We start from the raw sequence: 72,089 nt of genomic DNA, 5'->3' as shown, positions 1-72,089 counted from the left end.
AACATAATTTATGCCGATGCAACTTACGGCATAATGGGAGGTGATACCCCAGGGACCGTCATCAAGGATATTGACTGCCCTGTACACGGAAGCGTTCTCCAAACGTCATTTTGGTGGCCTACAACGCAACGCGCATACAACATGTCTTCGATCTGCGTGTACGAGGCCGATGGCCAATCTGCGCTGTGGCGTCACGCCGGCATGGGGTTTGAGGCTGGGTTGCGCAATCGATACCTCGTCGTGTCCGTACCAGTGGTGATCGGTAACTACGACTACACGTTTGAGTTCCACTTCTTCTTGGACGGTAAAATCTTCAACTACGCACGAGCCAGTGGCTATATCCAGGCGAGCTTTTGGGACAGAGATGACCCTAAGTGGCCCGACAAAACCCGAGATTCATTCGGCTACAGAGTGAGCGACTACATGTCCGGACCCATTCATGACCACATGTTCGGATTCAAGGTCGATTTCGACTTAATCGACAAGAACAACTCGTTCCAGCTCGTTAACTGGAAAGCGGGACCGATTCTCGAAGCGATTCGTACCCAGAACGCTTCGATACCAGACGCACCGGAGTACTTTATTTACAACGAGACCCGCTACATCGATTGGGAGCCGGTACAGACAGAGAGGGCCATTACGAAGCAGGCACATCAGCAGTTCATGGTTGTGGTGAACACGCGGGAGAAAAACAAGTGGGGCGTCGAGCGAGGCTACGTTATTGAGCCATTGGCAACAGGTACATTTGTAATTAGGTAACTTAGGTGGTTTTGAATTTCCAACGTTTTTGTTTTAACGTTTTATATAATGCGCATTTTCTCATAATAATATCAAAGATATACAATACTCCTCATAAAATTCATTTATCACACTTTTATGGCATTTGATGCATACATTTTAGATGCATATGTCCTACTAAATGTTAGTATCTTATTGTGTTTGTGTGACCGAAGTAATGTTTTAAGTATTTGTGCATTACTTTGTCGTGGATAGTCACTTAGATCTATGTTCGTTTCAATTAGTTCATGACCGCGCGAATTCCTATCGGAAAAAATTGTTCTACAGAGAAATTGTACAAAGCGTGTTTTGATCATGTAAGTAACTGAGCAATGTAGAAAACTGTTTTAAGGCTGACAAGATAGCACTGATTCCTCACGAATGCGCAAGCTCTTATTGTATAGAATGAGCCTCGCTCTGGGAAAACGGAGCTTTATGCATGTTCGTAAAGTGTCGTCCCAGATTAGCCTGTGCAGTACGCACAGGCTAGTCAGTGACGACATTTAACGCCTAAACAGTGTTGTTGTTTTTCAAAAAGAAGAAACTTCTTTTTGAAAAGAATTATACCATTAAAGCGAAAGATTTGTTCCCTGATTAGCACGTATTCAGATGCATAAAGCATGGTTTTCCCTGACCGAGACTAAAATGTTTAAATACATACCAAAGACTATGTTTAAAGTGCGCATATACACATATACCGTACTTTCGGTTTATGACAGCGAATCTGCTTTAATATTTGTTCGGACGTGACGTCAATGACACGTGGCAATCCTTACTTAAAATTACACCCAAATGAATTTCATACGAACTCTCGGATTTACTGAATGAACGAGATGCATAAGTAAACAACAATTTTATCGTTGATAAATCATAGATTCAGTTTAAACATAGTTATGAAATTACATCAATTTATATGACATTTTTCTGTATTATTTAAAGGAAATTATTTATAATATTATGCTTAGGCACAGTTATCGGCAATGAGCCTTTGTTTTACAATGTGTGAGTACGACCGGGTGGGGTAACGACGTGGCAATACTATCAACTGACCAACCATCTTAAAAGTGGTGATCCGAGAATAGCGGTCACTCGTCGACAACGGTCACTTTGGCCTTTTCCATTCACTGACTGCTGTTTTCAGTTTTGACCGTAGATAGTAAATCAAAGCATCAATTGTGTTTCAGGTTCGCAGTCTTTAAACCAACATCCCATCCTGAATGCGCTTTCGTTTACGAAGCATCACTGCGCGGTTACCAAGCGGAAGGAAGACGAGAAGACGCTGACGTCAATGTATGACGTCAACAGGATGAACAACCCGCAGGGTTACCTCGAGAAATTTATAGACAACGAAAGCATCGTGGACGATGACATTGTAAACTGGGTAACCGTCGGCTTCTTGCACATCCCGACCTCGGAGGACATGCCGATGACGGTACGGGTAGAGACGGGTTTTTTGCTGAGGCCGTTTAACTTCTTTGACCGGACCGCATCGTTTGATATGCCGCAACACACGGACACTATTGACGGCGTACTTAAGGAGTCCGAGCCAAATTTTGAACAGTGTGCCGAACCCCCACCAAAATATTGTCGCTTTTGTTAAAAGCATGTATCCGCTTTTTGATTGATATATTTCAAATAATCAAACAAATTAAATAACGCAAATAAAAATCCTATTACGAACGCATTATAGTATACAGATTTATTCAATGCAAGTTTTATACTAACACCATTTATGCCTAGTGGACTGCCCGTCCTTCTATATTGGATCAATTTATTTCCCAAATTAGGGATGTCTAGTATATTTATTTCTATATTTAGAATATTTCTTACAGAAATTCCTTTAAGTAAACAGCGCAGACCCTGATGAGACGCCGCATCATGCGGCGTCTCATCTGGGTCTGCGCTGTTTGCCAAGGCCTTTTTCCTAGCCGCTAGGAATAAAAGGGTTAACACCATTTTCATAACATCTCAGATGAAGATCTTAAACAAACGAAATGAAAATCCCAATCGGCGAAACCAAAAGTATATATTGGACCACCACTGCGGAAAACAGCGTATTTGTGCTAACGCATGTTCCGTCGATGTACAATTGATCTGGGCAACCTGCTGTATGGGCGTTTAAAGGGTACGCCTATACCGTTGGTTAAATTGAGCCTCATTATGTTAAAACGGGGCTAAATGCATGTGCGTACAGTGTCGTCCACGATAAGCCTTTTCAGTCTGCACAAGCTTATAGGGAACAACACTTTCCGCGTTAATGATACTTCGTTTAGAGGAAATCTCTTATAAGCGAAAATCTGGTTTAGGCGGAAAATATCGTCCCTGATAAGCCTGTGTAGAACGACACTTTACGCACATGCATTACGCTCCGTTTTCCCAGCACGAGACTCAGTTATATTGCACAAATACCGTTATTCAAGACGCTCTTTGCGGTCATTCGCTAAGACACCTTTTGCACTCGAATCCAGCTAAAAGTATCTTGGGTTACATAAATAGTATACGTCTACATTTTACGTTGACTCAGTTAAACGTTGCTATTTTATGTAATGGTATTCGTACAGGTATGTTAATGTCTAAGTGTAACAACGTCGAGTCAAGAAGTATTTAGTAATGTTTTGTTTCTTGATCAATTAGATATTGAAATAAGGACTAGGGTACCGTACGCACCGATATTTCCAATTTCTATCGGTGTATTGTTTGTGTTCTTTAGTACTATACTTTCTGAGAATATTCTAAGACAAAGTTCAATGTAACGATGTACAATGTAAACAATAGCATTGTTTGTTGAAACTTTATTTCAAGCAAATAGTGCATGTAAACATGTACACATGTAAACATTATTCGAAATGTACAGATACCAAAGTTAAATGTGCTTTGAATTGGAAAACAAGGTCGATGTGACACTTATATAAATTCCTCTCCGTTTGTGTTGAGTTGCGACTGTAATCATTGTGGTCAGAAGTCGAACTGTAAGTGTTTAGATTACATGTGAAAAGGGTAGGAGAAGACAATATCTAAGATAAGTATTTAAAAGAAAAAGGAAAACAAAAAAACAAACAAGTAAAAACGTTATTTTATTTGTAAGCTTAGTACACGGTCTGTTGTAGAGCAGTAGAGAGCCGACAACACGTATGTCGCAAAACGTTTCGTTGCTATGGTATATCGCTGTACCGCGCGGAACAGAAATTCGTTTTCTGCAAGAGAGAATCGATCATAGCCATTTAAGAGATTATTTGTAGTAATAGGGCACCGTATATCGGCAAAGCAGTGGGTTCTGAGGTTTGTATAATGTGGACATCTTAAGAGAAAGTGTTCGATTGTTTCTGAAGATCCACAGGAGCATAAGGGGGAGTTTACGAGAGACCTGTATAGATCATGGTTCAGATCGCTACAGACGAGTCGAAGGCGTGTGTGTAGGATTTGTCCAGTTCGTGAACCGCAGTAAAAAAGAGGAGAGGATTTCTTTTTAGCTTTATTTAGGGCGTTTTTGCATGATTGTACATCTGGTGAATTTTGTATTGCTATGTGCAGTTGATTCCACTCACGTATTGTTTTGGGTAAGAAAGATAAACTATATGCTTGCGTGCGTGCTCTGGCATGTCGAATATATCTTAAGTTGTATCCGTCTGGTTGGGATTATAAGTATGTAGAATTAGATCTGACATGTAGGGTGGTGAGAATCCATGTGCCATTTTGTAAAATAGAAGTAGGCGATGATGTTTTCTTCTTTCTGAGAGTGTGTCCCAATTGATGTCGTTCAGTAGCCTTTGGATGTTGCAATATTTTGTTGCTCCTGTACATATGCCAGCAGCTTCCACTTGAACTGATTCGAGTTCTTGCTTTAGGTATTCGCTACAGTTGTCCCAGACAACATCAGAGTATTCAAGTGTAGGGCGGATAAGTGAAAAATACATTTTTTTTCGAGAGAAGAGCTGTTTAGGAAGAATTTAAGCGACCTGAGAATACCGATAAGTCGCCAAGCTTTTGTCAGAGTAATTGAAATATGTGCGTTCCATTTTGCGTCAGAGGAAAGGGTAAGACCCAGGTGTTTGTGGGTGTCAATTTCTTCGATATTAAGTGAATTCATTATTAAAGGTGGGTGTTGTGGTTTGCTCCTTTTTCTGCTGAAAATAATAGATTCAGTTTTATCAGGGTTGAACGATACAAGCCAAGACTGGGACCACGAATGTATGGATGCAAGGTCGTTGTTTAACGTGGTTGATGCAGTTATCGGATCTTCTACAATAATGTAGAGACTAGTGTCGTCGGCAAAGAGCCGGATGTTTGAGTTGACAACAAAAACGATATCGTTAATATAGGCGAGGAAGACTAAGGGGCCAAGGATGGAGCCCTGAGGGACGCCTGCTTGTATATGGCACCAGGATGATGTAGAATTTGCATACACAACGCGTTGTTTGCGATTTGACAGGTAAGGCATAATCCAGTCAAGTAGAGAGTCGCATATTCCAAAAGACGAAAGTTTTGTGATGAGATCACGATGCCAGGCTCGGTCGAAAGCCTTTGATATATCGCAGAATACAGCACGCACTTCCTTGCCCTCGTCCATCGCCTGATATATGTCGTTGTAAAGACACGTAAGTTGATTAACGGTCGAGTCGCCTTTGATAAAGCCAGATTGGAAAGGGGTAATTAAATTGTTTGTCGTTAAATAATTATATATATGTGTGTGTATGCAGCGCTCCATAAGTTTACCGAGGCAACTAAGTAGGGAAATAGGGCGGTAGTTGGAGGGTTTAGAAGTATCTGATTTTTTGAAGATGGACGCAACGTTAGCAAGCTTCCAAGAATCTGTGAAATACGAATTCTGCTTATTGAAGAATGTTGAAAGGGGTATAGAAAGTTCGTGTATGCCTTCTTTTAAAAGCCTAGGACCGACCATATCTGGGCCACTTGCCTTGCTTGGGTCTAGAAGAGAAAGAGCGTCTTGAACGTCTTGGGGCGTAATGGTGATGCTTCTCAAAGAGGATTCCGTAACACGATTTATTGGTGGAGGATAGTGATCTCGGTCGTCGACTGAGAGGAATAGTAGTTGTTGAGAAGATTAACTTGTCATTGTCAGTAGTTGCCTCGTAATTGTGGTCGTATAATGTTGGTATTGTTTGCGTTTGTGTTTAGTTTGTAAGTTGTTTTGCTGTTTTAAACCATGTTTTAGGAGATGTGTTAGGTTGATTTAATTTCTCAATATTTATTTTTATGTTTTGTTTTGCCTGACGTATATGTTTAGTGACTAGATTACATGCGTGTTTAAACTGTGACCATGCTTCTGGCGTATTTGACTTTTTTGCTTTTTATGAAGTGTTTGCCTTTTTTTAATAAGAGTTCTAATCAGGTGTGACATCCATGGGATGTCATGAGGTCTTACTGTGATTATCTCGTTTGGGATATTTTGGGATGCTATTGATAGGATTGTGTCTGTTATTTTCTCGTTAATATCATCTAGGTCGTCGTTGTTGAAAAGACTGTTCCAGTCCGTCGTCCGTAGGCCGGCTCTGTTATCATCATAGTTTCCTCTGTCGTAGACCCATATACGTCGTTTGAATGGAGCTGTTCTGGGCTTATGAAGATGAAGAACTACCACTACTGGACAGTGAAAACGAGTTAAGTTTGGAATGAAAGGGTCTGCAACAAAGCTGGATAGTACGTGATTTTTGTTTTTTACAAAGATTAGATCGATAAGTGAGCTAGAGTGTTCTGTGATGTGAGTTGGTGTGGAGATAAGTAGTTCGGCGTTGTATGATGTCATGAGGTTTTTGATTTTATTTGGGGTTTGGCTGAGTGCATTCATATTAAAGTCTCCAGTGATGATGCTATTATCGTAAGACATGGTAAAAGCTTGATCGATGTTATGTTCTAGTAAGGTCCAGTGGTCATTGTTTGCATCCGGAGGACGGTAAATGCCTCCCAACAATAATCTCTGTTTACCTGTTGCCAACTCGACCCAAATAGATTCTATGCCATTTATAGAGAGATCTGATCGCTTGGTTGCATTGATACCTTCTCGAACATATATAGCTACACCGCCACCATAGCCTATTTGGTAAGCATGAATAGTTGGTACATTTAACTGTAAACTACAAAAGGCAATCATCTGGCACAATACAGCAACAATATTTAAAAAAATGATCAATAGTTTTAGGTGATAACTAAACTAGGTATAGAGTAAATGTCAATGCGTGTATGAGAAGTGGTAATTTTTTTGTAAATATAACATGTCTATAATGTAGTTAAAGTAGTTATCTATTTAAAGAGAAAATTGTTTGTTAAAGTCTGATTTATGTTTATATTAACGGTGACTTGAAAATGCTTTTATTACATATTACGTAAATGACTAAATTTGAAAATGTTAATAAAATCTTAGTCAGGGTGCAGGATCAACAAGGTTCAAAGGGGTTTACACGCGATCTTGGCAGAATGCAAACACACCGTTAAGAACCTTTTTGCAAATATCTCAAGTTATTAAAATATATTTGTTAAAATCTTAAGTGCATACAATACAGTTTTTATTGCAGTTTGTGCCGATATCTTGAGATTTAAGAATAACTAATTGAATACGCCTTCGATGCCAAAATTTCACGTTGCGTGCAGCATACTCGTGGAAATGAACGCGTTACACGTTGAATTTTTGGACAAGAACACAGGCTTATTAAACAAATTAATTCTGATGTATTTCACATTTCAATAAGCAGCATAAACACTATATTGAAGTGGAAATTCTTAAGAAAAAAATATTTAAATAGTTATTTTTTAAAGAAAAACACCACATACCGGTGTGTTAAAATCCATTAACGTTCAATTCTGAACCTCACAAAGTCACTCGATCAAATCGCACTTTTTAAATTGTAATGGCGAACTTTTTTAATATGCGAACGTCTGAAGTCTGAAATTAGAATCGAACGACCGCACATCGTTAACGTAATGGCACCGAAATAACTTTATAATAAACCCGTAAATTTTAGATACAGCATTTCGATCCGCATATCTCGTAGATAGGGTCATGCAAACCAGGCAGAAATATGCGAACTCAACCAGAAATAAGAAAAGGAGAACTTTACTTGCTGTAACAAAATTATGATATGGGATAGGTACATAATAATTCAAAATGCTGATTTTGATAACATGTACATTCGAAAAATCTGATTATCGCGTTCCGATATCTGAGTATTAAGCTCTCTTTTTTAATTTCATTGCTAATTTTTTCCGCGTTGTAAATGACCAACAAGAGATATGCTACTATAACAGTAAATAAAATAATGTATTGGTTGCCGCTAATATGATAACCTCTTAACTAATTAATTTATATGTACATTTTTAGCGTCCGATTCGTTAAATCCACCTGTTTACAAACATTAAAAGGTAGTTAAATTAAAATACCACTGTCGGAGTTGATGTTCATATTTTATGTAAATCGTTTAAGAAAATACATAATAAATACAATTTATATACTGCTAAAAGAACTGTGTACAACCAAATATTTTTTTAATCTTATGAACACTGCATACCAGTGACTTTACGCACATCATTAAGTTCCGAGTTCACAGAGCGAAGCACATATTTATACAGTCGTTATAACATGCTAATGTCTATTGTTAATATTAGTCATTATTTGTTCCATTCATTTTATCATTTGGATTTGTTGTTACATTCTTTGTTTGATATGTGGTTTTTCGCAGAAAATTTTAGAGTGTTGCTTTTGACGTTAATAAATCTTATCCGCTACCAAATTGGAATTCGTCCTCGAAGTCGAGTTACAGGGAACTGTGTAAAACTATAGAGGACTGCAAGTGGCCGCCGCCCACGTTTGGCGGCCATAGTCGCCTGGCTAGCTACGATAAAAGTCGTGTTTGTTTCTGATAGTATGTGATCGGATTAAAATTAATTTATTCTGTAACATACATTTAAGGTTAGACGAACTATAATAGAACTGATAACAAAAAAGTAATCATAATAATAATAATAATAATAATAATAATAATAATAATAATAATACACAAAGATGAAGACAGAAGAAGAAAGAAGAAGAAAAAGAGAAGAAGAAGAAGAAGCAGAGAAAAGAAGAGACCGAAGAAAAAGAAGAGAAGACGCAGAAGCGACGCCTAAGAAGCCAAGACGCAAGCCGCCGCAGCACGAATCAGACGAAACATCACAGATCTCATCATATCTAATCCTATCATATTCCTCTCATCCTCCTCCCTCCTCCTCCTCCTCCCCCCCCGCCGCCGCCGCCGCCGCGCCACCCGAGCGAGCGCCGAAGAGCAGAAGAGAAGAAGAAGAAGAGAAGAAGAGAAGAAGAAGAAGAAGAAGAAGAAGAAGAAGAAGAAGAAGAAGAGAAGAAGAGGAAGAAAATAAAGAAGAACAAGATCAAGATGAAGAAAGGAAGAAGAAAAAAAAAGAAGAAGAAGAATAGTAATAATTATCATGATAAAACATACAGTGTATTACAATTTTTGTATGATGAGCGGAAAATTTTATAATACAAATAATCAAATACAAATTACAAATATGCGAAATAAACTTAAACATTAATTCCCGAATGTTTAACACAGTCAAATGTAAAGTTTTGCGGTGCTCGTTCAAAAAGGCGGAAAGGTAGATTGTTATCAATTTATAACCACATACACGCGACACGTTTACCAAATTACTATTATATTGATAACCAGACTAATTTAATGACATTGTAAGTTATTCTATAAATTTAAAGCATTATATGTGTGTTTAGGTGTATATGTACGCGTATATAAATATATATTAGAGTAAAGTTGTATGAAAAATAAAAGGATGCACCTTTTATTTTCTTTATTAAATCTTACCAAGGTACATAATATTAATAATGTATCTTAGTACTGATACAATATACAAATGACATGCACTGTGAACAATGTTCAAATAAACAGACAGTATTACATGATGACTTCTTACACGAACGCGGTTTGTTTTCTATAACCAAACAGATAATATTCTAGTTATGTGTTATTCTACAATATGTATGGATTGAGAGCCAACTGTTTTTAAAGTAGATCTAGACAATATTCGAAACGTGTACATCAATTTCACGTTCTTAAACGCGAACTAAAACAATGCATCCATTGAATGATTCTTGTATACATTTTAAACATTGTAAAAAGACACGTATTCGATCAATCTGTTTACAATAATATTTAAACAAAAATAACATTCTGTAGAAAAATTTCGATCGATGTATGCTATCCAAGTGAGATATATACTTCTTCACACAAACTTTTCCAGACATCAAAAATACAACTGTTCTTAGTATAATCATGTGTTGAAACCGTATTGATTGCTTAGTCTTGATGTCGAGGTTGGGGTAATCGAAGTCGCATTGATATTCGATGTATGATTTTATTATCCAGACATCTTACGAACTGTTTACATAACTCATCTTCAACGTTATCACCATCTTGATTATCATCATAGACATCACCAATGCTTCGTGCAGACCTGCAAGTATCGTTCACACACCATGGGTTTTCACCTATTTGGTCTAATATTCGGAATATTCGGAATCGCTTCACTGCAATGTTCTTCGGCGTTTCCAGTTCCTATTTGATGGGAATGAACTCCTCAGGTGCGATTTGCTGTGTGCGTTCCGCATCATGATTATCATCAGCAAAAGTTAAGTTCACGTAATTTGGATGGAAGCAATGTTTCACAGTAAAGTTCCAAATACTTCAATGACTGGGGTGGCTAAATAGCGATACATGTATGCAAATGAGTGTAAGCGCTTTCAGCTGTGTGAGCGATGATAGGACTGCGACAACGATTCCCCATAATTCAAAAGCACATATGTCTTCCCAAACAATGGAGCAAATACTTAATGTTTAAACCCTACATCAAGACTGAGACTCTTGATATTGAGACTATGGAACGCCTCCCACAGACCAGGACTGTCATCATAAACTTTTACTTTTAATGTATTGTTGAAAACCGTCATCTTAACTCCTGTATATGCATCTAATCCATGTACACTCGATGTTATGCTACAGTAGTCCAGCTCACACGATCGAGTGTTAGCAGAGTGCTGTCATGCTACAGTCGTCCAGCTCACACGATCGAGTGTTAGCAGAGTGAGGTCATGCTACAGTCGTCCAGCTCACACGATCGAGTGTTAGCAGAGTGCTGTCATGCTACAGTCGTCCAGCTCACACGATCGAGTGTTAGTAGAGTGCTGTCATGCTTCAGTCGTCCAGCTCACACGATCGAGTGTCAGCAGAGTGCTGTCATGCTACAGTCGTCCAGCTCACACGATCGAGTGTTAGCAGAGTGCTGTCATGCTACAGTCGTCCAGCTCAAACGATCGAGTGTAGGCAGAGTGCTGTCATGCTACAGTCGTCCAGCTCACACGATCGAGTGTTAGCAGAGTGCTGTCATGCTACGGTCGTCTAGCTCACACGATCGAGTGTTAGCAGAGTGCTGTGCAGACTGCGTAGACATCTAGAGGAACATTTAATTTCGTACAATTCAATCCATTCTGTGCAGGGTAGTGCTGGTAGAGGGTCTGCACTGTTAAGAACAATCCAGACCGTATGTTCCGATATGGACGAACATTATCTGAAACAATACTGGAATCCATGACACATTCAAACGAGAATACTTTTAAATATCTTTATACATAATAATATAAATTCATGCATGTATAAATGAAAACATTAAAATTGCCATATGATTAGTGCTAAATGAAAAAAACTTCAAGATTTTGACCAGTTGATAATAAATTATAAATTATTAATAAATAATAAATTAGTTATTAGTTAAAATGAAATAAATGTGAATGGTCTTTTGGAGACAACTCAAACACAATTTTACCGAATTCCTCGCAACGGGTATCTCCGTTTTTTGTTTCAACTTTACCACTAAGATTATAAGTAAAATGTATCACTCTGTTTTCTTATTCAATGCAAGTTTTGGTAAATGTATGTACATAATAGGTTATGTCACAATTCCGAAAAATGGCACTTTATTTTGCCCGTGTGTGGTCTAGTAAAAAAGGTTTACTGAGGTATAAATATTAAGTTTTGTCAGATGTATTTTTCATGATGATGATGATGATGATGATGATAATGATGATGATGATGAATGGTGATGATGAACCAATCGAAACCACACACGGTCAAAATAAAGTGCCATTTTTCGGAATCGTGATTTATTCAAAATGATGACATGCAAAATTATTTAGGAACTTCAATGGCATATACATGTATATGGAAATTAATGTAATGATTGATGGTGATCTATTTAGATATACGTTTTATTATTTAGGTTTCCAATAAGCTATTTTATATATCTACTTTCAAAAGTTGACTACCCATAACCTATTATGTACATACATTTACCAAAACTTGCATTGAACACAAAATTCCGTCGTGAAAATTGTTTTACATAACACAGAAAGTAGAAACCAACTCAAGCATATATTGATACAATATATATAGAATATTATGTGAGTTTTGGATAAAGATCAAGTTTATCATGTAAGGCTTAGAACCATGTTAGCGCGAGGCTTGGTTCGAGCCGAGCATGATAAACTTGATCCTTATCCAAAACTCGCATAATATTCTATTTATCCTATAAAATATCGCATTTTTTGACGATTATATCTTTCCGTAGTTGACAAAAACATATTCTCCAATTTTCGATAAAACCCATATCTGATAGTATAAAGTCAAAGTTTATACGATCGTTGTTATACTCTCTCTCTCTCTGAGAGAGAGACGAGAGAGAGAGAGGCGCGAGAGGAGAGAGAGAGAGAGAGCGCGAAGCGAGGCGAGAGCAGTCTAGCTTCAGAGCGCGCTCGAGAGGCGAGATCGACGGGACTCATCGCGCTCTCTCTCTCGCTCTCTCTGCTCGTCTCTCTCGTCTCTCTCTCGCTCTCTCTCTCTCTCTCTCTCTCTCTTCGTCTCTCTCTCTCTCTCTCTCTCTCTCTCTCTCTCTCTCTCTCTCTCTCTCTCTCTCTCTAGATATATATATATATATATATATTAAAATATTACACCTCAGAGATATATTATATAAATATTAAAATATTACACCTCAGAGATATTGGTCCTTCTTTATCCAATTACCAGATATAAATAAAGGCATCAATTACTGATAAGTATACCATAATGTAACCTCTGGCTGGAAAAGGATCCCAGTAACTACGAAATCACACACAAGTAAAAAGGCTTATATAATCTTATCATAAAAATAAATATGGCGATGAGACGTTCAAACGAATTGACTAATCGGAACTTATCTCTAAATTGCGTATAGAGTCTTATTTATTAGACATTTTAGCTTTGGTCAGATATTTTTACTAGCCCTGCAGTGTCCCTAATATAATACGCATTACTGAATTTCTACTATCCCGACTTTCACACTATCCCCAAACTGTTGGGTTAGTGGATAGATGGCGGAGTTTAAACAGTACTGGACTTCTCTTTCATGTAATTTCAGTCTTCACGCTTATCATAAGCTTGCATGCTGTCTATTGATCATCAATCTCCACGCAGAGTCTTCCCATGTTATCACATGCAATCTCTGCCATCACATGAAAATTCAACCAAGTTTGGTAGGATTTTACTTTTTTGTTTAAGTAATATTTTATTTAAAGTAGAATCATTATCTTTTATATTTTGAAAATAGTTTACACGTTTAGGTTCATAATAAAAATATATATTGCCTAGATGAAAAAAGGTTAAACATAACAACTGGAACATTATTATCCCACGTGGTTCGGATATCATCACGTGGTTTGTTATAAAGCAGGGATTTGATCCAGCTATGGTGGTTCCAGTCAAATACTGTGCGGAGGTTGATGATCATGTGTGACATATACGCGATATTCCAGAATAACGCGCTTTATTGGCTCTACTATTTCAAGATATGAGAGCTCTCATCTTTGAAATGACACTCGAACATGGTTAAAGTTGTGTATGTTATGTAGTACAATTATAACTTCATCTATTGTAGCTTATATGTCCCATATTTGACCCCCTACCAAGTTAAATAACTCTTTTGTGAAATAAATGCACATTATTTATCTGATTGAACATCCGGTTAAACCTTGGCGTGTAGGTACTATTATCACTAGGTAGGTAGTATTATATATACAAAATCACTTTATAAAATCTTCATATTAGTTATAGCTAGTCATACAATCAAACAATGCAAATAAATTATATTTTTCAACTTAGCGACTCGGATCCAAGCAGGTTTGTACCATACTGGGCATAAATCAGCAATTCGTTACTATGTAACTATAATACTATGCATCTAATAAGATTCGTAACTCGTCAAGTTAATCAAGAAAACTAAAGGCCACTGTTTAGTTGAAAGTTAATCATATAAAATAGCGGCGATCGTGGGGCAGGGGGAAGTCTTGAGGCAAATGTTGTTTCTGTGTGATTGAAAAATGGTTGATGCTGTATGACACTGTTGTGGTTATTGTATACACTATACAAAAAGTGGGACGTTCTTACTTTGGGCATTGACTTTTCATAAGCGATAGAAAGCTGTCATAAGTGCGCAAAGAATGAATCAGGACAAATAGTAGGGCATTGGCTTAGATATGCATAGGACAGACCTGGGGTGAGGAGAAGTACAGTTTTGATAGAATCTTCACCAAACGTTTTGAAATATTTGTTGACATCGAATGGAGACATAGATCTATAAGCAACCTATTCGTAGCAGACAATTCACAGTTATTACCCTTGCTAACACAAACATTGCACAAATCACCGTTCTCGTTCTAAAAGGCGTACTGTTTTCATCGTCTTTTCATCAAACATTCAGGAAATGTTTCTTATACATTAATGCAAAGTTAAAAAAAACGCCTATTCTCGGTAGGCACTTTAGAGTTTACATCAATTTTTTAATACAATAAATGCAAAGTTCGCCGTTTCCGCTCTGTAATTCTTACAGTTTTCATCGAATCTTCGCCAAACATTATTGACAAGTTTGTTTACATACATGAAGGACAAGTTCGATGACCAGCTTAATTCTACGAAGAACCCAAGCGTTTTTTGCCCTTTGTTTACATAAATAGGCGGTATAACTTTTATATACTTTTCCGTTCTCTCATTCAGTTTTCATAAAATCTTCACTATTCTTTCTGGAAAAAATGTTTGTTGACATAATATGGAGGCCGTGTTCGATAGACAGCCAATTCTCATCAGCCACTTAAGAGTTATTGCCCTTTATTTATACAAAACATTTGGGATTCGCCGTTTTCGCTCTCTAAACTATTTCACATGTCATTGAATCTTCACAAAAAGTTTCCATAAAATGAAAGTTTTGTAACTAGCCAAACAAACATGGCATCCCATAGTGTCAATGTTTTAATGACGGGTGTATAGTTCTGGTATGTTGTGTAGGTATTTGACATATATAACTATTTAGTACCTTGTGTTTCATTTCGGACAAGATGGGTCAATATCAAGGTTCTCAAAAACAAAAAAAATGCTATATGATATACTTGAAATTTGGACTGAGAGGCTTTTTTTCTAGAAAGATGCAACAATGTTTCAACATTAGGTTTAATTTACTTAAATTACCATTGATTATCTAACAGTGAATATAATATATAATCATTCGACCAACAATGTGCACATCTAGCACAGTTGTTGGCTTGACATAGGTAATTGTTGGAATAATTTAAGTTTGATGATGAACCAGCGATAAAGGATATTTTTGGAACGTTGGATAAAACTATGAGACGAGATTTTTCCAAATTAACGGGTTGTGTTAGGCGATGGTGGGTGCACCATTGGTACAATGCTAGTCCAACAACAAACACAACTATAGCATTGGGCAAATGGTGCACCAACGGCTGAGCAACGAGCAAAATAACATTGGACCAATGTCATATTCCAACGTTCGGCCAACGGAGCGTACTTTGTTAAGCCAACATTGGGCCAACTTAAGCTTTTTGTCTGGGTATAAAACAAGACAAAGTAGCAAAATGCAAAGAAACAGCAATTATGATAATACTATTTATTGACACAATATTTAAAGCGATTACAAGTTCATGACAAACATCGAAAGGACGGTTCCCAGATTATCGTGATTTTGTTTAAAGTTGTGTTACATAATCCAAAAAAGCACTCTGCATGTAAAGTATAAACATTCAATACAACCATACTTGCAAGACATTTTGTCTCTGAGGAAGCTTTTAACAATCGCAATTTTGAGAATTATAAAACTGTTTTACATATTAAATCTGCGTTGAAAATGTCTCAGTCCTTGATTAAATGCGACATCAATTTGATCCAGATAATCCGTTATCGATTCCCGCAAAGGAAGCAATGTTTAAGCATGTTAACCAGTCCTTTCAATTAAATGAATAAACATCTATACAAACAAGAGAGGCATGATGGCACTGAATTGTTCACCAGAAATAACCTTGTTATTCTACGGTGATCTTTGCTATGAATATGTTTTAAGGTTTGACAAATTACAACAGTAATAATTTATTACCCGGGATTTGAAGAATTTTGGTATATGGTGTTATGTATTACCAAACTCGTGAGCCTTGTTGCTTCAGGGAGAAAAATTGTACACGTTTGCAATTAAGGTCGCCCAGGTCTGGGTCAATTTTGACCATAGGGCCATGATTTAAACAAACTTGGTAAAGGGCCACACTATGATGTAACATAACAAATGCCAAACTTCTGGACCTTAATGTTTTAGAGCACAAAAGGGTTTTCTTTGTTATATCATTTGACCCTAGGGCAATGGTTTGAATAAATTTGGTAGAAGACCATTCATCATGTAACATAGCAAATCTCATTAATCTTGTTATTTTTTGTCACCATAGATATAAGGAAAACAAGTTACCATCATGGAGGGGCAAATTTTAATCACATGAGGCATGATTATTTCAATACATTTGGTAGGAGACCACTATACGATGTTACATAACAAATACCAAGCCACGAGGTCTTGCGGTTTAAGAGATGACGATTGTTTTAAGTTTTAATTAAATGCATTTATTATAAGCAAGTGCATCTAGGGCGTGGATATAGTGACCCCAAAGGCATGATTTGAATACATTCGGTACAGGATCTCTAAACATTAGGTTATTAAAAACCTATGTTAGCCCTGGTTACAAATATAGGAAGTGTATATATACGATTTGAAAAGTTATAGAGTATTACACGAGGATCAGTATGGTAGATTTTCATGAATATCTGCAATTTAAGAGGGGACGTCGTTTTAAGAAGATTGCTGAAGACACATGACGGAGGAGACAAGACGACGGACACCGAAGAGCCACTCACCACAATAGCTCACTATGCTCACAAAACGTGATAATGTGAGCTTAGACATGTACACCTATTTCGGGAAAGCATGCTAATGAAAAGAGTTGATATAATTTAAACTCTACATATAGAGATATTCATGAACAACGTTGTATGGTAATCATGTAATACCACAATGAAAACAGTCAATTTAAGCCACAGTACACATATACAAACATATATTTAAATTTGTCTTGAAAATAATGTCACACCGAAATCAATATATTTAATAAAATACTTCTGATAAATATACATACTAGCACAGCATTTGAGGGGATACTTTTATACATAATGACAACTGGTCATTTAATTCACAAAACAAATAAACACGCAAGCACAATTATTAGGGAAATCATGTATTGCAACAATGAACATAGTTCACTAAATTCGCAGAAAGAAATAGATATAGATACATGTACAACTCTAAATCATGCTATGTCAAAATAAAATGAGTAATTTCGAGTCACAATCACATTAACAAACATAAATGTAAAGCTATGGTTTCGGGAAATTGTTTTACCGCAATTAAAGCAGTTTATTTAAGCCAAAATCAAAATATGCTAACATCCATGAACACATGTCCTTTTATGCCATATTGAACAATTAAAGAAAGCCATATACACATATTTACACCTTTATAATGAAATAATGTAAAACCACAATGATAACAAAAAATTTAAGCGAATGTTTTCATACACAAACCAAACATTCATTAAAATGTGTTTATGGAAATCATGTTATAGAAAAGGAAATTAGTTCATTAAATTCACAGTCCATATATACATACACGCACATCTGTTTACTCAAATCAAGTTTTTTCCACAATGAAACAGTTTTAAATCCACAGAATAGATGTACTCATATTTACAATTGTTGAGAAAGTGTGTTATACCGAATTGAAATCAGTTCATTTTAGGTAAACTCATTTCGTTATTATTCAATGCGTTGTTAACAAGCGCTAGTTCCTATCAAAGTTATTAGCGTTTTTACTGTTCTTAGCTAATCTGAGCCAAAAGAGCTGACTTTCTCTGTCATAATTTCTTCAATTATTTTCTTTTTAACATACACAAATAGTCCGAAGTCGAAACATCATTTTTAAATTTGCAGATATTTTTTTAACTGCTTATGCCTGCTAAATTACCCCTAACATGTGATATCGACGGCATTTTCAAATTAACACGTAATAAACAGCAATTCATATCAACACTTTTACGCTTTAACGTGTCCGTGAAATATGCAGATGAATCATTAAGAAAAATCACCAACACCAACAAACAAACAAACAAACGCGCAATTCAATAAGCAGTTGACAACACTACAAGATAAGGATTGATGCAAAGCATCAAAGGGCGTCGGGAATTTCAGTGTAAAAGGCACTCAATACAATTACATGGAAAGATTTTTTTTTACTGTAAATATTAATATATTGGCCGATTATTTTAAACAAAATAGAAAAAGATACTGGTATAACCATTATCTATGATTTTGTGTTATAACCCCAAAATAACCTTTATCTATGATGTTGTATTATAACCCCCAAATAACCATTATCTATCATTTTGTGTTGTAACCCCTAAATATGTCATAGTTCATTTTATTTACATGGGTGTCCTCTTTTTATTGGCATCCGTGTGCAGTTTTCATAAATGGAACGTAACTGTGTAGGTTTTAAACAATCTGCTTCAACTTGTAAGCGTAATTGCATATGTTTCTCAACTTCAACGGGAGATGATTCTGAACTTATTCTTACGTTGCTCATTTACGATAGGGGTTGAGTACTCATTGATATGAAAACACTGTAAAAGTTTTAATGTGTTTACGAAACCCCCCCCCCCCCACCCTCTCACACATATATTTCATGGGCATAATAAAAACAAAAAATGGTTGCAATAAAACAGCATATTTATTTAAACTAAAGTGTCCACATCAAAACAAAAAGTTAACATAGAACACAAATAAAATAATTTCATTCTACTGGGGCTCGAACCTTGAGCCTCTCACATGTGAAGCGAGCGTGTAACCAATACACTAGGGAACCGCTTGAAAAATCACCTTCTAACTAAGATATTAATAAGCTATTAATAGTCGGTTTAAATGTAAACCCGGAAGTTTAAACGCTGGATAGTGAGCGGGGTTCAAGGTCCATACCAAAGGGTCAATACCACTGGCAAGATACGGGTCAGGCATGCGGCCTTCTATATGTGGTTCTAAAAAAAAACCCTGTAAGAGGACTTGATAGTAATGAGACTGGGATGCGTAATGGTGCTCCTCATTGATAAGCGGCTGCTTCCTTTATCAAGACTCATTATCACAATTAATAATACGTGTCGCGCTTCGCGCTCTATAGCGCCTTTATTAGTAAATAGGTGGTTGCTAAGATAGTGAAACAAAGAAGTTTTGTTTTTATACAAAATCAGAATGTTTCACCGGTTCAATGAATTTGCCCAGTCCTTGTGATCTTTTATTATTGCCCAGTCCCTGTGATCAGTTATTTATTAAAAGAATTAGCTTTGCATTATTGGCAATAAATGTTGTAGTAAATGTAATAGGCACACATGCAGTACTTATTTACACTAATTTACAAAAAAAAATCACCACTATGCAAGATATTCTGACAACAAAAATATATACATTAATCCGTAAAATAACTTCTCCTCCCATAAGCGAAAAAAACGTATTGCATACGAGTCGCCGCACTTCTGTGCGACGCCAACAATATCGTTGTCAATAGTAATCATGCCTATAGCGGCACTTCTCGTACAAACCATTCATTAATACCACCACTTTTTTCCCGCTCCCTCACGTAGTGTCCGGTACATCTTTTTGTTATAATTCAAAATACATGTTCACTGCAAAAGTAACTGTTTAACCAAAATTTCGTGTTATTAGCTTTAATTTTACTTTTTTAAATATATATATCGGCACTGTTCGTTAATATGTTCGAGGGCTATCGGATTCACAACTTCAAACGTATCCCTATTTTTATATATATCATTCTGACAAGTTATTATAGGGCCTTATACTCAGGTGATATTCAGCCTAGTTGATTCCTGATGCTTTTGTTTAAGAAATACAATATATGATGCTATTTATGAACGAACAAGAAGTGCTAATTTAGTCCATATGCATCGCTATTGATCGCAGTAAGAACCAATACGATAGTGAATAACAAATGCCACTTCTTACTAATTTTTGTTATACAAAACATGAAATTTATTCTCAATTATTCTTCAATAATTATGGAAGAAAGTAATGTTTTGAGAATTGTTGTCAAGAATTCCTGAAATTGTAAAATTAAATGTACGTGCTTAAATGCGCACTATCAAACTCGCTACAAGGCACTTGATTAATACATTTAACAAAAATATACTTATTTGCTGATAAACTATATAATTATAGTAAAATATAATCTAAAAATTTTAATGTTATTAAACTTGTCATGTTTAGCCTTTTTTGGTTCCATATTATATTCATTGTCGTCTCGATGACGTCTTATCACATCTTTGATTTGTATGAATGCGTAAGAAGACATTCACTCGAATCGACGCCATATCGTTGTATTATGATCAGATGCTGGAATGTGTTCGTGCAGATTAAAGCACGTTGCAGACAGAGGGACGGAGTGAATGTAAATATAGTTTTCGTACAATAAGTTCACAAATACAGACTTTGACAAAACAGATAGTGTTAATATCAAAATACTATTTTGTTATCATAAATCTGTGTAAAATAACCCACGGTCAGGAATAGTTATGCGTGTTATCAAATCACGAGTGCGTAGCAATACTCGTGACTGTTGGTAATTTGACAACGAACCTATTTTAACTTTAATATATTCGTTATGTCATTTGTTAAATGGGACGTTTGATGTATTTTATAAATAGTGTAATGATGGGCTATTGGATGTATATGAGACTTTCTCCGCTGGTGATGTCTTCTGAAGTGTCAATTTTCGTATATTAACAGTCTTATTCTTATTATGTTTTAATATAACTATGCAGGCAAACTTGCATAACATTTATCTGAGTATCAATTTGAGTTTTCTACTCTGCGGACAAAGGAAATATATAGTGAAATCACAAACGGTACTGGGTGCTGCTTTAAAGGGACTGTGCAAAAAGCTTAAACAGTATTGGGACATTTAAAAAAAAATAACGTAAATAAAGAAATATCACCGAAAAATAAATGTTTCACCTATTTCAAATCACTGTGTTGTACATGCCATTGTAATTTGCAAAACTGTATTAAATGTAATACTTGTTATCCGAAAGCCTTGCCTAAAAGGTGTTGAACAAAACGAAAATTAAAACCATAGCGATACAAAATGTAATCAAATATAATTAAACAGGTATTTCACAGATTACACAACGAAATTTATCGCATTTAACATCCAACCATTTCCATCCCTTTGATCTTTCGGCGTGAACACACGGCTCATCGAGATCCACGTTTGGTTCGAAGGTGTTCCAATTTACAAACTCCCCAGGTGACCTGAATGTGTTGTTTCCTCTGTCTGTTATACCCAACCAGAAAAGATCTATAGCTATAAGGATATATAAATAAATACATTCTATTTAGTATTTAGTATGTGCTTTTTACAGTCATATCTATTCATATACTTTTTTTCGATGTTTCCATTATAAGATCTGACTTTTGTATTTCATGCAACAATCCAATGTATATACATTAAATGGGCAGTATATTTTCTGTACTCAAATTTCGTTCATTGATAGTTCTCATTAATGATGATGGGTTTCGATGATGCTCATTTTATAAAGTAAGAATTCCAACTAGAAGAACCGGGCGATGATATTCGTTTGATCACATTTTAATTATATTGTACAAATACAATAACGGTCAAATAAAGTTTATGTAAGAGCACAATTGAAATTGAAATCTATGCTAAACAATCAAATACGAAAATAGATTTAACAACGCAGGTTGTGTTTTTTTCATGCTTACATGTTAACATATGATTTGTGAGTAGCTTATGTAACCATATAAAAAATAACCAGAAAATGCGCACGTATGAATGGTACTTTCACAAATGATATTTACACCATCGGTCGAGGCACTAAGTTACACGCTGTTTCAATTGATGTTAGTAATCCTGCACATGGGATCAACACATACTCTGTTTGTGAAAAAAAATCATTTACATAATATTGAAATTTACTCATACGTATGTGACCGATGAAGAGTTAACAATTATCATTTCAATAATATAATAGTTTGTTTGGGGATATCATTTCCTCATCCATATATTACCTTGTACATAGAACGTTTATGAAAGAATAACGCAGTTACCTCGCATTGAATCAGCCTCGCCCCCAATCCACTGTTGTTCTTTTGCGTCATCGATTGTGATCACGTGACCGCCGCACTTCGAGCAAAAGCTCTATTTAAAAAAAAGTTAAAAGTAAACTAGGAACATCGACATAAAATTAAATATTGCATCAAATATTGAATACATTGTGTAATGAATTACTTAAGCACTAGTATGTTTCGGTCAAACAAAATTTAAACTTGTATCGACGTATATATATTTAATATAGTATGCTATTTCCATAAATTTAACATGTTATTTCAGCTAATAACAGTCACCCACTATAATATCTGATACGGTTTCAGTTTAACGTTTGAAAAACTCGAACGATCAGAACAAAAGATTATTATAGCAAACACTAAGAGAACGTAATTTATTCCTATAGACTTGAAGCAAGTGATAGACATGTTTCTGAGCTTCGGTATATATATATTGTACATATTCGACATCCAAAAGAAACTCATAAATAAAGTGTAAATTACTGATTAAAGTTGTTTCCTATATTTATATTAGGCAAAGTAGTGCAAGTATTTACAAACTATCACTTTACATCCGCTACTATTTTAATAGACTATTATCCAAAAGATGCTTAATCCACTCAAGCTGATGGAATATACAAACTAAAGATATTTATAATTATCAAGCTTAATTGTCAAGTAATCCAAATCCGGAATCCTTTCAAACTAATTACCCATAAAGTTTGCTGGCGTATAGATTTTTATTATAACTCCTTTATAAATTCAAAAATACGAATTTAAGAAAGGCACATTCTCCAAGATTATCTTTTTGTTTAAATATAAAATCGATTATATACACGCAAATGCTTGCTCTTTATTTGATTAGTTAAGTCCGGAACTTACACGAGCCTCGTTAAACGTAGTATTCTTAGAAGTGAACAGGTACCGGGAATTGTTCCACTTCGAAGTTGTTAGTACTTCGTTAACTTTACACTCATCTGGAATAAATATAAATATCAACAGCACATGGTTCGAGTGTAGCACAAAAACGCATACATAATTATTAAATATTACATAACACGCTATTTGTTTATTGAATGGGGTGGCGTAGTGCATGAATGCCGCCTAGCTATCAGGAGGTCCCGGAGACGCTCCCTAATGAGTTAGAATACGTAGAAAGTGCCGTAAAGAATATCGACGCAATCGTGCTAAAATAAACAGGTTTAAGCTAAACTAAGTTAGACCAAAATCAATCACACGTATTTATTTAAAGTAGGTAACCAGAAATCAACGATGCATACATTAGAAAACTGTCTTACGAACAATTTCCAATAAAGGAAAATAATTAAGATTTAGAAAGTGTTAAATGCGACAAACAAGTAAAACGTACCGTACGTTATAAACTTTATATGAAATTAATTATCCCATTAGTCAATTAGAGAGGGACTCTGTACATCTCTAGTAAATATTCATTTGTAACAAATTATCGGCTTGCAAACTTTTAAAAGGACCGTAAACCACGAATGACGAAACAAGAAAAGTTCTAAAATACCGTTTTTTTTTAAATTATTAGTTTATATTGATTAAAATATCACGACTGGTATATTACATTACTTGAAAAAAGTTCATATTTTAAGTATATTCGGTAATACAATTTCGCGATGTAAAATCAAAAGTACATCGCGAAAATAGTTGACATTACCATATACACACTTAAATAACGAAAGTAGATTGATCATTTTATATATAAAATACATACAATTCACTACGCATGCACAATTCGCATTCCTGTGTTTACCACGTGACGATGATGATCAATCTACTGGCGTTATTTATAGTTAACTGGTAGTTACCTGGTAGACATACCCAGTAAAATTTATTACCGAATATACTGAAAATATGAAAACGTAACAACTTTGTTTCAAGTCATGTAATATACATGTCGTAATATTTTAATCAATATAAAATAAAAATTGTAAAAAATACGGTATTTTAGAACTTTTTTTTTCGTAATTCGTGTTGACGGTCCCTTTCAACATACGCTAAGACTAGTCCCATTACTTTACTTCGATAGTTCACTTTCTATGGCCACAGTTTCATTCAATTTTTTTATAGTGTATTAGTTGTGTATTTGTGTGGTGTGTCAAGTACATTTGTTTTAGGCGCAGTTTGTCAATTTGATTATCGCCATATATTAGGAACCATATGCTATAGTTTTCTCTGCTGCTGATGCAGACAAAGTTGTACTGTGTATAAATTACTTTATATGTTTTCATACCAGGTACACATATCGTCATCGCTGACCAAGTTCCGTTATCACAAACGCTTGTCCGATCGCTAATGTTTAGCAGCTTGTATTTATTTTTGTTGTCACATGTCAGAGTTCGTGTAGACCCGACATTTAACGAACCCCCTTCAACGGTTCCATTCTGTGGATTGATAAATGCCTGACAGTCTGCAAATACACATTGTTTTATTTCTTCAAGACTTATTTCATTTAAATATTCAATATTTCTTAAACATCGGTAGTTGGTAAAACAATTATATGATTGATAATACAAAATTGTACTTCAAATCCTTTGATCTGCAATTTCAACCACATCACTTATATGAACAATAATGTCAACTACATGATAGATCTGAATAGCACTATCAAATTTATATCACAATTAGCAATGCGAATACAAAACCCATCTGATCAGCACTGTCACTTACATGACGTATCTGAACAGCATTGTACTCTTCATGACACATTTGCACAGCACTGTCAACATATTGACATATCTGAACAGCACTATCAACTATATTACACATGAAAAGCACTGTCTAATACATGATATATCTGAACAGCATTGTCAACTGCATTACACATTTGAACAGAACTATCAACTGCATGTGTCAACTACATGACACATCTGAACAACACTGTCCACAACCTGACACATCTGAACAACATTGTAAACTACATGACACATATGAACAACACTATCAACTACATGACACATCTGAACAACATTGTCAACTACATGACACATATGAACAACATTGTAAACTACATGACACATCTGAACAACACTATCAACTACATGACACATCTGAACAATACTATCAACTACATGACACATCTGAACAATACTATCAACTACATGACACATCTGAACAACACTATCAACTACATGACACATCTGAACAACACTATCAACTACATGACACATCTGAACAGCACTATCAACTACATGACACATCTGAACAACACTATCAACTACATGACACATCTGAACAACACTGTCAACTACATGACACATCTGAACAACACTGTCAACTACATGACACATCTGAACAACACTATCAACTACATGAAACATCTGAACAACACTATCAACTACATGACACATCTGAACAACACTATCAACTACATGACACATCTGAACAACACTATCAACTACATGACACATCTGAACAATACTATCAACTACATGACACATCTGAACCGCACGGTCAACTACATGACACATCTGAACAACACTATCAACTACATGACACATCTGAACAATACTATCAACTACATGACACATCTGAACAACACTATCAACTGCATGACACCTCTAAAATGCACTGTCAACTACATGCCATATAAGAACACCACTGTCCACTTCATGACACATCTGCACAGAACTGTCAACAGATTGACATATCTGAACAGCACTGGCAACTATATGACACATGAAAAGCACTGTTTACTACATGACACATTTGAACAACACAGCCAACAATATGACATATCTGAATAGCACTGGTAACTACATGACACATAAAAACAGCACTGTCAACTACATCACAAATTTGAAAAGCACTGTCAACTACATGACATATCTGAAAAGAACTATCAATTACATGATACCTCTCAACAGCACTATCAACTATATGACACATCTGAACAGCAATTTTCACTACATGAAACATCTGAAAAACACTATCAGCTAGATGACACATCTGAACAGCACTGTCAATTAAAAAACAAATCTAAATAGCAGTGTCAACTACATGAAACCTCGGAGTATCAGTGTCAATTACATGTCACATCTTAACAGCAATATCAACTACATGACACATTTGTACAGCACTTTCAACTATATGACACATCTGAACAGGACTGTTTACTACATTACATATCTGAACAGCACCGTTAACCACATGACACTTCTAAATAGCAATGTCAACTACATGAAATATATATGAACGGAACTGTCAATTACATGAAATATTTATACAGCACTATGAACTGCATGACACATCTGAATAGCCCTATCAACTATATATCACATTTGAACAACAATATCAACTACAAGATACATCAGAACAACAATATCAACTACAAGACACATCAGAACATCACTATCAACTACATGACACATTTGAAAAGAACGTGCAACTGCATAACCATTGTCGACCTAAAATGGCTTGAAGTCACTCGTGGGTGACTAGAAGCCGATTCTTGTCACCCTAGGTTGATTTCAAGCCGATTCATGTCACCCTGGGGTGACTTCAAGCCGACTGGGTGACTAGAATCGTCTTGAAGACACCCCAGCGTGACATGAATCGGCTTCTAGTCACCACAGGGTGACTTCAAGCCATTTCAGGTCGACAATGACCCAATGAGCTCAACTACAAGACACTTCTGAACTTCACTGTCAACTACATGACACATCTGAACTTCACTGTCAACTACATGACACGTCTGAACATCACTGTCAACTACATGACACATCTGAACAGCACTAGCAACTGCCTGACATATCTGAACCTCACGATCAACTACATGACACATCTGAACAGCACTGTCAACTACATGGCCCATCTGAACAGAACTGTCAACTACGTGACACATTTGAACAGCACTTTAATCTACATGACACATCTTAACATCACTATCAACTACATGACATATCTGAACAGCACTGTTAACTATATGACTTATTTGAACAGCAATGTCAACCATATGACACATCCGAACAGGACTATCACATACATGAACCATCTGAAAAGCACTGTCAACTACATGACACATCTGTATAAAATATTTTACCATATCATATATTTTGTCGCACATCAATTTATCACTAGACGTTTTATAAATGGCTAATAGATAACTTGAATATGAAAGTAAGACACTCAATATGTAAGGTCTCAACTTGAGGTCTAATCACTCTTCATATATGAGTCCTATCTATGAAGTGTAAGATTGTTTCTAGTTACTTATTCCAACAGGGAATATAGAACAGTTCGTTACTCATTATGACATTAATCAAGCAAAACATATTTAGTGTAAGAGATTTAAGTTTAATAAATACATCCAATGTTAATTAAAATAAAAACCCAAATATAATTTAATTCGTTAATTTATTAACGAACAATCAATAAGGAGCAGGTTCCCTATTCCTTAGTCACACCGAATTCGCAACTGTTGCTTTATAACTTAACAATCCAACAGTGCCCCATTTATATGACAGATATCGCTATTTGACAAGTTGCATTGTATATTGATTATTGTTAAGGCTTCTTCATCGCACTACGCGATTTGACAGCCAACAAAAAGGAGCTGGAGTATAACACAATTAAATAGAAATATGCAAGAGTGTATTTATTTATGTCATAAATACGTGTACAATAAATGTATGTGTTTTGAGTTTGGTCGATGTGAAGTTAATATTCAAAGCAAAAATGACAGTTCGGTTTGAACAAGAAATCATTTCAAGTGCGATGAAGAAACCTAAACAGTTAACATAATACGTGAATCAAATGCATTTCAGTTGCTTGAAATGCAATTTAAATTAATATGCTTATTTTGTGTTGGGGTTGTTTGGATTTACCTAGGAATAGTATGAAAATGTTTCTCAAACAGCTTGGGGCCTTTTCACCTTTTGGTAAATTGACATAAAAAAGTTTCAGATTCGCAAATTTTTATTGTTATTATGATATATGTAAGGAAACAGTTATACTAATCATAAAACATGCTCTAAAATATCCATTATATTGACGATTTAAAATCCTGAAAATTGTAAAGCGTTGCAACGCGAAACGATTAAATAATGTTGAGATTTCGGTGTTTGTCGTTATGTTTTGTAATACATTGAGGATTGCTTATAAAAAGTATGAAATACATCACTCCTCTTATGAGCACGGATGGCCGAGTGGTCAAAGCGATAGACTTTTACTCCAAGGGTCAGGGATTCGAGCCCAGTTGAGGGTTACTTTTTTCTTTTGTTATTATTTTTTTCACTGGAGCTTTTTAGATCCAATATTTACATTTCTTATATAGCATTTAATGACAAACTTCGATACATGCCACAATCTGTGAAATGGTCCGTTTAAGCTTGAATAAGGAATTATTAACTTTTCCTTATTCCTTATTGCAGGAAAAAGGAAAAACAGCGGCGCTGCATTTCCTATCTTTGTGTTTAAATTAATCAGTAGAGATGAATTAACATGATGCTACAGTTGTCTCTAGTTCTTCCCATTAAACACGTGTTAAATTTGAGTTCGCAAAAAGGTAGCTCTCGTTGCAGTTAAATCTATATTTTAACTTTTAATTAAATGCATGCATATGCTTAATATTTTAATAACAATATAATATTTAAGTTGTAAATACTTAGAAAAAAGATTATGAAATTAACATTAAAGCGGGTATATACGATTTTGTCAAATATTTATTAATTTAATTAAATGTGTAAAAAACTTATTATATATATATTTCAATATAAATTAAAATAAAAGTTAAGAAGAACATGTGTCGAAAAATTCGAAATAAGCCAGATATTTAATTCTGAAATTGAAAAAGGCTGTACAGCCGAATTCGCCAGCATGTATATCATACATGTACGATGTGAATCTAAACTTAGTTTAACGGTTAATTTGAATTCCTACAACGATATCTATTCATACGACACACGAACACTAACTCCGATCCTAATACAAAGACGAATGCTTCGGTTATTGTAGGAACATATGTTCGTCACAATCGACTCGGGCCGCTAATCTGTATTTGCTGTATTTTATGGAATTCGGCTTTAATGTATTATTTTTCTTGTCTATTTTATGTAATTTTAACATATTTTATCAATATATTACAATTAAACACATATAAAAAATCGTATATACCCGCTTTAAGACAATCGTTGGTAAAAGTGCTGTAATGTACGTAGCTATGCTGATAAAATTGTGATAAAAATTAAACATTGAACATACAGAAAAAAACTAAAATTTCATATCTGCTACCTTTAACACATTCCGTTATTTTCGTCCATTGGCCCTTCGCACATGTGCTAACTACGTTTGTGGTGTTACGGGGGCTGTAGCCTGCGCTGCAGTTCAACCTGCTAGTTGCATTTTCATAGAGAGAGTCTCCGATCATCTTCCCGTTGTTCGGGTCGTCCAACGGAGGGCACACTATAAACGAACGGTTTCCAAATACAGCATATACAAATAATTGTTTCCACAGGGGCAAGGATATATGGGTACGTTTTTAGCCTGTTTGAGAGTAGATTGAACAATGATTTAATTTAAAAAAAACTCTTGTCAGAATTTACTAACAATACAATGTCATGTACGCTGTGTTTTCGGGACCAGAAATGTACGAAAAGGAACATCAATAAAATAACACCATGAAAGCGGATTAGAATAATTTTTATGCAATAATATTCGGTAATGTTCGTGGTCATTTTTTTTTTGTTTCAGTGTCTCTGTTTTGAAGTAGCCTTGGTTTCATTTTATAAAATGTGGAATTTGTTAATATGCTATACATTTGCATAATTTAAGACAATTATGTGTATTTGTTTTATGCTTTCTGACGATATAAAGAAAAATATCAGTGAAATAAAACTGATATTTCACTGTTTCAAACAGTGAAAAATAACAGTGAAAATTATCGATAACTTTCACTGTTTTACTATGAAATGGAGTAATTTTTTCGACGAAATGTCATTATTCCAGCGAAATTCTCCTATTAAACTCGTTTACAATGTAAAAAAAATGGTGAAAAAAAGCATAAAATAAAAAAAATTGTTGGATTTGATGGAATATCGATTTTTATTCACTCGTGATCATAAAAATATATATTTTCACTCGTGGCTGCGCCACTTGGGAAAATATTATTTTCTATGATCACTCGTGAATTAAAATCGATATTTCATCGAATCCAACAAATATCCTCTATGTATATAAGCGTATTTAATTTGGAATGTATGCACATGCATATTTGTATTTTTACTTATCATTTTGAACTAAAACATATATTAATGATAAATGATATTTAACCATGTGATTACATGAAATAATAAGTCGCTCGATCACTCAGAAACTGACTGTTAACTTAACTGACCTTGAACACAAGAGGTGAAGTTCGTCCAACGCCCACTATCACAATAACTTGTCATGTTGTTAGGGTCCAGCGGACGGTAACCATGGTTACATAGCAGCCTGCGCTTATGTCCTATCATGTGCGTGTTTCCGAGGATCTTTCCGTTTGGGTCCGACTTATCAAATGGTGGGCAAGCTGAGACAAATACGTTATTGTTGAACAGAATAAGCATTAATTAAGCTTATATGAGCATTTAAAACGCACAATGTCATCACATTGAGCGATTCGTATGAGGTACTTCATTTAAACGGTTTATACGTTGATTTCACTGAAAAATCGTTATTTTTAACAAATAAATAAACTAATTATTATATTCCAAAATCAAGTCGCACTAATTTAGCATGGATATACGTATATGCACTTAAATGCCGACGAGCCAAACGTCAACGCATATTAAATGTTATAATTACAGGCCACGAATTCAGTTTCACTGTACAGACAATTGTACCACTGTTTGTTTTTTTATTGCTTAGATGAAAGTAAAGATTACTGTACATTTTCATGTTTTATCATGCTTATGGACTTCCTACTTGAAGACATTTTATTTTTCATTGACCAGATCAAGATCGTTTCTATAACACAATACGAATAACACATACATATATCGTATCAAAAAGATTTGTGGAATAAATGGCGTATACCTTCTATAGTACAATTTCCGGAAGTGAAGTCACAAGTTGTCAGCAGTTCAGAAGATATATTTCCGCACTGATCATCGCATCTTTTTTTGTTCTATAATTAAACCAGCAACAATACAAGTGTGAATTAAGATACAATTAACATAATAAAACATGCATACAAGTCAGCATTTCAATAAAATTCATACGTTAAAGTTTTTTTACAGAACTTAATAAGATCTAAAAAATCGTACGCAAACCAAAAAGGCAGATATTCGGTAAATGTATTAAATTATTTAAACAATGCTTTAAATTACACTATAATTAACACACTATTTAATGCAAGATTTAAGATTTAATGTGTTGCAAAATTACTATAAATATTAGGGATGGCAACGGTTAATCGGTTAACCGGTTATCCGTTTCTTTAGGAGGTTAACCGATTACAAAATTAATATTCGGTTACTCTTGCAGAAAAAGCAAATTTTTTGTTGAACGCAATAAATGCGCAAATCGTTAGCACCTTTTCCTTTTTTAATCAGCACACACCAGTGTTAGTTTTCATCTGTATGAGAAACATAAATATACTACAACAGAATTAATGTAGTGATTGACTTAAAGGTGATAGTAATCTTGAATAGTTATTTCGGATATGTTCGTCCCACCGTTTGTTTATGATTATGTGAGCACTGGAACTCTTGATAGAAACTATTGAAGTTCATCAGTAACTATTTAAACGTTTTGTTATATTGTTATGTCGGGTTATATAATTTTGTATATGTAGTAAGGATGTCATATTAAACACGGCGTTGCTAAGAAAATTAACTTGACGCAGCTGACCAAACCCCCGTACAACAAAATAATGACATCCTTCAATGCGCTCGAAGGAGTCTTAAAACATATCCCACATATTTAAAACTCAGTCAAGCAGAGCCATTTCAATAACTCGCGCAAGTAAACAAGTTCACTAAGTATCCCATTAACAGTACCACGCTTTGTTTTATTATTCCCGAAGCGTAAAAACGCTTCATTTATTATTACATGAAAAAAGATTTTGAGAGAGCGAAAGTAATCAAATAAAGTTGTTTTTATCAAGCATCATATATTATCCCATTAAGATAAACACGCTTCATTTATTATTTATTATCCCTTGATCAAAATCACGTTTCATGTAGTATGCCATTAGCAAACGGACTAACGCTGAATTTCAAATACTAGTACCACGCTTTAAGAATATTTACGCGTTTTCAAAACACGAAACCCTGTTGGGAAAACTTAAATGTTCGGGCCAGTGATTTTATAATAAATAATGCGTATCTTTAATGTAATGTGACTTGTCATAACGTGACTCATTCTCTTTTCATGTAAGGCAATACGTGCATTCAAAAGTAATCGTTCCCCTAACAATCCTAATTGAACGGCATCATATGAAAATGGGCCCTATGCTATATGCAGCCAGCGTTGCTCCAGAGCAGCCTGCGCAGTCACGCAAGGTCTAGTGGTCTCATTGGCGTTGATTGGTCTGGAGCTACATATGTCGAATAAGACCCATTTTCGCATGACGCGGATCAAGTAATACTGAGTACGTTTGTGAACTCGAATATAGCCAATGCCATAGTTAAGTATAGCACTGCACTTTGGTGTTATAGCAACTTCGAAAGTCAACTATTATAAATAAAAATAAGTTGCATTTATATATCATCATGATAGTTCTCCTTTTCCTTTTCCTAATAATCATCAATTTCAGCAGTGTTATGATTATCAATATCATCATCATTAGCAGCAGTACCAGCATCAGTGGCATGTCACTGCATTTCAGTATTATTATAACCACAATTGCATCATACCCCTGTGATCAATATCATACTATTGTGTAATTTAAAAAGGGACGTGTTCGCAGATGTTCATATTTGAAGTGTGTCATTAAAAGCCTTTAATAGCTAGATTTGAACATCGGTGCTACAGAGCTCCGGTATAAAAACAAAGACACAATTTATAAACGAAAATCAAAGCAAAGTATCTGCTTAACGAAAATCCCGTGTATGTTGAAATTTCGTCCCTGATTAGCCTTTACGGACTGCACAGGCTAATCTTGGACGACACTGTACGAACATGCCTGGATTTCTCACAACGCACAAGTAATTAGGCTGCAAGACAATCAACGAGACAGAGTATATTTGGATATACATGTAATTGTTTATAAACGTCAAAGACCTATAAAATACATAGTTTTAGGTCTTTGTAAACGTATACGTTTTTCGAATGTTTTTTTATATGGTACAAAAAGAGTCGGTTAAGTCGGTTAAGACCTACTTACTAACTTACTTATAAGATTGTTTTTAATTGTTTAAGCATTACTTGTAATTACATGTTGGTTCAATTGGTACACTTTGTTTGAATTATTGTTGTAAGCATATTGTATCAAGTGGACGTTACAAATAAAATTTCCTTAAAATTGTTTCGGAATACAAAAATAATAATTAAATAAAGTGTAAAATATTTTTTTTAATATAATTTTTTTTAAGAAATCAAAGTAATCATGTAGAAAACCATTACTGGTGATCAAAACCAAGACTTGAGATTGTAGTAAAAAGATGAAAAGTATTATGCTTTGACCGGAAAGCCTTCCATACGTAATGTAACAAAACAATACAATATTTTATTCTACATAAAATAAATAAGATTCTTTACAACGACAGGCGACTTGTTTTCTACAGACAAAAACGGACAATATTTGTGGGTTATTCTGAAACTAACCATAGTTGAAGCCAAATGTATTAAATATCGTTTCGGAAATTCATAGACTTTTTTTCAGTAAAATGCAGGTTCTATCATGTCAAGCAAGCGAATGTTATACAAACAAATAATGTCGACTTTATGCAGCGCAGTAAAACCTCATTATTTGTGTAATTGTTATATATCAGTTTACAAAGGCTTACGTTCAATTGATTTTGTATCAAAATGTGTAATTTGATTATAAGCATGGTGGCTTCTTACGTGTACTTAACAATAACGTCACTTAGATTATTAACTCGATAATAATTATTACGGGAGCCGACGTAATTTGAATTATTTTGGTGTTTTTTGAAACGCATGTGTATGTTTTTCGGAGAAAAAGGACACGTATGGATTGAATAAGTTCTAAATCAAGATGAATTAAATTTATGGTTGAGTCAGAATCACGGGAAGAGCTCCGACGCGAAGGCATTAAACCATGATAGCTGCAAATAGTTGAATATTGCCCCCAATGACAAACATTTTCTTAAATATATACACATGTCTTGCAACGCTATTAAAGCAGTCAATGACTTTTGATAAGTAATAACGCATCATGTATATTATTAAAAAGGAACCGGTACCATGTGGTGAACCGAAAATATTAGGGTGCCATTATGTTGCATTAAATGTTTCTAATTTACAATGTGTCGCCTTTTTAAAAGCGTGTGTAATCCATTTTTGATTAGATAAAACGGTAAACCAACGTTTACAGGGTGACGATTGTCTGTGTTTTCCTTTAAATATATGATTTTTATCCCATTTATGCCTAGCGTCTAGAAAAAAGGCCTTGGCAAACAACGTAGACCCAGATGAGACGCCGCATGATGCGGCGTCTCATCAGGGTCTGCGTTAATTGCTCAAAAGAATTTCTGTAAGAAATATTCTAAATTAAAAAAATAAATATACTAGACATCCCTAATTTTGGAAATAAATTGATCTAATTAAGAAGGATGGCAGAGTCCACTAGTCATAAATGGGTAAAACACTGAAAATCCCCTGATTTCCGATATATAATTTCAAATGCAATTCTATACGGATATAATTAATGCGAAACAATTAAAAAAAGGCCTTGGCAAACAGTGTAGACCCAAATGAGACGCCGTATGATGCGGCGTCTCATCAGGGTCTGCGCTGTTTGCTCAAAAGAATTAATGTGAGAAATATTTTAAATATAGAAATAAATATACTAAACATCCCTTATTTTGGAAATAAATTGATCCAATTTTGAAGGATGGGAGAGTCCACTAGGCATAAAGGGGTTAAACACTGAGAATTCCCTGATTTCCGATATATAATTTCAAATGTAATTCTATACGGATATAATTATTGCGAAAAAATGTAAACAATTAAAAAAATGTTGCCTTTGGTGGAATTCGAATATAGTTTTCCAACAAATGTTAATTTGCGTTCATGTCATACATAGCAACTTCCGCTAATTACGCGCTAGCTAAAAAAATAAAATATTGTGATCGTCTCTTAAAACGAAATCTGTGTTAAGAAATTATTTTATAAATATTTATAGAAAGATAAACGTGGTATGAGAATAGTATACAGTATTTTCTTTAGAAATGCCAATGTAAAGATGATACCTTAGCCACTACATAAACATTGGACATATTGAAGGAAAGGAATGGTGCTTACAGAGATAGACATATGTACTTGACCAAAACCCACACTATACCAACTGTGTGAACTGGGTCCTTATTGTCTACCATGCTATTGCCTACTTAAAATCATACCTTAGTTGTTAAGGCTTCTCTTTCGACGAACATCATGCTCGCGTCTTGCTCTAAACAATCGTCTTTGCTGCATTTTGCTTCGTCAGAAGAAATTTTTCCGAAAAAAATTTCACAAAAACCATACCTATGATAACCGACAACTTTGCACCATGGTCGCAACGCGCATTCGTTCAAGCATTCCTTCAACGACTTTCCGAACAGAATAAACCTTGGTGTTTTTTCACTTAAGGGAGCTCCATGCCAAGAAGACGTGTATTCCAATGTCCAAACGTGTAACAGTGAGGCATATACACAAATAAAAAGCGTTATTAGAAGCCTCTTCATTATTTTTCGTCTTCTAATTACAGTTTACATATCTACAGTTACTAATCTTTGCTGGATACAATCAAACTCTGTCGCTCGAAGCAAGCGCCAACACTGAAAATACATGTGTCTCACTCATTATATATTTACAACTTGTTTGAGGAGTGTTCCATTATCTTGTCATCGCATTTCATGGCTGATGGTTAATGGAGACGGGAACCTCTGCATAAGTGATAATGTTAAATTTAAACCTTCGAAATACGGTCCTGAATGCTGTGATTTTCATTAATAATTTAACGCCCGCAAAACCCTAGGATGTAATTTGCATAAATATACCGTGCACAATGTTACGAACCATATCCATATTTAAACCTATGGGAATTACATGATTTCCGTGGCCATTTGCGGGGTATTGTTTCCAGTAATTGCAATAATTTCAGGGCAAAGCATCAATATATATATATATATATATATATATATATATATATATACATGTATATATATATATATATGAATCGCGCCATGAGAAAAACCAGCCTTATTGACAAATTTTTCGATTTTTACTTTTTTGCATTTTCGGTATGTACGTTCTTTTCCGGTTCGAAATATGTATTAAACGTCATGATTTTCTTCCTATAGCCTATAATAATTACCATTTTCGTGAACCTATGTAATGCTGATACGAGCGTCATTACGACGTAATTTTGATGAGATGTCGTACGGAGTTTTTTTTCTAATTCACTACGGATATCTGTTATTTTTGTAATGTCCGTAATCATTGATTGATAATTTCAATGTTTTTGTTTTTGATACCGATGACGTTAATGTGTTACTGTTTGGTTATGCCATATTTTGTGTTAATATTAATTTACGAATTTCTTCGTACAATTAATTTCCATTAACTTTTTTTCAATTTAAATAATCGCCTACTCATGCTATCGTTTTGCGATACAAACAAACGTGCAGAATACATCATATATTTACCATTACTTGTTAAATGAAACACTATAGCAACAATACAAATGCCACATGCTGTGTAACACGGAAAACCTTCGCGACCATATAGAGCGCACGTTGTCACGCCGTGCTGCAGATAATCCAGCGGCAAGTATCGGCACTAGGCGGTCGGCACCCGATACGACTCGAGTTAGTCTGTTCAACAGGCCTTAGGTTAACGGAGTTAGCCTGTACGGACAGGCAATGGTATTACCATCATACCATTTGGTATGGGGTTAGCCTGTAGATAACCTGGATAAAAGATCTATAAATAAATAGTTTATTTATAGATTACGAAGGAAAAGGTATTAGGTCACGGTATCTCGATCTCTCGATTATTTATTGAAAATAATGAAGAAGAGCGCCTTTTTAGGTCTTAAACCAATAAAGAATGGAAATATTGGTTATAAATTTATATTTTAATAAATGAATTTAGAACAATTTAAGATTAAATATATTGCACACTGACAGTGAATAGATTAATAATTTTGAAATCACTAGGGATTTGTTTATAGTTTAATTATATTTAAGTATGAAATACCAAAAATAATAATCAAATTATTGTAAGCAGAACAGGGTTTCATTCAATCATTTATTTATGTATTAATGTATTTATTTATGTATTAATGTATTTTTTTATGTATTTATTTATTTACTTATTCATTCATTCACGCGTTCATTCATGCGTTTATTCATGCGTTCATGTATTTCTTTCTTACTTTCTTTATTCATTCATCTATTTATTTATTTATCTATCTATTTATCTATTTATTCCGTGTGTGCGTACGTGGGCTTGTTCATTGGTTTATTGGTTCGTTCGTTTGTTCGTAATTTCTTTCAGTCAGTCAGTCAGTCAGTCAGTCAGTCAGTCAGTCAGTCAGTCAGTCAGTCAGTCAGTCAGTCAGTCAGTCAGTCAGTCAGTCAGTCAGTCAGTCAGTCAGTCAGTCAGTCAGTCAGTCAGTCAGTCAGTCAGTCAGTCAGTCAGTCAGTCAGTCAGTCAGTCAGTCAGTCAGTCAGTCAGTCACTCAGTCAGTCAGTCACTCAGTCAGTCAGCCAGCGAGCGAGCGAGCGGGCCGGCCTGTCGGTCGGTCGTTCGTGCGCTCGTTTGTTATTTTTTTCGTTCGTTCATGCGTCCGTCAATTTGTTTGTTCGTTCGTTCGTTTGTGCGTTCGAGCTTTTCTGCGTTCGTAATCATCATCATCATCATCATCATCATCATCATCATCATCATCATCATCATCATCATCATCATCATCATCATCATCATCATCATCAACAACAACAGCAACAACATCATCATCATTATCATCGTCATCATTATCATAATTTTTTTTTTTTTTTTTTTTATTTCATTTCTTTATATATTTTGTATTATTTGTATTGTATTATATTAAATGCATATTATGTTAATGCTGCCACGTTAAAACAAAATGCATGTTGAATAAAGTTACAAAAATCGATTGGTGATATCGTCACATAGCAGGAGGAAGGGTGCCTTGGGTACCTTTTGACATATCATGCCGACAGGTGATTGATGTCGGTGTGTCATGCAACATTGTCCTGTTTATTGAACCCTTAATGCGATAAAGCCACTTTTAATAATGGTGATAACTGTAATTTCTATTGCTTAACAATACGAGACTGCGAAAACAAATGCCACAGGTTATTTATTTGACTCTTTCTTTGTTTCAATTTATATTAAAAGTATATTGATTATCTGAAGTGTGACTGTCTTTAGTTTGAAGATTTAATACGAAATTACATAAAAACTATAGTTGTTAATTTACTAAAGCAATTGACTCTTTAATGTGTTTTTTTTATATGAAACTACGATAATGGTAGCAAGAAGTATCCTTTTTTAACGATGCTCGGTACATATCCCGATCGTGAATATTAAGGTTGAAATAAAACGTTATATTTAAATTACTGATTTTTTAAGTTTTAAGTCGCATATCAAACACATCAAATGTTTTATGTAGTGTATTGTATATTTACGTATGACAGTTTGAAGTCCTGCTGATATAATTTATAAATCATTAAAAAGGGCATATCATATTTCCCGTGCACTTTTATACACTTAATTATAGTATTTGCCGGAAAAGAAAACCATAGTGGCAGTATCAAGTAAATGAATGCAAAAGTGTAATCAAACTAAACACTTGTGTGCGTACATATAACTTGAACTACATTAAGCACTGTTATATGCATCCTAATATCAGTCATATGGCATATTATGTATGTAGCATACGTCTGTTCTCAAAAATTGAACTATATGGTATTTAAGTATTTCATTTAGACGCAGTTGTCTTTCCACACATTCTAATCACCCATGTTTGACTACTCGCGTTTCTTAATTGGACAATCTAACCTGTACTTTACGACAGAAAATTTAAGTCAGACTAATATATAACGGAGCCGGTCGATGTCTGATCTATATGAATAAACTTGACGCTTAAATGGATAAGATTTAGGGATCACAACCAATTTAAGTCAGACTAATAGCCGACCGATGTCTGATCTATATCAGATAACTTTACGCTCAAATAGATAAGAAAGGGGTCACCACAGCAGGTTGCTAATACACAGTGTAGACTTCCGCTGTTTTATTGTTGAAACGTGTTTGTTTAGAAAGCATGGCCAAAATAATATGGAATCCAATTTTGAAATAAAAAATCGTCTGAAAATAGCGCCGTTGACTCGTTAATTGAAGAGTATAGATGACATCAAAGAAGTGATTTTCTAGAAACCTGGAGACAACTGAGGACGACACATACAATTAAGTAAATAATAAAACGCCTAAAAAGCATCCTATGGAGGCAGATGATATCTTACTTAAAAGTCAACAGATAAGTTGAGGCTTAAAATCGTATTTTATAAAGGAATATAAATGCATCTCTGTCCAATTAGATGTCTTGCAAGCGATTGTTTATTTCAAATGTAGTATGTGCTGTGATAGAAACCAACTTTGCGCATAAATTATTAAGTTATTTAATAACGTGCCTTGAACGTTTTCTCGTCTGTGAGAGTTTAAACTTGTAATATACTGTGAAAAGCACCCATGGTACTTAACCGAAGTTATTTCTATTTAATGTTAGTAATTTACACTATTTCAATTTAGAACGTTTTTTTTTATAATTTTATTTTATTTTGCATGTTTGTTACAACAATATATTTAAAAAGAAAATAAATACATTTAATTAACTAAAAAAGCTAAACGGTTGAACACAAAATAAGTAAATAAATTATTAAATACATCAAAAAATGAATGAATGAATAAATGGCTGGCATGGCTGGCTGGCTGGCTGGCTGGCTGGGAGGGAGGGAGGAAGGGAGGAAGGGAGGGAGGGAGGGAGGGAGGGAGGGAGGGAGGGAGGGAGGGAGGGAGGGAGGGAGGGAGGGAGGAAGGAAGGGAGGAAGGAAGTAAGGAATGGAGGGAGGGGTTGTGAGTGGGAGGGAGGGACGGAAGGGAGGGACGGAGGGAGGAACGGAGGGAGGAACGGAGGGCGGAACGGAGGGAGGGACGGAGGGAGGAACGGAGGGAGGGACGGAGGGAGGAACGGAGGGAGGGACGGAGGGAGGAGGAACGGAGGGGGAGGGACGGAGGGAAGGAACGGAGGGAGGAACGGAGGGAGGAACGGAAGGGAGGAACGGAGGAGGAACGGAAGGAGGAGGAACGGAGGGAGGAACGGAGGCAGGGACGGAGGGAGGGACGGAGAGAGGGGACGGAGGGAGGGACGGGAGGGAGGGACGGAGGGAGGGCACGGAGGGAGGGACGGAGGGAGGGACGGAGGGAGGGACGGAGGGAGGGACGGAGGGAGGGACGGAGGGACTGAGGGAGGGAAGGGGGAGGAGGAGGGGAGGGAGGGAGGGAGGGATGGGAGGGAGGAAGGGAAGGAAGGACGGGAAGGAAGGAAGGAAGGAAGGAAGGAAGGAAGGAAGGAAGGAAGGAAGGAAGGAAGGAAGGAAGGAAAGAGGAAGGAAGGAAGGAAGGATAGGAAGGAAGGAAGGAAGGAAGGAAGGAAGGAAGGAAGGAAGGAAGGAAGGAAGGAAGGAAGGAAGGAAGGAAGGAAGGAAGGAAAGGAAGGAAGGAAGGAGGAAGGAGGAAGGAAGGAAGGAAGGAAGGAAGGACGGAAGGAAGGAAGGAAGGAAGGAAGGAAGGAAGGAAGGAAGGAAGGAAGGAAGGAAGGAAGGAAGGAAGGAAGGAAGGAAGGAAGGAAGGAAGGACGGAAGGAAGGAAGGAAGGAAGGAGGAAGGAAGGAAGGAAGGAAGGAAGGAAGGAAGGAAGGAAGGAGAAGGAAGGAAGGAAGAAGGAAGGAAGGAAGGAAGGAAGGAAGGAAGGAAGGAAGGAAGGAAGGTTGGATCGATCGATGGATGGATGGATGGATGGATAGATGGATGGAAGAACAAACGAACGAACTCATTAACAAACGAACGAACCAATGAACAAACGCACGAACGCACAAAGTAACGGAAAAAAACGGACGGACGAAGGGATGGAAAGATTAATGAATGAATGAACGCATAAATAATTAAATAAAAACAAAAAACAAAACAAAATGTTTAAAACATAAATACATATATGAATGAATAAATGCATGAACGAAAGAACGAATGAATGATCGAACGAACGAACGAACGAACAAACGAAAAAAAGAATTAAACAAAGACAAAAATCAAAAAAGAACGAAATAACAAAAGAACAAACAAAAACGAACAAACAAACGAACGATCCAAGGAACGAACCAAAGAACGAACGAACCAACCAACCAACAAACAATAAACAAACAAACGAACGCACAAACGAACAAACAAACGGATGGACGAACTGACGAACGGATGGAAGGATAAATGAATGAATTAATTAATAATTAGATAAATAGATGGGTAATTAATTAAAAAAAAATAATTAAATAAAATTACGTTCATACTTTTTGTTTGTTATTATTTTTTCTATTGCATACTTAAATATAATTTAACTACATGTATCAACAAATGCATAGTGTTTTTCAATATTTTGAATCTATTGTACATTTCACAGGTATTACAAATAAACCACGAGGTAACAAGATAGATTCACTTTAGCATTTATTATATTCAATCTTAAAATGTTCTAAATTCCTTGAATAACATAAATATTTGCATTCCATATTTCACATTTTTTTTTAAGTTCAAGACCTAAAAGGGCGTTTTTCTTCATTATTTTCAATAAATAATCGAGAGATCGAGATACCGTGACCTTATCCCTTTTCCTTCGTTATCTATAAATAAACTATTTATTTATAGATCTCTGATCCAGGTTATCTACAGGCTAACCCCATACCAAATGGTATGATGGTAATACCATTGCCTGTCCGTACAGGCTAACTCCGTTAACCTAAGGCCTGTTGAACAGACTAACTCGAGTCGTATCGGGTGCGGTCGGTGTTCGTGAAGTGAAAACATTCGTTCTTCAGCAAACAAAAGGAGGTTTCTTCACCGTTGCTACATGTCTTCACCATGACAACGCCGGGGGTTGCAGACATTGGGAAGTACAAATATTTCCTGTAGCGGAATTACACATTCTATTTGTGGTAGTTTTTCCAAATGAAATAAGTGTAAATAAATATTTGCGTACAATTTACTTTTTTTATTTTATTTAATAGCTGCTACATACCGGATGCCCGGTAGCGCATTGAAGTGTTCGTCTATGAACGACTTCCATTTACGCCAGCTCCACGCAGTCTGAGTAAACATTTCTTTCCTGTAATAATATGAACATGAATTAATTATCAATACCAATTACCGCTTTGGTTTTCATTTTCACTGGCATTTTAACTAAACATGAAAAATATGGGGATATTACAATACATTATTACTTAAATTTATAGGCTAACAATCAATTTAGTTGTAATTAATTTAACAACCTTGCGCGCGTCAGTGATGTGGGTTCTCAATTGCGCTCAGTGCGTGTAACTTTTTTTCTTCTGTTACAGCGCCGACAATGTACTTGCGAAGTTGTCGCACGTGCCACAAACGTCCTCTCTCGGTTTGGCAATTCGAATGTGCGGAAAATGCTTTTGAAAGAAGTGATTTTAAGGCGCCGTTCACTTCGCTCTTCGCAAGCAGCAATATATTAAGAGGCGTTAATAATGAACTAAACATTCATACAATTTAGATAGAACATCACATATTATACAGTGAATCATGGTTTAAAAAATAAAAAATAAAAAAGTAATTGTTTGAAAATATTCTACGATCAACCACAGTGTCTTTCAATGATTCAGTGCAAAAACAATACGTGACGTGGTTTAATTATCAATAGGAGGCTTTAATAAATAACTTTAAACAATTTATTCAGTGACAAATTTTGCAAAATAATCATAATCTAAAATGAATGAATATAGTATTAAGGTTCTTACCTCAAGTTCGGCATTTATTTCACAAGTTCTTAAAGGGACCGTCAACCAGATTGACGAAAAAAGAAAAGTTCTTAAATACCGTATTTTTAAAATCATTAGTTTATATTGATTAAAATATCACGACTGGTTTATGACATTACCTGAAAAAAGTTGTTCATTTTTCATAATTTCAGTATATTCGGTACGGAATACCGTTAGGGCCATCATGGTTACACATTAAAATCCAGAGGGCGACAATGCGATAGTACGATGACGACAGTGCGAAAATACGATGACGACAGTGCGACAATACGATTGCGACAATGCGATAGTACGATGGCTACAATGCGACAACGCGCTAGTACGATGACGACAATGCAATCGTGCGACAATACGATGGCGACAGTGCGATGGTACGATGGCGACAATGCGATAATCATATCGTACTCTCACCTTCGTATTATCGCATTGTCCCCATCGTACTATCGCACTGTCGCCATCGTATTGTCGCACTGTCGTCATCGTATTTTCGCACTATCGCATTGTCGCCATCGTACTATCGCTGAATGGGTCAAGTTCCCCCCGGGTACTACTTCCCCGTACCCCGGGTACTTTGAAGTATACTTCACCGTACACCGATTTTCGAATGATACTTTTGGGTACCCCGGTATACTAACAGGTACCCCATCTTTCCAAAAAAAAAATAATCGTACCCACATTTTGTTCGTTTCCACAATTTTCGTAACCACATTTTTTTCGTACCCAAAATTGTCGTACCAGTCCTACAATTTTTGTGTACCCAAGTTTTGTTTTTACCAAAATTAATTTTTTGGCATAATTTTTTTCGTACCCAAATGTTCGTTCCCACATTTTTTTTCGTTACCAAAATTTTCGTTGCCACATTTTTTATGTACCCAAAATTATCGTACCCACATTTTTTTTACATATGTTTACGAAAAAACCCAGATAACTTTGGGTATGAAAAAAAATGTGGGTACAAAAATTTTCGTTATGAAAAAAATGTGGGTACGAAAGTTTTGGGTATGAAAAAGTGTAGGTATGAACATTTTGGGTACGCAAAAAAAATGTGGGTACGACAATTTTGGGTATGAAAAAATTTTGACGCAAAAAATTTGGGTACGAAATAAAATGTGGATACGAAATACAAATTTGATACTAAAATTATTGGAACGAAAAAATTGTGCCAAAAAAAATTGGGGTATGAACAAAAATTTGTGTACGAAAAAATATTTGTGTACGACATTTTTGGGTACGAAAAAAATTGTGCACCAAAATTCTGGGTACGAAAAAAAATTTGGGTACGAATTTTTTTATTAGGAAAGATGGGGTACCTGTAAGTATACCGGGGTACCCAAAAGTATCATTTGAAAATCGGTGTACGGTGAAGTATACTTCTAAGTACCCGGGGTACGGGGAAGAAGTACCCGGGAGGAACTTGACCCATTCAGCCGTACTATTGCACTGTCGCCATCTTATTGTCGCACTCTCGTCATCGTTTTGTCGCACTGTCGTCATCGTATTATCACACCATCGCATTGTCGCCATCGTACTATCGCACTGTCGCCATCGTATTGTCGCACTGTCATCATCGTATTGTCGCACTGTCGTCATCGTATTATCGCACTATCGCATTGTCGCCATCGTACTATCGCACTGTCGCCATCGTATAGTCGCACTGTCGTCATCGTATTGTCGCACTTTCGTCATCGTATTATCGCACCATCGCCAGTGTACTATCGCATTGTCGCCATGTATTGTCGCACTGTCGTCATCGTACTATTACACTATCACATTGTCGCCCTCTGGATTTAAATGTGTAACCACGATGGCACTAACGGTATTCCGTAATTCAGTAATAAAATTTCGCGAAGTGAAATCGAAAGTACATCTCGAAAATAGGTGACATAACTATATACACACAATAAATAATGTAAGTAGATTGGTCACTATATATTTATAAATATACAAATCACTTCACATGCACATTTTGCAATCCTGAGTTTACCACGTGACGATGATGATCAATCTACTTGCGTTATTTAAGGGTTAACTGGTAGTTACCTGGTAGACAAACTTTCTTACCGAATATACTTAAAATATGAAAACTTAGCAACATTTTTCAAGTAATGTTTTATACCAGTGGTGATATTTTAATGAATATAAACTAATAATTGTAAAAAAATAAGGTATTTTAAAACTTTTCTTTTTTTCGTCAATCTGGTTGACGGTCCCTTTAAATTCCGAACGATATAAAACACACGTGTTAATACATAGCTCACGCACAAATGCAAATCAATTTTTCGCAGAAAATTATGACGTAATAAAAATGACGATTTACCGATGACGTCGTCGAAGTCATTAAGGGTGGTTTTCTCATGGCGCGATTCATATATATATATATATTTATATGAATCGCGCCATGAGAAAACCAGCCTTATTGACAAATTTTTTGCATGTTCGGTATGTACGTTCTTTTCCGGTTCGAATTATGTATAAAACGTCATACTTTTCTTCCTATAGCCTATAATTATTTCCATTTATGAACCTATGTAACGCTAAGACGAGCGTCATTACGACGTAATTTTGACGTCATGACGTACGGAGTTTTTTTCTTATTCACTCTACGGATATCTTTTATTTTTATAATGTCCGTAATCATTGATTGATAATTCCAATGTTTTGTCTTTTTGATACCGATGACGTTAATGTGTTACTGTTTGGTTATGTCATATATTGTGTTAATATTAATTTATGTTTTTCTTCAAAATATTGAATAACGTTAACTATATTTTTTCAATTTAAATAATCGTTTACTCATTGTATCTTTTTGTGATACAAACAAACATGCAGAATACATCATATATCTACCATTTCTGGTTAAATGAAACACTTACGCATCAATACAAATACCACATGCTGTCTAACACGGAAAGTCTTCGCGACCCCGAGCTGACAATATAGAGCGCACGTTGTCACTCAAGTTGTCGCGCCGTGCTGCAGATACACACAAGTACCATATGTGAAATATTACTTAAAGGATTTGGGGTTGCAATTGTTTAACAAATCACGTAAATGTAACTTCATTAATTGTATTCCTTACAGTTAACTGTAAGCAAAAATGTACTTTTTATATGTATAATGTAATTTTAAAGGATTACCTTAAACAAAACAATACATTTTAGCTATCATTTTCGTTGTTTTCGCAACAGAGTAACACATCATAGTGCAGTACATAATTGTGTTAACGATGATTCTTACAGCCATTAATTTTCCACAACTAGCCATATAATAATTATTTTGTGAATATGTCGTGCAACTGATCGATTTGATGCTTGCTACACACGGCTATAATTATGTTTTAAAATAATTATTGTAATGCATTTCGTGCTTGTCCCCTACTATTCAATAAAGACATTCATAATGCAAGCGACAAAAATACAACTCCCTAATGTTGCTCGATGCTTTGCATACCCAGTTGATGATCCCAACCAGCTTGCTCAAGAGTACTCGTCAGTATTTCAATATTGAATGACTAATTTCATGGTACTCAAACATCGATCAAAACTCACTTGATAAGAACTCCACGGCTTTGATAAGTTAGAATACGTGCGATTTAAATTTTGTAAATTTTGTTGAGCATCTACACTGTGAAATCAACCATTCAAGTGTTAAGTATTGCTTTGAAGAAGCAGTTGCATAATAAATATAAACCGTGCTCTGTGAAAAGGGGGTTTAATGCATGTGCGTAAATGGCTTTCTCTGGTAAGCCTGCGCAGTCCACACTGCTTATCAAGGATGACACTTTCCGCTTTTATGTTATTTTTTGTTTTAAGAAAGTCTCTTCGTAGCAAGAATCCAGTTAAGGTGGAAGGTGTCGTCCCGGATTAGCCTGTGCAGACTGCACTTTACGCACACATGCATTAAACCCCTTATTCACAGAGCACGGCTCAAATATATTATACTGTGGGTGAAAACGTGTGATATCAGACGAGTCTGACGGCATAGCAAAGGGCCAGGCTTGCACATTTATTATATATTTTTAATACAATAAACAACGTTTTAATCAGATTTTAAAATTTTCTAACAACGACGACTATCAATACTTATGTTTACTTCATTCTACTCCTGGTTATCTGCTATAATAATGCACGATAATCCGACCGCATGGGTTCTGCAAGTCTGTTGCATAATAAAGCCTCCGCCTTGATAATCGCTTAACATAGTCCGATGGGATGACAATTTTATACACAAGTCCGATAAAATGATCGTTGATATTTTTTTTGCTGATTACAACGTCCACAAAATAATTTAATTAATAAGATACATTCAGTAACTTTCAAGATCGTAAAATATACAGTCCAATAATTAAAATATGGCGGGTCGCCAGACCCTTACGGGCCTGCCCGCGAGTCGCAATTTAAATGAATCCGATGTATATGCTAGTTTAGTATAAATACAGTGTGTCGATCTTTCTAAAATAAAATGTCTTCAGGTTTCTTTTGAATGATCCAATGACTCTGACTTCTTGATCGTTAATGGAAAAGTGTTCTAGATTCTGGGACCAGCAGTCCGGAAAGCCCTATCGCTGAATGTTCGTCGTTTGTTTACAGGGACTGTGTAGCTCATCACATTATTGTCAGCTGATCTCAAGTTCCGCTTAGGAAGTTGGAGCCTTATTAATAGTTCAGTAAGATAAGCCGGCGCGTTTCCACGGGAACAATTGTACATAAAGGTCAATAGTTTGATCTCAATTCGGTTCTTTACCGGTAACCAATGGAGGTCGAACAATGCTTGCCTGGAACTATCGTATTTACTCCGATTTAAAACTAGCTGTGCACACATATTTTGAATTAACTGCATTTTATTTAGATCACACAGGGCGGCTCAATACAATAAGACGTTACAGTAATCTAGATGTGAAACAACTAATGATAAAACAAGAATCTCGGTGGCTTCACTTGTTAAATATTTTCGAATGCTCTTGATTTTAAATAATTAAGCATGGCTGGTGGTTTACCTTGTGTAACGTCATTTGTCAGGTGATTTATCCGATATGACGTCATTTTTCATGTGATTTACTTGACGTGACGACATTTGACGTTGAGGACGTACTCCAGCAAAAATAAACGCTTTAGCGTGGTCGTTTCAATTGAAACCAATACAGTTTTCAGTGACATAAACAGGAGCGCGATCATTCCTACCATCAAGAAAACATCCTTTATTTTAAGAAAGGGACGATTTACGATAAAAATAAAGAAAATAAGAAGCCAATAAAAGCGCTATAAATGTTCAAGATAAGAATATTCGAATGATTGTCCTTACATGGAAAGAAAGTTCAACCAAAGTCAAATAATAGCTCAACAATTTAATGTCCTAAAAGTATAAAAGAAAGTGACCTGCTATCAGACAGACGCATTTAATCTTGTTGTCAGTGTTTTCACACGAATTGCCGGCATCGGGGATCGAAAAATGTTGACTTTATTTGCAGTGTTAACATTAGCGTCGCTTCCCTCTCTGGTCGAGAGTTCACAAAAGAAGGGAGTAGCCGCCAATACGGCTTCTTTAATGTGCGATGATTTCCGTGTGCTGAATAACATAGCGTGGTGGTGAGTTTGAGCTTTTTGGTAGATCTATCTAGAGGCATAAAGCGGACATGTGTGCATTAATGAGCCGCGTTCTGTGAAAACTGGGCTTAATGCATGTGCGTAAAGTGACGTCCCAGATAAGCCTGTGCAATCCGCACAGGCTAATCAGGGACGACACTTGCCGCTTTTATGGTATTTGTAGTTTCAAGGAAGTCCCTCCTTACAAAACATTAAGTTAAGGCGGAAAGTGTCGTCCCTGATTAGCCTGTGTGGACTGCACAGTCCAATCTGGGATGAAACTTTACGCACATGCATTAAGACCAGTTTTCTCAGAACAAGGCTCAATTGATTGTTTTGATATCAAATTTAATTCCCTTGTATTATTGTTTAATTTGAGTTGCAATGCTTTTAAGTTAAATGTTATATATGTATCATGAATATTGCTCGGCCAAGTGTGAGATTAAGCGCTCTAAAACCGGTTTAAACCACAATTGCTTTGTATTGACCATTCCAAGGCGGAGACCCTAGTTCTATTCTTCTGTGTGTTTATGTTGTTTCGTATTGTGCTGTTTCGTACTGTTTTGGCCATTGGTCACTTGCCTTTAATAAAGGACCAACAAATTGTATATAGTAAGAATACAATACTGCTCCAGCAGCTGGAGTTTTACTTCTTTATATCAATAATGTGCATAAATATATAGTTGATCGAATGGTCAGCATTAGGTTTTAAACGTTCTGCTGGATAAATTAAATAAAACAACAACATAAATACTATACATAGTTTCAAGTAATTTCGACAATTTGTTAGATTCGTTCTTTATGAAGCTGTTTTTGTAAAGTAAATTGATCTATGTATATCATACAGATATCCATGCATTGTTGTTCACAAATTGTGGCATATTTTGAAGTTGGCCGTTCGCATTTTTAATATCGCATTCTTAATATAAGTAATGTAATCAATGAAACTAAATAGCTCGCTAATGACGATCAAAACAGCGTACTATATTTTAGCGGAAAAAATGAAAAGAGGAAGAATGAAAGACTTAACACTTGTACCTCATGTTTATTCCACCATTCTATAACAGAATTATTAACCCTTTGCATGCTGGGAAATTTGTCGTCTGCTAAAATGTCTTCTGCTGAATTTGTAAAATAAGCATTTTCTTCGATTTTTTTCAAAGAATACTATCAGAATAGCAAACAGTTTGGATCCAGATGAGACGCCACGTTCTGTGGCGTCTCATCTGGATCCAAACTGTTTGCAAAAGAACGTGGCGTCTCATCTGGATCCAAACTGTTTGCAAAGGCTTAACACCTCATGTTCATTCCATCATTCTATAACAGAATTAGTTGTTTTATGTGAGCGCGCCACCTGTTTCAATTTTCAACGAAAACATCAGATAAAGCTAAATTCTTATATCGTTTCGCCTCACAAACGAGTTAAAATTATCTCAACTGATAAAAAAAGATTGAACTGGTATTAATTTCATCATTCTATCCCCAACGTTTAAACTTAATCCACCAATAGCAAGTGAAATGTTTAAAATATATACACCGACCAATAAAAATTCTAACGTTTAAATTATATTCACGAATGACGAGTCTAATGTTTAAATTATATCCATTAATGGCAAATCAAATGTTTAAATGACACCAACTAATTGCAGGTACAGTTGGGGCAAGGACTACGAGCAGTTTAAACACGCATGCCCGAACTCGCACGCGGCCCCATTCGTACCCATGGTGTGGTCGCTGCATAGCGGCCAGAGCATCCACATTGCGTCGGGCTCGCAGTACCTACTCGGTTTCAACGAGCCCGACTTCGCCGAACAGGTGATGCGGTATTCTGTGGAATAACAACTCATACACAACTCTAAGTGCGCACGCAAGTCCGATGAAATTGCCGTCATAGCATTTGGACGTTAGTCGTAATAATGAATGGATTAATGATGCAATCATGGTGGCTTTTTTTTATGGAAGTCACATTTCTTAACATTTTCAATTTATTCCAATCTTAGAAACTCAAAACTTATATAAATCAAATTGACCGTTATCATGTACGAATGTAAAAGTATCCTGGTGGCTTTCATATGTTGTCAATCTTGGTTATTCAATCCAAGTCGAAACGCAAAGAAGAGTGTATTCGCAATTAAGTTTAAACCAAAATTTAAGCTCGATTGCATCGAAAGCCTAAGGCTTCTTGAAACGCCCTCGAGTCTGTTTCCTGGACCTAGAACCAGTACTTGGTGTATTTGGGTGAAATTTAAAGAACGCTCCCACAGTGGGGAACGAACCCGTGACCACCAGGTCGCTAGACAGACATCTTATTCATTACACTACGGCGACCTATTTCGCTATTTGAAAATTGTGTCATAGATGTGAACTCATTACACTACACAGGCTCACGTGTCACCTCAAGAAGCTGCTAATTTGTGGAAGGTGGTTGAGCAGGCGGCCAACGGCATCGCGCTCGTGGCGCCAGTGCCGGCTTTACCAAACTTTCAATGGCTTGATCAGTTCTTCGCGGCTTGCCATGGATGCCGGATCGACCCATGTCGCTGCCCATACTTACAATTGTAGAGCGGAGGAAGTCATGGGATATTTGAAGGTAAGTTTATACAGGCATTTGTTTAAATGCATTTATTTAGCTCGAATTCATAGAAAGCCGAAGGCTTATTGAAACGCTCTCGAGTCCGTTTTCTGGGTAGAACCAGTACACGGCTTCTTCTGGGCAGATCTCAAAAATGCTCCCACAGTTGGGATCGAACACGACCTTCCTCAAGCGGACACGATATCTAATACGCCGCAGGCTTTTATCTACCCTACCATAAAACACTTTTTCTAAAATAGGAATATTATTCTGAAAAAGTATGAAAAAAAAAATAAAAAATTAACGGAATATTTCATTTAAACTAAACATTGTCCTAAATACGTACCATTACATGGAATTTAAATTGTACGAATTATTGATAATCACAGGCAACTCTTTTGCCTTGGGACGTGTGAACTGGGCATCTACTTATTTTTTGTTATTTATTCTTAATGGGACATGATACATATTGAGGATCTAGGTTAGAGATCAATATCGATACTCATATAGAAACCGAAAGCACGAGCCTTTGCGAGTTGATCTTTTGTTATTGCAAAGTAAATTAAGTTATCTTACGTGGTATTTTATTTAGATCATCACTTTCACAGTTTGCAGTCGTAATTTGTGTGAAGAAAAATTGGCTGGAAAAAAACAAAACATGACGATATCAACAGAAACAAAATAAGGCAACTAAACGGCGCGAGCATTCTGTGAACTACAATCTTGAACTATAACTCAGTTTTCATCACCAACTATTGATTCGTCGATGAAATGTTGTTGGCAAAAAAAGATGTATATTTAACTTAAAATTAAATCTCGATCTTGCAAAACTGGGCTTAATGTAGGTGTGTCAATTGTCGTCCCCGATTAGCTTGTACACTCCACACACGATTATCAGGGACGCTTATTAGTTATTGTTCGTTCAGAAGAGGTTTGTCCTAAACGAAAATCCAGTTAAGGCGGACAGCCTATGCATTAATTCTCTTTTTCCAAAATCGAGGCTCAATAATATATCGCTTTACTGTCTTCAGTCGCTGTACAACCGCTACCACAAGAAGATGTGGCTGACCGAGTTCGCATGCGCCCACACTGGGGACGTGAACGTTCAGTTGAATTTTATGAAGAGTTTGTTACCGCAGTTGGAGGCGGCAGATTTCGTCTATCGGTATTGATACTTACCTCTGAGACGCGTACTGCAATTAAAGGGCTTAATGCATCCGCGTACAGTGTCAGCGCAGGTTAGCCTGTGCAAACATTGAAAATGGCTATGTGTAAAACAGCATAAAACCAGAACAGCCTGCGAGTCACTCACAGTCTGTTCAGGTTGTATCCTGTTTGCTGCTCATCAGTATCTAAGGTTTGGAGATGAAGCTTTTAAAATTTGAATCTAGTAAGAAAGGTTTTTAATTAAATATAACTTTCTTAGGGACTACAAATGCGTGAAAATACTTATCTAAGTGGTAAGGGGTTAATACATATCTCTTAGTTCAGATGAGTGGATGCACGGCGATTTATATTTATTTGTAATCATTTGTTGCAAAAGAAATATTTATATATATATATATATATATATATATATATAGATATATATATATATAGTATATATATATATAGATATATATATATATATATATATATATAATATATATATATATATATATATATATATATATATATATCTATATATATATATATATATGTTTGATTTCAAAATGTGTAGAGACATGAATATCTTTAATTTTGATATTCAAGATGGCCACATTTGAATTAGTTTGAATATCACTCATTTTGATATTCAACTAATTAATTAAACGCCTTTATCGATTTCGCGTCAAGCTACTCCTGGTTCACTGGGAGAATAAAACATGATAACCCAACCGGGTTTGTCCGCCAGTCTGCCAGCCTGTTTCATGCCGACTCATCCACCTTGACAACGCTTGGTCAATTCTACAAAAGCTTCGCCGCCGGTGACGGCTCTTCCGTCGTTGGATAAATTGTTATCCGAAATTGTAATCCGAATTACACGTAATGAAAGTTTCTGAATTGTGTTTTTGTTGTGTTGTATTTCTACCTTAACACTTAGCGAAACAAAGGAAATGAGCCAGATTTCAAAACCATGAACGCTCATGTCTTAAGACTTTTAGAGAACGAAACCGAAATGCAATGGTGTTAAATAACAGTGTCATATAAACAAGCGTTTTCCTATTTTCAAATTTAGAAATTACAATTAAATCGCGACTGAATCAAACTTGTCAAAGAGTAATCGTCAGTATTTCGATATTAAATGCACCATTTCATTGTGAAAAAAATGTCGATCAAAGTCTCGCTTGTTAAGAATTCCACTTGTGATAATTTATCAACCGTGTGATTGCATATTGTGTGTTCTTTTGTTGTTTAGTGTTTACATTTCACACATTTGACCCCAACCATTCATGTGGATGCAGTCTGCTGCGTGCCTTAGATCTCAAAAAAATACACCAAGTACTAGTTCTACCCATGAAACGGACTCGAGAATGCTTCAATTAGCCCTAAGCTTTAGATGCAATCGAGCTTAAATTCATATATATATCAATCAAACTATATATCTATATATTAAAACTAAAACTTAGTGCTCATGGTAGCTTTTGTTAAAACATTAAACGTGGACACTGTTGCGCATATTTAAAGTGACCCTTCAATCGGTAAAACCTAGCCTGTGTACCGTCAGACAACTTGAATATGAACCTCGCTCTGAGAAACATGGCTAAATGCTTGCTTGTTAAGTTTCGACTTAAATTAGCCTGTGTATTCCGCACAGGCTAATCAGGGACGACACTGTCCGCCCAAACTGGATTTTGCCAAAAAACGACTTCCTTTCAACGAAAAATACTATTAAAGCGGAAATTGTTGTCACGTATTAGCCTACACTCAAAATTATATATCCGATTTTACATTATTTGTCATTTGAACGGAATTTTCAGGTTTAATTAATATTAGGAAGTGTCAGATCTTTCTTGTGATACGCTTTAAAACTTTACAAATAGTTGTTATTTTACGATAATATATTTATACCGGTAATTCATAAAAGCAGTTTACTGATGTGACGTCTTGTGTCAGGTGATTCACATTAAGTGACGTAATCTGTCAGGGGATTTATTTGATTTGACGTCATTTGTAAGGTGGTTAAACTGACATGACGACATTTGGCGTTGACATGGTACTTTAGCTATAATAACAATATTAGTTTGGTCATTTTAAACAAATACTATTTAGTTCCATTAGCAGAAGTTCGAGTTTTCGTATTGTCATGTTATCATTGGTTCCAATTACCATACACATAGAGAACATAACAAGCCAGTGGAAACGCTGCAAATGTAATCCAGGGGGGGGGGGGGGGGGGGGGTGGGGGCATGCGTATGCGGGAGCTTACCGCGGTTCAGTGAGAAAGTTGGAACAAAACTTCAAAGATGGCGTCGTTTTAGTGTTTTTTGTGAAGGAGTAGCGGATATTTTCACCCGGTAAGCCAGTTTGTATTTATATTTCTTTTAAATGAATAAGCCCTGTCGGCTCTACGGTGTGTGTGCTCCCCTTTGTTTTTTGTTTCAATACCGTAGACGTCGGAATAAAAAAGTTATTGAAACAAAACCGTCGACAAATTTGTTGTTTAATTTTTGACCTTCGAGATGTTGGATGTTCGAATATCATTTTTTTCTCACAATAAACAGTATGTGTACATGTTTACAATAAAATATATCATAAATCATTTTATTATTGTATTATCTCGACGCGTTGTTATGTCTATTAATTCATTTAATGCCGAATTATAACGTGTAAACGTGTATTTTAACACGTATGGACATACTTATGTTTGAATATGCATCAAACGGAAAACTATGCCTACTAAACGGAATACTATGCTTACTATTTCCAGATATCAAGACGCCAGTTATATATGTCGAGGATGCCAATATTAAAAAGAGACGGCGTAACGAAGTGTGTACCGCTCTAAAAAGCGAAAGGTACATGAAAACCCACCAATCAAACAAAACAGATAACGTCGAAGTACCACGCCAAACAATCACATGTACGTGCAAAATAAGTGCAATGAAAAACAAAAAAGAGTAAAGCCGTTTCGATACTAGTATAAGGTTGCTGTAACCAAATACTGCGATTGTTGCGATTCAGAATACATGAAGGAATTTGGAATACCTGACACCGGCTTACAAGATGCATATCGGTGGATGTTTTTAAATGAAAACTTAAATATTAATTGTTTATTTAATACAATGCTATTTGACACGTTTCACCAAAAAGATACTGATACATGTATTTGACTTTGATGTGGCACATTTTGGACGACCTTCTTTTAAACCAGTTCTGAGTTGATCACTATATTATAATCGCAAAAAAGTGAATTTTTAGTGGGTAGAAAGATTTGTGCAAATGCAATACACGATATAATTTCAGTAGAAGTGATCGATATATACATGTATTTTTTTCTCTTTTATACATCTGTGAATACATATTATTTAAGACTGTTGTATTGAGGGAATTAAGTATTGGTTCACTAATAAAGATTATTTCGTTTGTTCCTAACATTGCCTTCTAATCGTAAGTAATGTTAATATGTCAAATGCATAACGAATTGATTCCGACCTATTTTTTATTGTGTATGTAAGTGCTGAATACAATTGAAAATGTATGCAGAGACATCGTTGGAAGAAATGACGTAACACACATAATGCTTTATTTTCATAAAAAGTGAGAAACTAGCATCATGACATATACGGAACAAAACGTGTAATTACGTAATCAGTTGTACATTTTTTTTGTTTGGATCGTTTGTTTTATTTGCTGTTTTAGTCCGACTCTGTTGAAGGACTCTTTCTTGCATATTCTCCATTTAAACCCATGTGGTCCATGAATGGGGAATGGTATCCCAGTCCTCCGCTAATTTTAAATTCCTAATTACGTAATTTTATACTGCAACGAAAGATGCACTTATTATCGCCCTTTAACCTTCATCATCTGAAAAGACAGTAAAAGAATTGTAAAAGAAAAGTTCATATCAGAATAAGGTCGACACGTCATAAAATACATTTAATTAATTAAAATATTACTGAAAAGGCTGATACAGATCTATTATCTCGTACATCAGCAACCCCACAACCCATCTTCTTTAAAATCGGTGAATTGATTCAGTTGGTCGGCAGGTTTTGTGTACAGAATTTTTATAATTCTACAGTAAAGTGATTAAGAAAACACTTATATTGCACCACATAAAATGCTATAAAACTATAATATTGAACTACACGTATAAACTTTATTATAGATGGGTAGGTATTTCGTGTCAATCTCTTTCACATATGAAAGAGCTGTTGGTCATTTGGAAGTCATGTTATGCTGCTTAACGTACATATAGATGCATAACTTAATTCAGATTAAGCAAAATAAAACACTAGGTATTTGCCAAGATTCATAAGAGTCAAATATATACGAGAAGTAAGAGCGTAATCGTGCGCAGCGAGACTTGCTCATATAGAATTGAACCTCTTATTGCTTTGTTTCGAAATAATTTCATGTCTCCAAACTAATATGCAATACGTCCGGTGTTGTTTTTAATATGCGGATTAATGCTCCGTTTGAGATCCATAATTAATGAACGCCTCAATATTTTCAAAACTTAACACTGGATTAATGTTGACCGACATTTTTTCATACATATTTGAGATAACTAATATAGAACTGAATAAAAAATACATTAAGCCCTGTTTTCCCGTCACACGCGCTGGACATACACCTTTAAAAAACGCTATACCAATTCCAGTACTTGTGCACTTAATATATTGTAAACAATGAAGGTTAAAATCCGTACGTAGGAATTTTTCTGGTAACCAAGAGCGACGTCAACGTTCATGAAGCCGTTCATTCATAAATGTTTATATGCGTCGGGTGTCAAAACCAGCATCACCGGATGTAAAATCTATTTTTGACCTGCATATTATCCGCTTCTGTGTGCACCCGCCAATTAGTTTAAAATGAATTCCGAACCGGTAAGTCGAAAATGAAATAATCATGGTTTAATTATATTTTACCGTACACGTGCATCAATACTGTGTATTATAAGAGAAAATGATATTTGTACATCCCATTTCTCGAACATCACGTAAGGAGACAACAGATGTGTGGACGGTTTTCCTTCAATAACTTTTTATCCCGACGTCTACGATATTGAAACAAAAAACCGAAGGAAGCACAAACACCGGAGAGCCGAAAGGGCGTATTCATTTAAAATAATTATAACTACAAAGGGTCTTACCGGGTGAAAATATACTCTCTTCCTTTAAGAAAACCCAACAAACCAGGCCATCTTTGAAGTTTTGTTCCAATTTTCTCACTTAAACGCGGTAAGCTCCCGTATACGCATGCCCCCCTTGTAATCGCATACATGTTTTAAATAAGCGCATTTGCCCCGATTGCCGTAAACTGGAAACGAAGTACAACCAAAGTCAAACACTGCATTAAAGGGGCCTTTTCACGTTTTGGTAAATTGACAAAATTGAAAAAAAAAATGTTTCAGATTCGCAAATTTTCGTTTTTGTTATGATTTTGTGAGGAAACAGCAAAACTGAACATTTACCATGCTCTAAAATAGCCATTATATGCATCTTTTGACGATTTAAAAACCTGAAACTTATAAAGTGTTGCAACGCGAAACGATTGAATAATTTGGAGAGTTCTGTTAGTACTTATACTTTGTGAAGCTACGACAATGGCGTATATAAGGTATAAATACGACCATCATAGTATGAGCAGGGATGGCCGAGTGGTCTAGACTTTTGACTCCAGGTCACCAGGGGGCAGTGGTTCGAGCCCTGTTGAGGTTTACTTTTTTTCTTTTTTTTATTCTTCATGTTTTACTGGAGCTTTTTAGATCCAATGGTTATATTTATCAAAATAAAGCAATTAATGACAAACTTTAATACATGCCAAAATCTGTGAAAAGGCCCCTTTAACATTGTTATGTCCCACAACTATAAAACCAACTGAACTGCTATCAGGCAGCGCATGTATTCCGACTGAAGGAATTTTTGTTATTATACGCATTGGAGGCCTCAGTGGTGGATCATGTTGTTTTTATTTGTAGTGTGTGCACTGGCGTCACTTCCCTCGTTGGTCGAGAATGCTGGTTCTCAAAAGAAGGGACTCTCCGCCGCTGCGACTAGATTAATGTGCGATGATTTCAAGGTGCTGAGTAACATTTCGTGGTGGTGAGTGTACCTTTTTGTCCTTTTGGTAGATCTTTCTAGAGTCAACAGGCGGACATTAGAGCATCATTGATTGTTTTGATTTAAATCATGTGGACTATTATATAGTTGCTTGAATGGTCGGCATTTGGTTTTCAATCTTTGAATTGAATACATTACAAACTCAGCAAACATAAGCACTGCATATGAGCAGGTCATTTCGACAGTGTGTACGATTCGGGTTGTTACGTACACTGACATTTATTATTATTAAAAAATCTATGCAATATTGTTCACAAATTGGGGCACATTTTAAAGTAGGAATTTTACATTCTAAATTCAACAAATGTAATCAAGGAAACTAATTAACTCTGGAACTATTACCAAATCAATGTACTATAACTTTAAAAAAGCATAAATAGATTAACTGCAAGGATGAAAGGTTACACACTTTTATCTCATGGCAATTCCAGCATGGGCTTCTATGATGTGTTTTATGTAAGCGCCCCAACAGTATTTATTTTCGACGAAAATATAAAAATAGTATATCGTTTAGCTTAACAAACTTGTTATAATTTTCTTAACTGATAAGAAAACAAGATCAAACTGGCATTACTTTTATTATAATATGTCAGATGTTTGAATTTAATCCATCGATCGCAATTCTAATGTTTAAATTATATCCACCTATGACAGGTCTTATCTTTAAATTACATGTATATCAACCAATAAGTAGAAGTCTTATATTTCAATCATATCCACCAATGGCAAGTCACATATTTAAATTCGACCCAACAATGGCCAATATAATGATAAAATTAAATCTATCCATGGCAAGTCAAATATTAAAAATACGTCAACAAATGGCAGGTACGATTGGGGCAAGGACTTCGAGCAGTTTAGACACGCATGCCCCAACTCAAACTCGCACGTGCCGCAGTTCGTTCTCATGTTTTGGTCAATGCACAGCAACAAGAGCATCCACATTCCGTCGGACTCGCAGTTCCTGCTTGGGTTAAACGAGCCCGATCACACCCACCAGGTGATGCGTAATTCGATAGAATAATAATGCATACACAACTCGAAAAACAACTCGAAAAACACAAGTCCGATGAAGTTTTCATCATATACTTTGAATTGTAATATCTATTATGAAAGTATTATTGATGCAATCATGGCGGCTTTTTATCAACGTCTCATATTATAACATTTGATATATTTACATTTATATCAATCTTAATTACTCTAAGCTTTTATAAATAAAACTGACCGCTATTATGTACGGATGTAAAAGTCTTCTTTGGGTTTAACATTTTGGCGAAAGATTTAACTTTTATCATAAATAATTCCAACTCGAAACGAAAAAAAGTATATTCGCCTTTAAATAATTTTGTCATAGATGTTAACTTATTACGCTACACAGGCTCATATGACGCCGCAAGAAGCTGCCAAGTACTGGCCGATGGTCGAGAAGGCGGCCGCCGGCATTCCGCTCGTGGCTCCCGTGCCGGCTGGACACGATTTTCATTGGCTTGATCAGTTCTTCGCGGCTTGCCATGGATGCCGGATCGACTATGTCGCTGCCCATACTTACAATTGTAGAGCTGAGGAAGTCATAGGCTATTTGAAGGTACGTTTATACAGGCTTTAAACCAATTTATTTTAGCTCAAATGCATTGAAAGCCGAAGGCTTATTGAAACGCTCTCGAGTCCGTTTTCTGGGTAGAACCAGTACACGGCTTCTTTGGGGATATCTCAAGAATGCTCTCACAGTTGGATACGAGTATGGCTTCCCTCAGGCGAACACCATGTCTTATACTCCACAGGCTTTCATCTACTCTTCCCTAAAAAATAAAAATGTGAATGGTATTCTTAAAAAAGTATCAACAAATGGAAAATTTTATTTCAGGTAAAACTGTTATTAGATTCATACCATTACATGGCAATTTAATTGTGCGAATTATTGATAAACATATGCAACTTCTCAGCCTTGGTACCTGGATGAACTGAATGCAAAGCATCAACTTAAATGTTGTTGTTTTTCTCTTAATGGACATATTACATATTGAGGATAATAGATTAGATATTAATATCGATACTCATATAAAATCCAAAAGCACGATCTTTTGTAAGTTGTTCTTTTCTTCTTGCGCAGTCAAGTAGTTTATTTGTTATGCTGTTTTATTTCGATCATCATTTTCACATTTGTAAGTCGTATTTTGTACAAAGAAAAGTGGCTGTAAATAACAAATGACGACATCAACAGGAGCAAAATTAGGCCACTAAACGGCGCGAGCTTTCTGTTAACAACAATGTTAAATAATAACTAAGCGTTCATCCCCAGCTATTGTTTCGTCAATTTAATGTTGTAAGCAAAAAGGTTTATATTTAACTAAAAATTTAACTAAGCTCTTAAAAAACGGGGTTAAATGCATGTGGGTCTTGTATAGTCCCGGATAAGAATGTGCAATCCATACAGGCTAATCAGGGACGACGATATACGCTTTCATGAAAAATATGTCGCTTCTGAACGAAAATCCAGTAAAGCGAAAATCCAGTTTAGGCGGAAAGTGTATGCATTAAACCTTATTTTCCCAGATTGAGGCTAATTAATATGTTGTTTTATTGTGTTATATTGTTTTACTGTTTTCAGTCGTTGTACAACCGCTACCACAAGAAGGTGTGGCTGACCGAGTTCGCATGCGCCCACACTGGTGACATGAACGTTCAGTTGAATTTCATAAAGAGTGTGTTGCCGCAGTTGGAGGCAGCAGATTTCGTCTATCGGTATTGATCCTAACATTAGAGCCGCGCTCTAGAAAAATGCGCTTAATGCATGTGCGTAAAGTGTCATCTCAGATGAGCTCGTGCAGCCCGCACAGGCTAATCTGTGAAGACAAAATTAACGCCTTTACTGGATTTTCGCTAAAATGTGACTACGTTTCAACGAAAAATGCGATACACGCGGAAATGGTCATCCACTATTACGATCAAAATATCAAAATAAAAGATATTCATTCATGTACAAGTTTGTGTATAACGAGGAGTATTTTTTAGTTTGATATTCAACTGCTTAATTAATCTGCCAAAATATCTATTGCACGCCCAGCTACTCCTGGTTCGCTGGGAGGATAAGACATTATAACCCAACCGGGTTTGTCCGCCAGTCTGCCAGTCTGTTGCATAGCGACTCCTCTACCTTGACAACGCTTGGTCAATTCTACAACAACTTCCACGACGGTCACGGCACTTCCGTCGTTGGATAAATTGTTATACGAAATTGTTATCCGATATAGACGTAATACAACTTTCTGATCCGTCTTTTGTTGTGTTGTAGTTGTTTCTTAACACTAAGCAAAACAAAGGAAATGAGAAAGTTTAGAAGACCATGTACGTTCATGTCTTAAGACTTTTAGTGTACGACTTTATTTGACCGAAATGCAACGAACTATTATATCTACACTATATCTATTCAATGTGTAAATGTGTGCTTCTTAAACCGTTTCATAGCTTTTAAAAAAAAGTTTACTTTTATGGGATTTATTGGTTGCGTTTGCAATGTTGAGATATGATAAGTTGTAAACACCAAACAATAATTAAAACTATACATTAAGCCCTAGTGATGTTAACATATACATGTAGTTAATAGTTGTGCTACTGGGATAAAATAACATAACATGCAAGATAACGTCCTAGTGATGTTATGAACTGTTTTGTTGTACGGTTTTTCTTATTTTCATGAAAAGTGGTGGAAAATAACACATTTATATCAACATATGTTTTCCCTTCTTTTCATTTAGAAATTGCAATAAGATCGCGACCGAATCATTTTCGGTCAACATAATGGACAGGTGTCAACACACACACATACAGACAATGACTTAAATTGAACACACACAGACAATGACTTAAATTGAATGTCTTTCACTAAAAGAATATAGCTTGCCATTGCATCTATAGTTCAAAATGTGTTCCATATTAGTGAGTCGGAATCACCTCGTTTACACCCAAAGGAACGGTTATAGAGCAGCAGCAAGTCAGGTAAGCGCGATTGGTACACACAATTCTCATCTAAGCGATCCGGATTAATGTGTATGCGAGCTTGGTTGGTAGTCTCCAAACCGGACTGCTGAAGTGTCCTCCGTGTACTCCGCCTCCCCTTGCATAACACATGAGGAACTAAACGCTTATGAAGAAAATGTGATCACATGTTTACAGAAATGTTGGGTAAAAAGGCTGTTCAGTTTAGATCAACCCGTCATTGCATTCGTTTCTTGTTTTATCATTTATTGTTCACTTGTATCACTCAAATAAAGAATAAAGAAAAAATGTGCGCGTGATAGTCAGCAATACAACCAATTTTTTGGTAAACATATGTAGAACCAGCCGATAAAGAAGGCAAATCGTTAAATAAAATCAAACAAGAATTAATTGATGGTCTTAAAGCGCTCATGCCAGTTCAAGGTACAGCAAACGTTAGAGACTTGGTCCGTTGACATTTTGATCAAACTTGATGAAGATTTAAATATTTAATATATATATATTGGTATTAAAGACTAACATTCAGACCAGGTTTCATTAAGAGCGAGTCATACATGTGGCTTCTCAGTGGTTATAATATGTTGTTTTTTTCAAGATTTGACCCGTTGACATAATTTTTACACAATTGACCTGATACGAACAAGTAAAGATAAATATTATGACACAAATTTATAAAGATTGAGCCGCTAATATAGCTTCTCGAGTATTAACAAGGTTTTCCTAAGATTTGACCCGTTGACAAAGCTTTTGATAAACATCACCCAGATTTGATCTTGGCTTAAATAGTGTCAACACAAACATTCTGACCAACATTTATCCAAATTAAGTCATTAATTAATGTGACTACACGAGACGGAACTTTTTTTATCTAAACCTTGACTGGTGACCAACTTTGCGGACACATGTGATCCAGATTCGAACTTTGTTTATATGAAAAGATGTAAACGATAGATATTTCGCTCAGGTTTAATCGCATATGGGCGTATTCGTTACAAGTAAAATGGGGCTATTTAGGCCCCATTCTTAATGTGAAAAGACCGTGATAAACATCTTGAGCGATTCGCTTTATAACTAAACAAATGTATTCAGCAAAAAGGATTATTCGGTCTCAAAAGTATCAGCAGAGGACAAGTTTCTCTTATTACTACAATATTAACACACAAATAACTTAAACAGGTTGTCTACAAAAAGGAGTTATTGTTTAATACATTCAACTACTTCCTTTAGAATAATTGTGTTTTTTTTTTGTATTTTGCTTCATGTACCGGTATGTCGTCGGTCTCGGTCGAAAATGACGTAATTGTAGCGAGTGATGAGACTTTAGAATGCTAAAGACGGAAAGGAAATTTATTTTTTTTTTTTTAATTTATTTTGCATATATTTTATTTGGGGCTGAATAAGCACGAATGCGAATATATTCACGATTTAGGCCGAAGCCGAATAATCATGGGGCCTAATTCCAAACGAAAGACAACTCTTGTTCGCCCTTAGTTATGAAAAGACCCAATACCTGCTTCGATATTAAATGATTTTGTGGCATGTAACCTTTCAAGCGTTCTGTCTAATGAGATCGCTTAAGAACAACAACAACTTGTCAACACGTAAGATAAGGCGATAGTTGACAGTTGACAGTTAATATGGTATGTTGCCCCTGCTTCGTGATTCCGTTTGTTCTGTGGTTCTTTAATAAGTATATTCAACCGCTGATTGTAAAATTTTGGCCATGGAAGTCCCAGGCATCCGTAGATTCGGGAACAGAATCGGACGGAGTCCAAGAATATGAAAACTTCAAGGTAAGCTGTTCAATCACTATTACGTCAAAACAAATATGATATAGACTAGAATAGAGACATCAGTATATTGGTTGGTTTCAGAATTTTTTTTACCAAGTTTGAAAATTATTCGTTAATTAACAACTCATAAAAAATTAATTTGTATGTTTGTGAGTTAAATAAAATTCAAACATTTTACCTAAAGCAATTATTTCCTTTTTATTGTATGTGATTTAAGTTCGCATTTCCACGAAACCACATTGATATTGGTATGCACATAAGCCAGAAATGTACATAAGCCAGGACTTGATGCATCCCAACCAAATCTCAATATAAGAATCACCACACACATTTTCACTTGAATTTAAAAAAAAAAAATTGCCATATAGCACTTTTATTTTTATCCCCTGCAAAAGACTGAGGGATATAGTTAAGGCTTTGTCTGTCCATTGATCAGTCAGTCTGTGTGTCTTCACAAACTTTTAAGGGCTTTATCTCGGACACGATGTAAAATTACAAAACAAACTTTGTACGGGTATTTAGAGATCACGGACTCTAGATTACATCAATATTGATCAATATACACTACGCGGTAGAAATTAATAAGGAGAACTGAACCTAACAACCATAACCCTACACTTTCTTAATAAAGACTTTATTGAACTTTGTTCTCTTTTTGTGATTTATATTTTTTTATCTCAGAAATTTTACAAGATTTCATCATGAGACTTCTGAGTGTGCAGATATCACTTACAAGAAGTGTCATGCACGTGAACCATATCCCTACACTTTCTGAATATGAGTTTTTGCCCTTGTTGTTTTTGTGTGATGTAACTTTTCAGAGCTATAACTAAGATACTATTCAAGATTCAAGCTGAAACTTCATGGGTGCATAGATATCAATCAGGAGAACTGTAATTCATGAAAACAATACTGTTCACTCTGTTATTTAACAGTAATGCCATGTTCATCCATCTGCATCAATCAATAAACACAGTTTATTCTGTTGGGGGTATAAATTCGATGAATTTTCTATTTCAATGTTATTATTATTAAACAATTTCATGTATAACTTTCAGTTGGATCAGGATGGGAAGACTAACAAAATGAAGAATGGACTGTCCACAAACGTTCATTCTGAAACAGTGGGAGAATGTGATAAAAAGACAAACTGATCAGACTGTGTGAAAGTAATACATGTATATGTTTGGAAAAAAAATGCAGACGCAAGTGCAATGTGCCTTAACAATCTATTCTTGACATATACTGATAAGTCAGTGAAGTAAATTGTTTCAGATATCATTTGTGGGAATTTACAGCAGCATTTGTATGCATAAATCTTGAAAGTTGTGCTAGAGAATTTCTAGATTTCTTATGGTGTGTTTCTTATTGTGTTTCAATCAATAATGTTTTCACAAAATGTAATCAAAACTGATTTAAGATATTGTATGAATGTTAAGATTAAGAAAATCTAAGGAAATTCTCAATTGTGAATTTGTGATATTAAATATAAATATTTCTACAAACTGTGGACTGGTAAAAAGCAGTGCAGAATTCTACTGTTATGATGTTGTTCTATGTATAGCAGGATTTATTTGCAATCTATGTGGTCAATGAAATATTATATGCATTGATCTATGTTATTGAACACAGAGCTCTAGATAAGGATTTGTGAAATTAGTACCGGTACTGCCAGTGACAGAAAGAAAAGGAGTAACGCTGAAAATCAATTAGTACCTGTACTACCATATCCAAAAATACAGGTAGTACTGTACTACCTGTGTTCTTGGATATTGAAGGGTGTATAACTGACTTTTCAGAAACATTTGCAACAATTATAATAAACATATTTAGCTTCTTTAATTATGATGCAAATACAAAACACATAAATACCAGAGCTCTAGATAAGGGCCGTACAGCCGTAAATACGGCTTTTTAATGAAGGTTTACGCATTTATTTTTATAAACTGGCCGTACAATTACGACTTCAATATCCCTTTTACGCATTTACGAAAAACGTCTGGCCGTATCGATACGTCCGGGTCAGCGCGGCGAGATTGGTTGGTCTGAAACCTAACGGCGCTTTTCGTTAATTAAAATGATTCTTTCGCTCCGAATAGTATTTGTTTAACATATATGGAAAATTAAGATTTTTAATACAAATTTTATTATAAATTGCAATTTTAATTTTGTACATGTTTATCATATATGGGAAATTAAGATTTTTCAATTATTACAAATGTGATGTTTGCTCAATTATCCGTTTGATTTTAATTGCAATTAATTAACGGAAACGTTATGATTCATTGTGTTACAAACGTAAAGTATTACGATTAATTAGTTTGGCAGAGGTATGATGCATTGATTTGCCAATTAAAATAATTTCGGGACCAATTTAACAATTATCAAACACACTTAGATCGGAAAGGACGTGTGATCAGATGATTGACTAATTACTAGCACAGAAACATCAAAAGGAGACATTATAAAGGCGTGATAGTCATATTGTTTTTGACGGGTTTACGGGTATCGAAAATGACGCGACGGAATAGACATACATATTAAAGCCCAGTCTCAAACTTTTAGGTAATTTTAATTAACGAAAAGCGCCGTTAGGTTTCAGACCAACCAATCTCGCCGCGCTGACCCGGACGTATCGATACGGCCAGACGTTTTTCGTAAATGCGTAAAAGGGATATTGAAGTCGTAATTGTACGGCCAGTTTATAAAAATAAATGCGTAAACCTTCATTAAAAAGCCGTATTTACGGCTGTACGGCCCTTATCTAGAGCTCTGTGAACATGTTTAATGTAAAAATTGTTCTATTGCTTAAAAAAGTGCTTCCATGTATTAAATGATGTTTTGAACTTTGAAATTTTAATGATTTACTATGTTGATAACTGTGTGTTATAGTTTGATATGCCAACTGTGCTTGTTTAAATTAAATGAATATATAAGTATATTGTGATTTTTTCATTTGATAGACACACCATATGTTAAGACATTCTCTTGATTCCGCATATAACCTAGATGTAAAGAAATGTAAAAAGGGTTTCAATTAATAGTTGAATATGTAATATATTTAAATGTTATATAAGGATTGTCAGAGAATAATCAACAATTTTAAGGGAATATTAACACTTGAGAGTTTGATGAAAGCACACAAATATTTATGTGGACTTTTAACAGTTCAATGGTTAAAAAGTCCATACTTGAAGTTGTTTGATTACATGACATATAATTTATAAGTATAATTAGTACAATATGATAAAACTTAATACATTGTACATTTAACTATTTGTTTACGATAGTATATAAAAAAACACAGAACAGGTAATTATTTCCGATTCATACTACGCATGGCAAGAAATAACAGAAGAGTACGAAATAGGAGGGAAAAAACAAACTCCTCACCTCCGCCTGTTATTGACACTGATTCTTTAGTAAATCATCTAAACATTCCCCTCCATCAATGTACAAGAGGTCTTAAACCATTATTCAAAAAGTGTCCCCATTTCCTTAGTATATGAGTTGCGCTCTGAAAACGGGACTTGATGCATGAGTGTAAAGTGTGGTCCTAGATTAGCCTGTGTACTGAACGCTTAGAATGGATTTTTGTCTAGAAGAGGCTTGATTTAAACGCAAAATTCCATGAGAGCGGAAAGTTGTGTCCCTGATCAGCCCGTGTATAATTCACAGGCAAATACGTGACGACACTTTACGCCTATATGCATTAAGTACCGTTTTCCCAGAGCGGGCCCGATATTGATATAGCTTATCATCGCGGTGGCGATGACGCTGACGACGCTGTCCACGTAGCTGATCCGCACCATAGTCAGAGTCTGATAGGATGCCGACTGAGCGCAAAATAGCCCCCCCCCCTTATGAGGGCGTTACGGGCCTACAACACAATGTGTTTCGAAGTTTTTGAGGTCATTTCGCCCGGGAAGCGGACAACGACAACGAGCGAGGCATGGTATTGTAATGCGCATGGGGGGTTAGAGGGGTCGGGTTTGTGTTAGGGTTAGCCTAACCTTAACCCTTACCCGACCCCTTACCCTAACCTAATCATAACCCATGGTTATCTTCCCTATACCATGCCTCGCTCGTTGTCGTTGTCCCCTTCCCATTTCGCCCCTGAGGCTGCATTATGTGTGGAACCGGAGCGTGTCCCAGCACTCTCACCTACTTCTATTACTAGAATCACATAAGTTTGGACGAATTTGGAATTATTGAATTATTGCTGCAATATCCAGCTATTTAGTTGTTACTTAAAGATTTTCAATTTTTACGTGGTCTTATGTTGTGTGAGAAAGCCGGAGTACTCAGTGAAAATACTACCTGTCTGGTATAGTGATCATTTACCAAACTCACATGCGCTGGTAGTTGGGATATGACGCTGGGCTAAATTCTTATAGTACCAATATAAAAAGTGGCATAATATTTGAGAGCGACAAGTTGTACTAGGTCACTACGTGAGAGGCGCGTCTACCAACCGCTATGCTTACCGCGCAGACATGCGACTGTGTACACATAGGGACTTAATAATGAGCGGAATCGCAAACCCCGATATCTGTATTGTTTAGATTTTTTCGTGATAATTAAAATGTCCTTAAATATATATGTGGTAATTAAAAACCGATTGAACAATGTAAATACGAGTGTATTTATTTCATGAACAATCTGTATAATTTTTATTCGCGAGCAAAGCGTTGTGATACACGAAACTTTTGTTCTTTTCTGGTAGCTTATAACAATTTTTTTTTATGTTTAGTAAACTACTTAATACACAACGACCACCGTGCGGTTGTCACACGATGCACCCACGTCAAACGTAGCATTCGCAGATCCACTTGGGTTGTAAAGTATCTTGATTAACGTACGTCATAATGTTACTTTGGGTAAGCCCCACGTTACCGAGCGTACTTCAAAAAGTTTCATCAAATGCAAGCCTTTGTCTCACGTTCTAGTGTTTGTCGAGTCTGCGGGGTCTGATAAGTGGGTTGCGACAAAACGGATCACGACCGGTTGACCAATTGCAAGTTTGTTTTTATATGTGTGTACGGTCTAGCCGAATTTTATTGATGTCACAATCATTACATTCATGTGAATTGAACGGCAAATGGAGCATGCATTTAGTTCTTTATAACGGCATGTTTTGTATAATTATTGAAATTAGTTGAGACACTTTTACTGATTTTTGTTGTTGCAGTAGTAGTAGTAGTAGTAGTAGAAGTAGTAGTAGTAGTTGTAGTAGTAGTATTAGTAGTAGTAGTAGTACTAGTAGTAGTAGTAGTAGTAGTAGTAGTAGTAGTAGTAGTAGTAGTAGTAGTAGTAGTAGTAGTAGTAGTAGTAGTAGTAGTAGTAGTAGTAGTTGTTGTTGTTGTTGATGTAGTAGTAGTCGAAGTAGTAGTAATAATATTATTTGTAGTAGTAGCATGTGATAAGATAATAAACAATCTACGTTGATTGTTTCAAGGGAAGTAACTACCAATATATACATTTTCACATCGGCTTAATTCCTATTTCGGTTGTCTCCCTTTTTAAGTTCACACTTCAATCCAATATTTTAATTCTAGCTAAAGATAATTCATCTTCGGTACACGATATTTCATTTGATATTAACGTAAATAATGCTAATTTTACACCCATTGTGTATACATTTAAAATACGTAAATATGACACATTATTTCCTTTGTTAGTATATACATTATGTTTCGCATTAATAATAAAATCTTCGTTTTAGCCGTAGTATGTTATTCTCTTAATTTGTACCACCACATATAAGATCGTTTATAGGCAATATCGTATCGGTTTACTTTTATATCCATAACTTATGATTTCTTAATGAGTAAGGTTTCATTTAAATCATTTGAAATCATTTGACAACTTTTTGACCTTGAGCTTCATGACGACTTGGTGTGCTTTTTCAACAACATATGCTTATGAAAATTATTGCATGGTTTGTATGGATTGTTGATTACTCTCCCTCGATTTTGTCGATTCAATAACATAACCAAACAAACGAAATTTAAACGTTGAAGTTTGATTTCGTAAGCAACGCAACGTTTTACTTGATGTGCATTATTTGAATATTTTTTTGTTAAAGACCACTTAACAATGTTACATACCAACTATGAAACCTCTGAGCCTTACGTTCCAAAAGAGAATGATTGCAGAGTATTAATTGGAAAATCTATAGTTATCTCTAGTTACCTATGAAAAATGTTGATCAAACTCTTTAAAGGAGGATTTCAAAAGTCGCGTTAATTTGAAGTTTCGTGAAAATATATCCAGCGCTTTATGATACAGTTTTTGCATCAAACGTTTGCGCACGACGGACGAGTGATACCGCACGACGGACGAGTGATACCGCACGACGGACGAGTGATACCGCACGACGGACGAGTGATACCGCACGACGGACGAGTGATACCGCACGACGGACGAGTGATACCGCACGACGGACGAGTGATACCGCACGACGGACGAGTGATACCGCACGACGGACGAGTGATACCGCACGACGGACGAGTGATGCCGCATAATGGACAAGAAGCACTCCAATAAGCTTACGATGTTCACGTTGCGGAAAATGGAACACGAGCTTTTGGTTACGCGTGCGCTAATAAATGCATTATTTGTTCAATACAAAGTTTGCACCAGGACTAAAAGTATGTTACTTTCCAGTATAGATGTGGAAAAGTAAGTTATTTGAAAAGAACAGAATACACAAATATATGTGTTCTAACCCAACATGTTTGCCTCCGAAATAACACACCGGTATTTGCCTGGATTGGTGCTGCCATTCTGAGCACAGGAAGAAACCTCAAAGCTGTGAAACAACAAACCAGTATACTAACTAAGTGCAAAAGAAATAGAGTATATTTGTTCATGTCAGTGTCAGAGCCTTTGTTATTTCACGAGTGATAATATAACATATTATTTTTCTATTATCACGAGTGAAATAACAAACGATCTTACACTTACATGAACATTTTTTTCCCTGTGTGCCCCTTTTTCAAGACAATAATTAACATCTGTTTCCCTTTCGCTGAAAAGTTACCCATTCTTCCGTGGCATGCCTTAATACATTTCAATACACAAAATGACGTCATTTGCATCATCCTCCGACGAAAGAAAGTCCAATGTTTGATGGTTTACGACTAAACAAAGCTGACAGGTTTTAACATTGTATTGCCATTGTTAAAATAAGCAAACACAGTTAAGCATTAAATACTGCTAGTGTAAC

The 72,089-nt window shown here is 35.6% G+C and overlaps 2 protein-coding genes and 1 long non-coding RNA gene across 4 annotated transcripts in view; 2 read left to right on the top strand and 1 right to left on the bottom strand.

Moving 5' to 3' along the window:
- The window catches only part of LOC127834717 (amiloride-sensitive amine oxidase [copper-containing]-like), a 5,301-nt gene extending 2,844 nt beyond the window's left edge, over nt 1-2,457 (top strand). Inside the window, exons 2-3 of the mRNA XM_052360742.1 lie at nt 1-739; nt 1,962-2,457. The exon at nt 1-739 is cut by the window's left edge and continues 505 nt beyond it. Coding sequence (XP_052216702.1) covers nt 1-739; nt 1,962-2,377 — 1,155 coding nt within the window. The 3' untranslated portion in view covers nt 2,378-2,457. The remainder of the gene's footprint in view (nt 740-1,961) is intronic.
- Nucleotides 2,458-35,926: 33,469 nt separating this feature from the next.
- On the bottom strand, nt 35,927-48,984 carry LOC127833399 (uncharacterized). Its single transcript, XR_008027397.1, has 2 exons — nt 48,641-48,984; nt 35,927-36,343 (listed from the first exon to the last, which is right to left on the bottom strand). It is a non-coding gene; the product is annotated as an uncharacterized LOC127833399 (long non-coding RNA).
- Nucleotides 48,985-48,988: 4 nt separating this feature from the next.
- On the top strand, nt 48,989-62,336 carry LOC127833397 (uncharacterized). 2 transcript variants are annotated; one of them, XM_052358627.1, is made up of 6 exons: nt 48,989-49,229; nt 50,876-51,041; nt 51,609-51,758; nt 60,598-60,654; nt 61,678-61,811; nt 62,134-62,336. In XM_052358627.1, the coding sequence occupies exons 1-6, from the start codon at nt 49,093-49,095 to the stop codon at nt 62,288-62,290; spliced, it is 801 nt and encodes a 266-aa protein (XP_052214587.1). In that variant the 5' UTR covers nt 48,989-49,092; the 3' UTR covers nt 62,291-62,336. The 2 variants fall into 2 exon arrangements, with proteins under 2 accessions (XP_052214587.1, XP_052214586.1); XM_052358626.1 differs by lacking the exons at nt 48,989-49,229; nt 50,876-51,041; nt 51,609-51,758 and adding exons at nt 58,868-59,048; nt 59,895-60,066 and having other exon boundaries at nt 60,448-60,654.
- Nucleotides 62,337-72,089: the final 9,753 nt, after the last annotated feature.

Source organism: Dreissena polymorpha, chromosome 6 (assembly GCF_020536995.1).
Source record: "Dreissena polymorpha isolate Duluth1 chromosome 6, UMN_Dpol_1.0, whole genome shotgun sequence".
Lineage (NCBI taxonomy): Eukaryota > Metazoa > Mollusca > Bivalvia > Myida > Dreissenidae > Dreissena > Dreissena polymorpha.
The sequence above is the reverse complement of the archived record's forward strand: the minus strand, read 5'-3'. Positions and strand labels throughout refer to the sequence as shown.

Bases quoted from the DNA above. Each gene is read 5' to 3' on its own strand.
- LOC127833397 (XM_052358626.1), top strand. From the start codon at position 58,906: ATGTTGTTTTTATTTGTAGTGTGTGCACTGGCGTCACTTCCCTCGTTG. The intron at 59,049-59,894 runs GTGAGTGTACCT...AACAAATGGCAG, and splicing joins CTGAGTAACATTTCGTGGTG to GTACGATTGGGGCAAGGACT. The intron at 61,812-62,133 runs GTATTGATCCTA...TTGCACGCCCAG, and splicing joins GCAGCAGATTTCGTCTATCG to CTACTCCTGGTTCGCTGGGA.